General features: G+C 37.6%; 1 protein-coding gene and 1 long non-coding RNA gene across 2 annotated transcripts; both read right to left on the bottom strand.

Moving 5' to 3' along the window:
- Positions 1–3,912: 3,912 nt before the first annotated feature.
- Positions 3,913–4,782, bottom strand: LOC130012508 (uncharacterized). Its single transcript, XR_008787948.1, has 3 exons — positions 4,685–4,782; positions 4,427–4,519; positions 3,913–4,001 (listed from the first exon to the last, which is right to left on the bottom strand). It is a non-coding gene; the product is annotated as an uncharacterized LOC130012508 (long non-coding RNA).
- Positions 4,783–11,526: 6,744 nt separating this feature from the next.
- On the bottom strand, positions 11,527–51,841 carry LOC126809682 (capping protein inhibiting regulator of actin dynamics-like; the record flags this gene model as incomplete). Its single annotated transcript, XM_056098770.1, has 2 exons — positions 11,527–11,530; positions 51,456–51,841. Coding segments are annotated over 2 exons (390 nt in total), but the record flags the coding sequence as incomplete, so codon positions are not given.
- Between the last annotated feature and the right edge of the window lie 20,248 nt (positions 51,842–72,089).

The following is a 72,089-nucleotide window of genomic DNA, read 5'->3' as shown; positions in this document are numbered from 1 at the left end:
AAAAGACAAATTATTTCAAGTTAAAATGTTTTTTTTTTTCTTTTTTTGCTTACCAAATTTCGTTTCGTCTTTTTTGGCCGAGATCCGTAAATTTGTGCGCTACCCTATATTTAGATTTCGATGGCTTCTGTCAAGCTGTTTAGCAGAAGGGGCGTATTTTTAACGGCATGTTGTGTCGCACCTACTGACTATTGTACAGGCATTCATAGGGACGGACACGCAACCGTTTATGAGTAAAAAGTTATCCAGTACGATTTACTTGGAACTGAATTTTTGTTCGACAAGGAGTCAATAGACCGGTTCCTAAACGTACAGAGCGAGTGTAATGAGACCTACGTTCAGAGCTGAACTAAAGTCTTCCATGCTTTCATGAAACATGCTTAGCATCCTATCGGACAGCATTGACGTTAGACAGCCGAATCCTTATTCAACAACAGAATTGCTGGGGTGTAGACAAAGCAATATTTCTGCAATTTTACATAAGTTTGCGAAATGTGACTTTCTATACAAAAAGATATTTGAACACATTTTGTGTGCACTTGAACCCTGATAGAATCATCCTACTATCCTTGTCTTAAAGATATATCACTATTACAATGCTCTAAAGAAGACTTAAAGTGTCTATAGCCCCAATTTATGGCTTGTATCTGTTCTTGTAAATTCGCAGGATCTATCCAAAACATATTTTAAAAACAGTTTTGGTTTGTGAAAGACATAAAACTTTCATTGGCACATTTTACAATAGAATCGATAACAGTCTGTTACAAAAAGTACAACATTATGAATATTCTTCATTCCTGTTAATGTAACGGTTGTAGTACCATCATTTTTTCCGTGGATGTTTTTTTAAACTAGCTACCCTAAGGATATACTTAGTACTTGAAAAAAATACAAATTAATTATGTATTTACAAAAGCGCCAGACCATGTGGGTTTTAATAATGATATTATGCAAAGCTATATCAATGTTTTATGCATATCTTTAAATAAATAATTAAGCACCCCTTTTATTCCAGGATTAACAGTTACAAATAATGGGTATAGACCAGTGTTGCTTGCCCCCAAGGTAGATTCAGTAAAAAAATAAATTTGAAATGTGTTTATCTTTACATGAATCATATTTCAATTCTTCTCAACACTTACGCCTCTTTCCGCAGTGGGTATCACGTCAGTATATAACACATCAGTTTTTTCTACGCACAATGAAAGCGTTGACAAGGGTGTTATAACAGCTTTGTGGGAAATAATAAAGTTAAGTTTTGTAACTTTTATAATATTCCAGTAGCTTGACTTTGCACTTATAACATTTTGTAGATTTATTAACATCTTCCAGTGTGAAACCCAAAATTATTCAGTTGTTTAAAATCACATTTAAATCCCTGAGTTGTGGGTTTATAAATTTAGTACCATCGGGAATTTTACACTTGTCGCAACAAATTTTCCTGATGATTGTTTTCCGTTCACAATTAATTAATATCGTAAAGTCATAGACATTTTAATATCATTTCTGTTCATAACTGAGCCTTTCACAGCCAACTTTAGTCTGTTCAGAACACATCCGATATCAAGTAACCACTGTCTATTACCTGTTATTTGTGAACGAGACTAATTGTTTTGCATAATCAGGCTGTTTGGACTGAAAATTATCGTCAATACAGCGTGTGAGATTATCACAATTAGTATCACCAAATTCGTCCATATTCTGGAGTGCCGCATACAGAAATGTTGGAAATCCTTTATTGGCCACTTTAGCAATACTAACTGCTTCTCGATTCCAGTCTTTCTCGCTTGCGAACCATCAGTCAGCAAGGTGAATCTGTTTGACGAACTTGTGACATCAGTCACCTTTTCACGGACTAAATCGACAATAGTTTGTACAGATGCTCTTGCCCGGTTTGAATTGTCAAATCTGGATAACAGTTGTACACCACTATTTTTCATTACACTGACCAAATATTGGAAATGGCTAAAGGGAACTTCATGAACAGCAAGTATGTATGCTGTACCTCATATTCGGTACCACAAACATATTTTTTTACATCTGCACCTGCCCCTCCCCCCCGAATCCTCGCATCCTTTATGATGGTCTCTGGGTGATTTGCACCAGATTTTAAATATGAATCTGTCATCGCAACTATAAAATCTATCTAATTTGTCCACCTGTGTTCCAGTAAATATTGATCTAACGTAAATAATAATATTCAAAAGAGAGAATAACTTCAAACACACCCATCAAAATAATAACGGCGATAAGGTCATGCGAACTTCTTGCGGAAAACAGTGCTTGGTCCAAGCGGAAATGTCTGTTGTCAAGACGAAACTGTAGTCTTCACAGTCAAGGCCAAGATTTGATAAATTTCTTTGCCGTCAAAATGTGCAGATACTCGCTCGAGTATGATACCAAATTACTGATTGTGCATCCAGTTATGGCGAGTGATTACGAAGGAGATTAATAAAAAAGGGCACCGAGATTGGGATTTAGAAGAGCGACGGAGCGCGAAAATAATGCGCGCCTCAAACGTGAGGTGTGCTGTAGGATACCAATCTAAAAACTTATGAGCCTCAGATTTCTAACCAATTATTCTCTCTCCGATTGCTTGATCTTTCTTTGGTGTTGCGAACTTTTTAAAAAGTTGGTCATAATTTAACATAGGTCATTGTTCCTCCCACTGATCTTTATTAGACACTTTTAGCAAGCTGCTTAATGCAGAATACACCGGCATCAAAATACTTTGCAGACTGGAACAAATCTATTCCAACCTCTCCTTTGTTTGTGTCTTCAACAGGAACTTCAATCGTCCACATATTCTAAGTTTGTCTTTTACTTGGGCAACTCTCAGAACCATGGTTATTGTATTGGATTTGCCTAATATGATGGGGGGGGGGGGGGTCTTTCAATTCACATTATCAATACATAAGGAAACGACAACCTGGCACTTGGTTATTTCAATATTGGCATCTCTCCAGCTTGGTCTATTCTCAAATTGGTCTATTCTCTGCCCGTCGTTAATTGAAACAAATAAATTGGACATAATAGCTTAGTCTAGGTGATCATGGAAGACCGTCGGAATATAACAACTGAGCCTGTCATGGTTTGATGACCCAACAACTACATTATATCTGTATACTCTGTAGGATACCAATCTAAAATCATATTAGCCTCTGGTTTCTTACCAATTTCTCTCCTAATTCCTTGATCATTCTTGAGTGTGTCTAATTTTTTTTAAAAAGGTGTCCATATTTTAATATAGGTCATTGTCCCCCCCCCCCCCCACTGATCTTTCCTTTGAGCCCTCGGCAAGCTGCTTAATGCACAATAAGCCAACATCAAAATACTTTGCAGACCGGAACAAATCTATTCCAACATTAGTTCAGCTCTGAACGTAGGTCTCATTACACTCGCCCTGTACGTTCAGGAACCGTCCTATTGAATTCTTTTTGAAACTGATATCCGCCCCAGTCCATTTTACTGGGCAACCTTTTACTGTCCCTGTGAACGTCTGAACAATGTAAATTAACATCTTAGTGAGAAAATAAGACCTTTGGGATTATTGTAATTGGAATAGGCAAAGCAATAAATAACTGAAGATTCTCAACTTTTCAAAGATTTCAATTTATTTTGCTTACCTAAATTTCGTTTCATCTTATGTGGCCGAGTTCGTAAATTTGTGCGTTACCCTATCAATGTGATCGGTCAAGTCGTTTAGACGACGGGGACGTATTTTTTAACAGCGTTTTGTGTCGCTCAAACTGGTTCTAGCGAGGTAAGCAAGGTCTTATTTTGATTATCTTTCACTTTGATTGATAGACTCACATCATCAATATTTAAGGAAAAAAACCTGGCACTCGGTCATTTCAATGTTGGCATCTCCCCAGCTTGGTCTATTCTCAAATTGGGTTTTGCCAAATATGATGAGAAGTCTTTGACATTTGATTAATATGTAAGGTAACTCTTTTCAGCTTATGACCATGACTTATGTGGACATTTCTTCCCACCGCCACCTGTAAATATTAAATAGTTAACATAAGACTAAAATCCTTCCATCCACATCTTAATTTTAATCCATTGTGTAAAACATCATAACAAAATTCTCGATAAGAATGACAATGCTCTGAAATAACTAATATAAGAAACCCCACGGAAACGATGGGAGTAAAATTGGTGTGTAACATCCAATCCTCTATTTTGAAGTAGCGATGGGCTTATGTCAAAACAATTCCTTGTACTGATTAAGATGAGTTACATGTACATGTAAGCCATGTTAATTCTGTACACAGTAAGAGCAATACAAGATTGATGCCATAACACAATTTACATATTGCATCATTTTACATTGCGTTCCAAGCACAGTTTCCACTGAGCCACCACTGATCTCCAAGGGAACAATGGAAGCAGTTAAATATACGAACGAACTTCAGCACGTTACCTGGGTTTCTTTTTTCTTTCAAACTGGTATTTGTTGTTTTAGGAATCCCTCTATCTACTTTTAAACAACTTGGCACCTGAGAGGTATGGTTAACTGAAATAATAAATACAATTTCATTATTTCTCAATTTGACGTCAGAAAAGGCCATTGTGAAAATGAAACTTATTAAATACTTAAAGCGATAATTGCATTTTTTTAAGTCATATGTTTAAAATATGTTAAAATAAAGCCTTAAAACACATGGAATCTGTGTCCTACCTTGTTAAAGAAAAATCCTACTTATCCTATATTTCACTATGTCAGTTCAGAAATTGGCTAATGTATCATTTTCTTGTTAAATTCTAACATTGGATTTTATGGAGTTATTATCATGTGCGCAGGTTTGAAAAGTCTCGCTCAATCATGCCTCATTATCCTTCTCTGTTTACCCACGGACCTTGACAATCGAGACAACTCCCTCTTCCATTATGTAGACTTACTTTTCCAGTGAAAAGAAATGATACAATTTCCAAATACTGTCGGCGAGTAGAAATTATTTCAAATTTTTATGTAAATGTTTTTTAAGTGATAGAATGATTCCTTTGATTGTATAGTAGTGATTTGACAAATTATTAAATTTAGTACCATTGGGAATTTTACACTTGTCGCACATTCTTCAAATGTCGTAACAAATTTTCCTGATGATTGTTTTCCGTTCACAATTAATTAATATCGTAAAGTCATAGACATTTTAATATCATTTCTGTTCATAACTGAGCCTTTCACAGCCAACTTTAATCTGTTCAGAACACATCCGATATCAAGTAACCACTGTCTATTACCTGTTATTTGTGAACGAGACTAATTGTTTTGCATAATCAGGCTGTTTGGACTGAAAATTATCGTCAATACAGCTTGTGAGATTATCACAATTAGTATCACCAAATTCGTCCATATTCTGGAGTGCCGCATACAGAAATGTTGGAAATCCTTTATTGGCCACTTTAGCAATACTAACTGCTTCTCGATTCCAGTCTTTCTCGCTTGCGAACCATCAGTCAGCAAGGTGAATCTGTTTGACGAACTTGTGACATCAGTCACCTTTTCACGGACTAAATCGACAATAGTTTGTACAGATGCTCTTGCCCGGTTTGAATTGTCAAATCTGGATAACAGTTGTACACCACTATTTTTCATTACACTGACCAAATATTGGAAATGGCTAAAGGGAACTTCATGAACAGCAAGTATGTATGCTGTACCTCATATTCGGTACCACAAACATATTTTTATACATCTGCACCTGCCCCCCCCCCCCCGAATACTCGCATCCTTTATGATGGTCTCTGGGTGATTTGCACCAGATTTTAGATATGAATCTGTCATCGCAACTATAAAATCTATCTAATTTGTCCACCTGTGTTCCAGTAAATATTGATCTAACGTAAATAATAATATTCAAAAGAGAGAATAACTTCAAACACACCCATCAAAATAATAACGGCGATAAGGTCATGCGAACTTCTTGCGGAAAACAGTGCTTGGTCCAAGCGGAAATGTCTGTTGTCAAGACGAAACTGTAGTCTTCACAGTCAAGGCCAAGATTTGATAAATTTCTTTGCCGTCAAAATGTGCAGATAATCGCTCGAGTATGATACCAAATTACTGATTGTGCATCTAGTTATGGCGAGTGATTACGAAGGAGATTAATAAAAAAAGGGCACCGAGATTGGGATTTAGAAGAGCGACGGAGCGCGAAAATAATGCGCGCCTCAAACGTGAGGTGTGCTGTAGGATACCAATCTAAAAACTTATGAGCCTCAGATTTCTTACCAATTTTTCTCTCTCCGATTGCTTGATCTTTCTTTGGTGTGGCGAACTTTTTAAAAAGTTGGCCATAATTTAACATAGGTCATTGTTCCTCCCACTGATCTTTATTGGACACTTTAGCAAGCTGCTTAATGCAGAATACACCGGCATCAAAATACTTTGCAGACTGGAACAAATCTATTCCAACCTCTCCTTTGTTTGTGTCTTCAACAGGAACTTCAATCGTCCACATATTCTCAGTTTGTCTTTTACTTGGGCAACTCTCAGAACCATGGTTATTGTATTGGATTTGCCTAATATGATGGGGGGGGGGGTCTTTCAATTCACATTATCAATACATAAGGAAACGACAACCTGGCACTTGGTTATTTCAATATTGGCATCTCTCCAGCTTGGTCTATTCTCAAATTGGTCTATTCTCTGCCCGTCGTTAATTGAAACAAATAAATTGGACATAATAGCTTAGTCTAGGTGATCATGGAAGACCGTCGGAATATAACAACTGAGCCTGTCATGGTTTGATGACCCAACAACTACATTATATCTGTATACTCTGTAGGATACCAATCTAAAATCATATTAGCCTCTGGTTTCTTACCAATTTCTCTCCTAATTCCTTGATCATTCTTGAGTGTGTCTAATTTTTTTTAAAAAGGTGTCCATATTTTAATATAGGTCATTGTCCCCCCCCCCACTGATCTTTCCTTTGAGCCCTCGGCAAGCTGCTTAATGCACAATAAGCCGACATCAAAATACTTTGCAGACCGGAACAAATCTATTCCAACATTAGTTCAGCTCTGAACGTAGGTCTCATTACACTCGCCCTGTACGTTCAGGAACCGTCCTATTGAATTCTTTTCGAAACTGATATCCGCCCCAGTCCATTTTACTGGGCAACCTTTTACTGTTAAACGATCGCGTGTCAGTCCCTGTGAACGTCTGAACAATGTAAATTAACATCTTAGTGAGAAAATAAGACCTTTGGGATTATTGTAATTGGAATAGGCAAAGCAATAAATAACTGAAGATTCTCAACTTTTCAAAGATTTCAATTTATTTTGCTTACCTAAATTTCGTTTCATCTTATGTGGCCGAGTTCGTAAATTTGTGCGTTACCCTATCAATGTGATCGGTCAAGTCGTTTAGACGACGGGGACGTATTTTTTAACAGCGTTTTGTGTCGCTCAAACTGGTTCTAGCGAGGTAAGCAAGGTCTTATTTTGATTATCTTTCACTTTGATTGATAGACTCACATCATCAATATTTAAGGAAAAAAACCTGGCACTCGGTCATTTCAATGTTGGCATCTCCCCAGCTTGGTCTATTCTCAAATTGGGTTTTGCCAAATATGATGAGAAGTCTTTGACATTTGATTAATATGTAAGGTAACTCTTTTCAGCTTATGACCATGACTTATGTGGACATTTCTTCCCACCGCCACCTGTAAATATTAAATAGTTAACATAAGACTAAAATCCTTCCATCCACATCTTAATTTTAATCCATTGTGTAAAACATCATAACAAAAATTCTCGATAAGAATGACAATGCTCTGAAATAACTAATATAAGAAACCCCACGGAAACGATGGGAGTAAAATTGGTGTGTAACATCTAATCCTCTATTTTGAAGTAGCGATGGGCTTATGTCAAAACAATTCCTTGTACTGATTAAGATGAGTTACATGTACATGTAAGCCATGTTAATTCTGTACACAGTAAGAGCAATACAAGATTGATGCCATAACACAATTTACATATTGCATCATTTTACATTGCGTTCCAAGAACAGTTTCCACTGAGCCACCACTGATCTCCAAGGGAACAATGGAAGCAGTTAAATATACGAACGAACTTCAGCACGTTACCTCGGTTTCTTTTTTCTTTCAAACTGGTATTTGTTGTTTTAGGAATCCCTCTATCTACTTTTAAACAACTTGGCACCTGAGAGGTATGGTTAACTGAAATAATAAATACAATTTCATTATTTCTCAATTTGACGTCAGAAAAGGCCATTGAGAAAATGAAACTTATTAAATACTTAAAGCGATAATTGCATTTTTTTAAGTCATATGTTTAAAATATGTTAAAATAAAGCCTTAAAACACATGGAATCTGTGTCCTACCTTGTTAAAGAAAAATCCTACTTATCCTATATTTCACTATGTCAGTTCAGAAATTGGCTAATGTATCATTTTCTTGTTAAATTCTAACATTGGATTTTATGGAGTTATTATCATGTGCGCAGGTTTGAAAAGTCTCGCTCAATCATGCCTCATTATCCTTCTCTGTTTACCCACGGACCTTGACAATCGAGACAACTCCCTCTTCCATTATGTAGACTTACTTTTCCAGTGAAAAGAAATGATACAATTTCCAAATACTGTCGGCGAGTAGAAATTATTTCAAATTTTTATGTAAATGTTTTTTAAGTGATAGAATGATTCCTTTGATTGTATAGTAGTGATTTAACAAATTATTAAGTAATTGATATATAAATAATTATGTTATGACTTTCTTAGAAAATATGCAATTATCGCTTTAATGGCAGGTGTCCACTGAGTGTGGCAACGACAGTGACAACCAAGTGAGGCTGTTCACACCATTGATAAGAGTATGTTGTCGTAACCAATGGTATGCTCAGCTCTTACGTAGTTGTCGCTGTCACGCCCAGTAAGTAAATAAGTAAATTTTATTGCATAAAAACGCCCACGAGAAGCAGCATACAATTACAAAAATTACATAAATACAATACAACAAATATACATGTAACAAATAAACGAACATTAATAAAATTCAACAAATATACATGTAGCAAATAACGAACGTATTATATGTATATAAAGCTACAAATCAATTAAATAGCAAGGGGGGATAATAGGCATGTGCTTCCTTTAGGACTCTTTTGTTTCGGAGTTAAATTATGTTATTTATTGTAAATAAGGTAGAAGGTGTAGCAGATAATTTATCATTCTCTGTTTTTGAAAGCATGGAAAACAAATGAGCACACAGATTTTGCAACTGGTGAGGGTGGGTCAAACATGACACCGGAGGAGAATGGTAGACTGTTGGCGTATAAGGCAGGGTACAAAGTATTATTTCGAATGGTTTCATGTTTTGTACATTCCATTAGAAAATGAAACTCATCCTCCACAATATTGTTAGAGCAGTGTCAACAAATTCTGTCTCTTTCGGCAATGTTATGGTACCGACCTCTCTCTTTTTGAAGTTGGTGAGAGCTAAGGCGGAGGGATGTCATTGAACATTTATACTGTTTGTTAGATACGGACAGGAGATATGCTGGCGGTTTTGCTATTCTTGTCAAAAAAGTGCTGTATGTTCTAAGTTTTGGCTATGGCTGGTATAGTTATCTTTCACATTACAGGTATTTGAATAAAATGAGTTGAATTTAGATTCTAACAAGGATTTTATATTATGTTTGGAAAGATTATTGATAATAATGTCATACTCATTTATTATTTTAAGGACTGCGGCAGACTAGGAAAGTTTGGGTACTTTCAGCGCAATTTTAACATCTTCAACAAATGCTGCAGTCAAGATAGTGTGGGAATGAGATGAATTAGATTTTAGATCATTCAGTCGTTTATAATATAACAACATTTTTTGGTACACGGTGAAGTGAAGAGGAAAAAGTCCAAGTTCAGACAGGCAGCCAATATTTGAAGTTTAAGGGGGCTGCATTAGGATTGATTTCGATGCTTTCTTTGTTATTGAATTTAATTCAATTCTGTTCCAGTTTTTTGTGGTATTGTTCTTGCTATGAGCAATTTGAGATCCCCAGAGTTCCGAGGCATATGTAGCGATGGGTTTAACAATTGCTTCATATACTTTAAGTAAAACTTCAGTTGGTAAATCATCACTGCCACAAATTTTATTGCGTAAACTGAACCAGACCCTTCTTGCTTAAGTCAGCCATAGCTGCTTTATGTGAGCCATTATTTGTAAAATTAACCCCTAAATATTGGTATGAAGAGACATGATCTATTTTGCTATTTCCAATATTAAAATTAATGACAGTTTTACTTTTATTACATTTTTTGTTAGATAAGAACATAGCTTTAGATTTAACTTCCAATCCTTACAGAATTGGTTAAGTTTATTTAAACAGTTCTGTAAGCCATGGGGGTAGTTGACATAAGTACAAGGTCATCCGCAAATAATAGATGGGATACGTTACAACTTTCTAGAGTCGGAGCGTCATTATTTTCGTTATGTAGGTAGGATTGTAGATCATTTATATATATATATTGAAGAGAGTTGGACTCAGGACACACCCTTGTTTTACTCCTGCATTTGAAATAATAGGGAGAGATATACTATTGGTTTTTATTATATATTAAGTATTTTCATACATAGACTTAATGAGTTGCAATACATTACCATTGATATTATGTCGTAACAATTTTAATAGTAGCCCCTTTCGCCAAATAGTGTCAAAAGCCTTAGTAAAATCGATAAAACTGAGGTAAATATTTCTATTAAGATTTTGCCTATACCGTTTTTTTAGGACTTCGAATTTTGTCTAATGGTTTGGATTGTTCGTACTTGGTTTTATTTTATTTAATATGGTTTTAAGAATAAACATGTTGTCAGACGTTCTAAAATATTTTCGAAATCCACTCTGAGCATTATCTAATAATTTATTATCCTCAAGATGATCTGAAATCCTGGCGTTTATTATTGATAAAAAAAACACTTACTGAGACAACTGGCCAGCGCAATGCATCTATAATTATTTGGGTCATTTTTATCACCTTTTTTTGTGAATTGGGACAATAAATGACTCACCCCAGGCTTTGGGGAATACAACTGGGAAAAGAATAAGGTTAAAATACTTTATATAGTTGTCAATCATAATACTGAGCGATGCAATTAGCATTTCATTGATAATTAGGTCAGGACCACTGGATTTGTTTCATTTAAGGTTTCTAAATGCGGAAAGAAGTTCGGAGGCAGTGTTTCTCTATTTAAATCTGTATTTAATTTTGAATTTTTTACTTCATTTTCAAACTGTATATTTAGTTTATTATCATCTGATAATGTGGTATCCTCCTTAACATCAAATAAGGAAGTGAAATGTTCTTCCCAATTTTTGAGAAAGATGTCTTCATTATCTTTTTTATTATTGTCTTTAATAAGGGAATTCAAGAAAAGCTTGGTCAGAATCAGGTTTTCACATAAATTTAAGTGCTTTTCTTTTGTTATTGAATTTTGTTAAATTATCGCTCAATTTATTTGAGACAGCAGTCTTGGTTATGTTGACAGGAGGATTTACCTTTAAATATAAATAAGATAAGTGACATATCAAGCAATGATCGGATAGGTGATTTAAAATAGACACTTCAAAGGAGGAAATGGCTTCAAATAGGGAGAGGCTTGACAAAATGGTTTATGCACGTATAGTTTCCTAGCAAATCACCAATGCTACGTCCATTGAGAATACAAATATCGGTTGCATTACATAGGTCTATGAGTTCTCTACCCCATGTATTTATTTTAGTATCAGTATTGTTTCTAATATTTAGAAAATTATTCTCTGGTATATCATTAATTAGTGATGGATATGGTTGATTCACAGACTCCTTGAAATCAGAATAGAATATATCTTTCAAAGTCGTCCCCAATTAGTATTTTGCCCAATTTATTATATCTAAGAACATCTTTTTCTAGGTCGTTAAAGGGGGTTGTATTGTTTGTTTTGCCAAATGGGAAAATTAATGGGCGGAATATAAACTGCAGCTACATAAATATCAAAAGGGAATTGAAAAACTGACTTATTGAGTCGGAATCATACCACATCCCCGTCCTTCGATTCAATTATACTAAGACCATGTTTTAGTTCATTTCTAACATAAATTGCACACCCTCCTCTGGGTTAGACGCTGTTAGTTTCCCCCCTTCCTACTAAATACATGTCCAGTAAAATCATCCAGAACGTCAGTAAGTGTTCCAAGTTCTTCCTGTTCTTGGCTAGACCAAGTTTCCAGGAAACATATAATATGTAAATGTGAAATATTTCTTTTTAAGTCCAAAAGGTGCTTATTATTATTGATTTTTGATGTTAAGCCATTAATGTTCCAAAACCCGATTTTTAAATTAGTTGACATGTTTCAGTTTCTATTAAGGAAAACAAGCGCGTGGAACAATTACTTATAAATATGCACTACAAACAAACACATATAACAGATGATCACAACCAAATATAAATTAAAGGCAATAAAATATGAAACTAATCTATACTAAATTAAACTATCACAACCTAACATGAGCTTACCCCCCCCCCCCCCTCAAAAAAAAAGAAAAAAACCTGAACTCTCACAGTCACAAAACAATATAAGCTTAAGATAGTAAAACATGAAACTATCACAAATTAAAATAACGTAAAGCTTCTTAAGATAATAAGAACATGAAATAACTAATACCTACAAATATCGTTTGACATGGAAGGAATGACAACATATAAAATAACAATGTAGATAATTCAATATTTAAATCTGTACAAAATAAAACAAGTCAGTTATTGGATCTGTCTTTCAGTGCACACAATTGTGAATAGATTTAAGATTTGAACTTGAACAAGTCTTTATGTATCCGTTTCGGTTTTAAACGCATATCTGGTAGAATATTTGGCAAAACACTGCCCTACTAAGTACTAAACACATTATAACATTGCTTAGCACTGAGATACTTGTACATTATCACATCGTACATTTTTGTGGTTTTCATTTTATTTGGCACAATAACATTAACAGTTAGCACTATGGTAAGGTTTCCATATGGACGGTAAAGTAAAGTTATTATACACTATTCTACATGTATTTTAACGCTGGCTTTGACTTTGGTTAAAATGATTGGGATTCCAATGACTTAGATTTAAATGATTTAGGTTAAGGTGATTTTGATTCCAGTGGTTTTGGTTTAACAGATTCAGATTAAGCAAATTTGGATTAAGTTAGTTCGGATTAAACTGATTTGGCTTTAACTGATTTGGATTACACTGACTTTGGTTCCACTGGTTAATATTCCACTGATTGGGGTGCCACTGATTCTGTTTGTAGGTCAGTTGTGACATCGGTGATGGTAAACCTGGCTTGTAGGGGTTAATGGGATCAGACAAAAGTGCCCGTCGGAATTGATTGCTTGAGGACCAGGAAGCTTTAGTACCACTTGAGTATTGCTTGTGTTGGTTATTACTCATGGCAGATGGAGTAGAAGCAGACACATCACGCTTGAAGAGTTGAATATTTAGGGCTTTCTTTAATATAGATGCTAGTCTACATGCCCCCTTGTCATTTAAGTGTGTTTTTCCATTGTAGAGGTATTGTTTTGCACTTTTATTGTCGTTTTTGCAGAAGCTTGTTTTGGTTTTAATAAAAGTACAATTTGTTGATGCACATATGCCCGAGAGAACATCATTGATTTCTACTATCTGATCGTTGAACCAATCGGGACATCTTGGGAGCAGCTCAAGAAATTTTATTTCAGCTTTTGGAAATTTGCTTTTTGTTGACCGTATCAGCTGAGAATAGTCTTGTTGACAGGCATGGGCATCTGTGCTACCGACATTATTGGAGCCAATTAAGAAGGTGACAATTTCTATCTTCTCAGAGATTTGGCATCGGTCAACAAACTTCTTTGCGTCCAAGATTTTTCTGCCCCCTATGGTTCTAACTTCTGTATTTCCATCTCTATCTAATTTCATTGGCTTTAAATCTTGTAGAAGAGAAGAGCCTATGACAATATTTTTTTTCATTTTTAGCAGTTTTATTTTATCTGCACGCTCATATGCTTTGTTAGACTGCTGATACATGTATGTGTTTGTTGGGTTTGATTGCGGTGAGGTAGTTGAGGCCATACAGTTAGCGGTTGGTGCACTGGCACTGTTTTGTAAGACCTCAGCTACCGGTGGCAGTAACACAATATTGCTGCATTCAGTCTGTGACGAAATATCACACATCTTGATGACTTGCATGTGTGCGGGCACAGTCTGTGTGTTTTTCGAGATTCCCTCAATACCGGTAGTAACTTTATTTGTGATGTCTGTTGGTAATCTCTCTGTCTGGGAACCTGTATTTGTTAGGTCTAATGTTATTGGTTTCTTGTTTTCTTCCTCCATCCTTACCACATTTTCCTTTAGTTTTTTATATTCAGACATTACCATAGCCAGTTTGTTGTGAGCATTAGTCAGCTTTTCATTTAGGTCTGTGGCTTTAGTCTGCAGAGTGGTAATGGTTATCCTATACTGATCCACCTGGACACTTGCCGGAGCCACGGTGGCTAGGTGGTTAAGACGCTGGCTCGCTAGCCTGGAGGTCGGGTGTTCGATCCCTGCATTGGCCGAGAAAGTTCATCTGGATTTTCCGACGTGGTTTCCCCTTGTCAGTGGTGCAGAACGGAGGGCCTGACAAGGACAGCTGTCTAGTCCTTCGGATGAATCGAAAAACCGAGGTCCCGTGTATACATTAGAATGCACGTAAAAGATCCCTTGGCAGTTGGAATTCGGTATAAGAGTAGGCGATAGTGCCGCTGCCCGGGCAAAATTTCCCTCATAGCACACTGTATGGCGTATGCCCGTCTTCATTAGCCCAGTATAGGAGCAGAACAGTAGGACGTTAAACCCCATTTCATTTCATTTGGACACTTGCCTTTAACACTTGCCTATACCCCCATTGCAAAAGACATACATGTACATGTAGACAGACTATGTAGCCTGACAGAAGATAAAGAGTACTGAGATATTGGTCGTCTGTGAAATGAACATAATCATGTGAGGAAAATATGAGACGCACCAACAAGGTTACTATCAAGATCTATGGTATCATCATCATCTACGGCATCATCATTATCTATGGCATCATTATCCATGTTATCATCACCAATTTGGTAAAAGGGCATATCCATTTCTAAAATTGAAAAAAAAACCAACCATTAAAAATTTACATATCAAGAGGCCTGTTCTTTGCAAAAATTCTTCATATCTATTGCCCAACTTATATGTTGATTTATATTTCTATACTCTTGAATACCGTCGTTACTCAAACAAGTACTGCATAGTAATTTCAACGCTACGTAAACAAAATCTTGAAGATGAACATGGTGGGGGTGGGAAATGAAATGAAATGTGGGTTTATGTCCAATGACCAATCAACACATGTGCAGGGCCTTCGTGGGAGGAATTCGGAGTACCCGGAGTAAACCCATCGGGTTGAGAAGGTGCCCCAATCTCCAAACCACATACACTCGCACCAGTGATCAAACCCACAATCAACAAGCCCGTAATCAACTCTAAGACCATCCGATGGCTCTGATTTTAAGAAGATTAGAACACCGCGCCCATTCAATAATTAATCACAAAACGGTTAGTTGATGGATAATCGAGACTTCTTTTATTATCTTGGGAATACAGTGCTTTGGCAATCGAGACTACGGTATTTCTTGTCAAAATATATTAATTTATATTAATTTTACATTGTCTATTTTAAAACTATTATAGCGAGAATGCCCCCTGCCCCCCACCCACCCACCCCCTAGTAGCATTCCCTCGCTGCATTCTGTCATTACTCACTCGCTTCGCTCGGTCGTCTCTGCCACTCTTAAATCAAAAAATACTGGGGGAAACCCTGTATATATGTACAATATGTACAAGTAAGAAATTTGCTATCATGGCGAGTGCATTGAACCAATTTAAGATAAAATTAATGCTTGAGTTGACTTACATTGCATCATCAGAATTACAAATAAACATCCAAAATGTTGTCCCAAATCTCTGTTTATGTTGGACTGGCCATACCACTCGACATACAGGGATCTTGGCTCACACATACTGGCAATTCTCTGAAGAACTGAATGTAAAAATATTTATGTTTAAATCTATTGCAATATGAACAAAGATTATGACTTACTAAACTACATAAAATGAATAACTAAAAACATAAATTGGTTTTATCCATACAGAATATACATGTATGATAATGAAGCTTAACCATAATTGATATTGTAGGCCACTGGTTTATTTAACCGTCAGCACAATAGCATTTTGATGTTAATGATACAGAATCGCAGATCACCAAACTGCAGATAATACATGATTTGAAGGGAAAAGCAAGAGAGAGAGAGAGAGGGATGTGGGACTTAGCATCCACTTGACACAAACGTCATTTCGGGACTAACATATGGTTCAATTTTATTTCAATAATTTGCTCGTGTCTAGGGGTCTTTAGCAGTGGAAGGAAACCAGAGGACCCGGACAAAATAAACGCGGATGGTCAGGAGACCTGATTCCTTGTCACGTACAAGCTTAGGCTCGAAATCACGCCACTTGACGTAATGACAGATCTTACGATCTAAAGCGCACACTTTAAACTATTGGACCATCCACCCTCCAAACGGGATAAGCCATGCTAATGTCTTTAGAAAGTAATTCTTTTTTTTTGGCCGTTAGTTAATATCAAAACTTCAATAAACATTGCTTTTGTATTCTATAATATCCATCTGAATGACAGACAAAATGACCATGGATTAAGCTGCATTTCCTTTAGTACGGCTCCGGTCCGGCTCCGGTCCGGGAGCAGACATGGCACACGGCAGGTTGTGTATCCTTATATGCGGTTATTCAAGCTTAAATGTAAACTATATAGCGAAACTGACGATGGCACAGCAATGAAATATGTGCGATACAGTTGATTGATGTGATGATAGAATACAATCTGCTTATCAGTCACTATGCATCGATAGTTTGATCACTCATGTTTGATGGAATCATATCCCATAGCCTGGGAAATCGATTCCCAGACATTGTGCACCAGTTGTACATCTTTATATTTTGCACAGCTTGCATCATACAGTCATCGATGGCCACGTACAAGTTCAATCAGTTTCTCTATGTCCTTTCTTTCGATTTTCATCTTTTCTTTTTCTGATTCCATGAACACGTGTGCAAGAAAGGGCGAAAATTGGAATTGCTCTACCTATCTTTAGCTTTTTGCCGTGCGGGCTACCCAAACTGTGTTTCCTTATGTGCGTTTACACATAAATCCTACAATTCACCAGTGTCCGTTGAGAAATTGGCAAATATATCATTTTTTTTTAAAAAATCCATTTTACCATGTTATTTTCATGTCAGCAAGTTTGAAAAGTCGCGCTCAACCAGGCATTATTATCCATATCTGTTTAACCGCGGACCTTGACAATCGAGACAATTCCCCCTTCCGTTGTGTAGACATAGTTTTCCAGCGGAAAGACATGATACAATTTCCCATTCGGCAAACCTCGGAAGACTCCGGTATTCTACATCTAGCGCAGAAAAAACCGTAGTGTTCCGAGTGACAATTTCTAAATACCGTCTGCGAATAGAAATTATTTCCAATTTTATGTGAATGTTCTTTTTAAGTGCTAGAATGATTCCTATGATTGTGTACGTAGTTGTAAGCCAGCGCCTTACCCACCTAGCCACCGTGACTCCCATAACAGTTAATATGATCAGAACAACAAAAGTGAAAAATTGGAAAACGGTCAGCAATGACATGAATATTTCTAACTCGACTAACATGGTGCCTCACGGTGATACTTCAAGCTATTAAGATGGCGAAGATACGCTTACAGTATGCGCATGCGAGAAAGAATGATGTAACTGAGCTGTGTGAATATGAACTGACATGAGAGGTGATCAGGCTGGAAAACACACCCTTTCACTCAACGGCTTTGATATTAAATTTACTGTTAACCGATCACTACCGAGATATTCTAAAAAAATAAACTCGACAGGGGAGCGGAAAGTAGATTACACAGTTTTCTAACTTCGAGGACAGATTTTGGTCCTCGAAAACCCGATGGTCCAGAAATTGTTGGTGTGCAAGCATACAAGTGTTCTCTAATTCAATGATCTGCCCCCCCCCCCCCACACACACACACACTAACAAAGAAACAAAAAGTGTAGTCTACATAAATAATTATTTTAAAGAGTTCACATTACGTGTAATCCATAAATAAATTTATGTCATTCGTCGGCATTCCCCCGTTTTTATTCATTCTGCTCTTAATAAAAACATGGTAATGCACGGACTTTTTCTAATTTGTTCGTTATCTTTTATGTACTGACTGCCAATTCTTTTTTTGAATTGTCAGATATCCTCTCATCGTCTCATATAACAACTTTTCATCTTCAAAGGAATTATCAGTGAAATGAAATTAGATCGTTTGTCTGTTACCGCTCGTTACTTCAGTCAGTTATATAGAAGGAAAACTCATGTTTGACGTCACTTCCCGTTTCTTCACGTGCTTGTTACACAACTCCCGTAGCAATGATCTCTGTGTTAAAATTATATTTGGGATGTATTTAACGAGCTCTATTAATTATTTTATAATGACTGACACCAATATTGTCCTTTAAGTGAATAGAAGACATGACATTTAAAATATACACCTTCTCGTATTGTCAGCACATGGCATTTCTTCGTTTCGTTGTAAATCTACAGCAGAATAAAAATTACGCGGGAAATAATGAAACCCCGATCAACAAGTCGCATTATCTCTATTTTATAGCATTCGCCGTTTTATATGGTGGTTGCTTGGCATCATGTCGTGGTGTCAATGGACCGTGGCATCTCTTCATCAAATTTCAACTGAGAAGGATTCTTTTATGTGCACGCCAATGTGTACACAATAGCTTGGTTTGTCTCATGTACAATACTAGACACTGTTCTTGGTCAGGCCCCGTGTCCTGCACTACCGACATGGAGAAACCGGGCTGCAAAATTACGGGGAACTTTCTTGACCAACACCAGGATCAGTGTACATAATCATAGTATTGAGAGGAAAATGGCCGATAACCCGACATTTTTACCGGACACCACGACATTAAAAATGTAATGTCGCGTAAAAATTTCGTATTGTGGGGTTAAAATGTCGCGTTGTCGCCTTTTGAAGGACGACACCACGACATCGCGATATGATACCAATCAGCCACCATAGTTTTAGGAAAATCACAGACTCCGGAAAGAAGACTTAACATCTGCTATGTTCGTTAAACGCCAAACAGTGTCCGAGGCAAGCAGAGGGTCGTTTTTGTTGTCAAACAAAGCAAACGACGCTTGACGAATGTGACTTAAATTGCGAAATAAGAAAAGTGAATGGAACTTGAAAGTTTTATGGCCGTCATACTGATTTGATTGGTAAATATAACATGTCTCTCTCGACTATTATTCCGGGTATATTTAATTGACGCGTATACTATCTCCCTGATTATGTCTACTACATCGTTAACACTGTTCATCACGTGCATTTTGCATACCGATAGTCCATTGGCCAATCACGCTATTATACCGAGATTTCGTATAATAGTTTGGATGCAGGTGTGGCGCCAGGCAGGGTAAGCTTACTCTTCCGGACACCTGTTACCACTGTTTGTCGTGTATTTTGTACACGGTGAACAGTCCATTTGCTGATGACACTATTTTGCCGATACGGTTTTTTTTAGGACATCGAATTTTGTCTAATGGTTTGGATTGTTCGTACTTGGTTTTATTTTATTGAAAGGTAAATTGCAAAATATATATAAAAATAAATAATGGTTACTATACTAAGACAAGTGGAAAACCTACGATCCATTTCAAAACTGCTCTGAAATTCTGCTTTAATACCCTTAAAGGAGGCGCTATCTTTACACATATCAATAACCTTCCTCACAGCCCGATTTATTGGTTTAGGGGGAGGACCACCACCAGTTTTACTTGATTATCTTTGGTATTCGGTGTAAGTTTTTTGGGGGCGCTTTTTTGTGTTGTTCCTCTTATCTTTTATTTCTTTATGGGTTCTTGTGACAATAATGCCAAGTTCAGAACATGTTTGTGCAATATTTTCCCATACATCCCGGGGTTTTTCATTAGTAATTGCGTTGGAGTATTTTGCATTGATTAATATATAGTTTTTCTCGTCTTCTTCTTGAATTTAAAGAACTTCATCGAGAGTGACATTGGTTTTCTTTTCCTTTTTTTTTTGTAATTGGGTTGAAATTCTTGCAGGTTGTCGGTCATCTTGAACTCAAATTTAACCAAAGGTTATGTAGCGATTAGTTAAATATATAACCCATGGTTATAAGTAACCACAGGTTAAATATAACTACAAGTTGGACAACCGACCCTATCGCACCTATTGGCACTCGTATGAATACTATGTCAATATAACGAAAATAGGACAGAATATCATCAATTTCTGCTCACTGACAATTCCTTCGAAGACCAAATGTTGTTACATGAGACTGTGACAGGATATTTGACAATTTATAAAAAGAATTGACTGTCACTAGACAAGAGAAAATAGAAAAAGTCTATGCATTATCATGTTTTATTAAGTATAGACTCGTTTTCTCTTATCTAGTGACATTCAATTATTTTTTTGAATTGTTAGTTATCCTCTCAAAAATGAAATGGGGTTTAACGTCCTACTGTTTTGCTCCAAACTGGGCTAATGAAGACGGACATACGCCATACAGTGTGTTATGAGGGACATTTTGCCAGGACAGCGGTACTACGGCCTACTCTTATATCTAATTCCAACTGTCAAGGGATCATTTACGGACACGTCAATGTGTACACGGGACCTCGGTTTTTCGTCCCATCAGAACGACTAGACAGCTGTCCTTGTCAGGCCCTCCGTCCTGCACGACTAACAAGGGGGAACCACGCCGGAAAATCTGGATGAACTTTCTTGGCCAATGCAGGGATCGAACACCCGACCTCCAGGCTATTGTCCGATCACTATAGTAAAACTACATCCCCCCGCCCCCCTAAGATTTTGCGATGTACACATATAACAAATCTCAAAAGGACTAGGGGCACGACGCGAACGCAAACTTTTCCAGTGTTTCTTAGTTTGAGGTGTTGTTGGATTGTATTCCAGTGCTTCACTGATCTTCGTGGACACAGGATTTTCGTCGGCCCGTTTAAGTGTTAGTAACGACGTCGTAAAAACCGTCTATTCCTACGTAAAACACGACCTCCAACTGTGGCGACAAGGTAGTCACGATCACCAATACGAACGATAGTACCGTAGATAGTCCATCTCTTAGTTTTTACATTCTGTATGACGACTTTGCTTCCAACAAGAGAGGAAGAGTCTTAAAGTGGGCGTTATAACGACATTCAACTTTCCCTTGATTGGTAGCAGCTTTCTCCTCTACAGCAGTAATGAGCTTTTGCCACTCTGGTGCGAAGGATCGACGATGAGCTGGTAGATTATCTCGTAATGGATGTGCATACACTTTAACTGTCGGGGATATACCATCTGCTTTGGGAGTGTTCTTGAATTGAAGCAACATCCATTGATTTGGCCCAAATCTTCCACCATTCCAACATCGGCGTAAGAGTTTTTGTTATGAACTTCATTCCATTGGAACTCATTCTTGGGTCAAAGTAGTGGTCTGAGGATTTCTGTAGCGGAAGATATATTAGATGAAATGGAGACCAATTGATTGACCAAACCCATGAATGAACGAACATCTGTAATAGTCATAGGGACTGGATAATCAGAAATTGCTTGAACTGTCTTGGGATCTGGTTTATAGCCATCAACAGATAGGACAAATCCTGACAATTCGACTTGTTCTTAGGCAAAGTGAAATGTATCCTTCTTTAAAGTAATTCCTCGATCTTTACAGCGTTGAAGGAATTGTCTGACGTGTGACATGATTTTCAGAATCAGTATCATAAACAGCAATGCCATCGACAATTAGGCGATAATCTGAAAGGCCTATAAATGCTTCATCCATGAGTCGGTTGTAATGTTCGGAAATGGAACATATCCTAATTGAAGCCCGGAGGTACTAATACCTGCCGAATGGTGTTATAAAAGTCGTGAAATCTTGGCTTTCCTCACTCAAGGGGCATTGATAATAACCTTTCAAGGCATCAAATGTTGTGAACCATTTGGATTTAGTGGTGGTTTTATCAGCGACAGCTTCTGTAGACGTTGGCGACTGGTAGCACTCTTTTAACAGGCGAATGTCATCAGTCCCCTTTTTCGGTGCTACAACAGTGGGAGTACAGCATGCCATCGGGTAGGTAACAGGTGCTATAATCTGGTTCTCTATTAACCTGTCGATTTCCAGTTTGAGCTTGTCTCTGTATGCATATGGAATTCTTCGAGGTGCAGAAAGTTTTGGCGTTACATTCAAGACAAATGTTGAATTGTTCACCGGGCATTGGCTTAATCACACCGCCAAACATGGTTGAAAACTCTCGAATGAGATCGGCTGTCATTGTTGATAAGTCTGGTTGTAACACTGTTTATTTCGGCTACATGGAAGTGGTACTCAATCTGTTTTGGATAATCATGGGGTATTATCTTCAAGGCCTGCGTGGTTTTCCAAGAAAGTAGACAACCTTGTGCACCTTTCAGTACGTAAGAGAGTTCCTTAACAGTTAAATCACGAAAGGTAATATCGGTATAAAAGGATCCAATATTTGGAAGGTCATGATTATCAGCAGCCTTAAGTAAAGTCTGGTGGTCTGGTATCAGGTCATACTTAGGATGAATCTTGTATTTAGATAAAATTTCGGGACCAACAGCTGATATTTCTGCTCTAGTGTCAGGTGTAGCAAAAACGTCTATTTCAGCTTTTTGTAGGCGATTGGGTTTCATCTTCACTTTAATTTTAGGAGATTGTGAACCCTGATCTGTTGCTATCATTGCTGTAATGCTTGCCATCTTCGAATTTTGGTAAGACTTCTTATTTTTACCGTGACTGGATGTGGAGCGACAAACTGATGTGTAATGGCCTTTTTTTGGAACATTTACCAAAAACATAATCTTTCGCCGGGCATTTTTCTCCAATATGATCTTTCCTACATCGACCGCACACTTGATATCTGGTTTTCGGTGTAGATTTAGATTATCTGTACTGGGAAAATTTACAGGCAAGTTCTCCTTTAAGCTCATCCCTGTGTCTGTTAGCAGATTCTTGGGCCTGACAGATTTCAATGGTAGTGATTAATGTCAAATAATTAGTTGCCAATAAAGTCTGTACTGTTGGATGGTTAATGTGACCAACTCCACTTATTGACCTATCAATATAGTAAGACTACAGCCACTTGGACAGTTCCAAGGATTTGATTACTTTTTTGCTTATCTCATAGAGCATGGAAAACCATAAAAAATGAGCCCTGGTTTGTAAAAATCGGTTGAGTAGTTGCGGAGATATTCAACCTTGTAGGTGTTCATTTTCGGTCTTTTGTCTTAATGCATTTGGTAGGTATATTGCAGGGTACCTAAAATACCTGGATTGACCTTCATATGCCACTTGCGCTTTGACCTTGACCCAGAGGGAATATGAAAAAACACTGGGAAAGGATATTTAGAGTCGTTTAGCAGATGTTATTACACCTTGATTTTATTTGAAAATACTAACCTTGAAGTATGTTGTTCAGCACAATGCCTGTGACCTCAAATTTGGCGGCCATATTGGATTTTGCCCCTCCCCATAGGAAAAAAGGGTGCGAAATCTAATATTCACCAAACCTTACCATGTAATATGTCAAATTAAAGTTAATGATGTCAAGATTGCAAATATTAACCCATAAGAGTGAAAACTCACACCAGATCTCCTAGAATGTAATCAGTCAGCAGCTGCTAAACTAGAACATGGGAGTCTTCTCCGTCTTCCTCTTTCTCAGATTCAAGCCAGTAGGAGACCTTGTAGTAGGGACCAGACTTGGGGGTTTTCAAGTTTAATACCTTCCCACAGTAAAGAACATCTTTATCATCTAAGAACCAGCACTGTTCAATGTACTTTCCTACCAAGCAGCCCTTGTTTGAAAAGACTTCCTTGATGACATTATACTTATTGTCATCAGGCACTTCCAATGTTTTCAGCTTTTCATCAAGTTCCAATTCATCTTTGGGACAAGATACAACCAACTCCTTCAATGGCTTTTCAATCTTTCTCCTGTATGCCTCATCCCACTCTTGCCTTTTAACATCCTGTCGCTTCATGAAAATCTTGTTCTTACATTTCTTTTCTCAAAGTCCTAACATCCCTACCCCTCTTTATCGCGAAGGATATAAGTCGCTCCTGTTGACCTGAATCTTTCTGTTTCAACCATTGTAATGTTTTATTTCTAGAGCACTTGACTTTTGCATCAATGGAGGCAGGAGTGGCATTGGGAGCCACCCAGCACCCTTTCACTAAATATATTATCTATGGGGGTTGACTTTGTTTGATCTATCAGCTGTGGTGTTGGGGCAGACAAATCACCAGTCAAATACTTCGCTAGCTGACGCTCGAGCACTTTAATGGTACCACCAATGAGCTCCTTCATTACCTCCTCGAATTCCTTCATTTCTTGATCATCAACAGGGTTTTGAAGACTCTTCAAAACGTTGTCATTGCTGGACCTTCATTACCTCCTCGAATTCCTTCATTTCTTGATCATCAACAGGGTTTTGAAGACTCTTCAAAACGTTGTCATTGCTTGGATCTAGCTTCTTCCAAAACATTCCAGATTCTGCTGAGAGAATACTCAAAGGCAAATTAGAAAATGTTTTTAAGTTAGCAACAACCTCTGAAGCTCAGGCACGACCTCAAGGTTACTTTTACCCTCCTTGTTACCGTAGAAAACTGTCATCCACGGGCCGGTAAGGGTTTTCCCCAACAATCCTAGTGCCTTTGACTGGAGGAGAATAGATGGGTGGGAGAAGTCATGAATTATGGCTGTCCGCAATGAAGAGGTATTGTTGCAAACAGTCTTGAAATATTCCATGAGAATGGGCTGAAGGGAAAACAGCACACCAGACAAATGGAAAATAACGTGTAGTCTATTCCCAACGTAGCGAATCAGCTGGGGTACCATTCTTTCCGAGGAACATCTTGAACCCCTTAGGGTCTCCGGATGCTTGTCTAAACCGCATTTTGGAAATAGCATAAACAAGATTATCGGCACAACATGTTTTTCCAAAGCACTGTCCCTTCAGACCTTTTGCTGAATCAATCCTCTTCTGTGTAGTAGAACTTGCTGCACTAGCTACACCATCCAATGGGTGAACGTTACAGTTCATTTCCAACAACTGAATGTTCAAATCCTCCTGAAGCTGCTGAAAGACACAATGATTTACAGATACCCGATCAGATATCGTGTTTTTAATCTTGGGTGTTACAGCATTTTTAACTTCAGCAGAGGTCTTCTCATGGAATAAGGCAAAAGAGTCACTGACACCATGGAGTGCTTCTGTAACGTGTTTCACATAATCCTCAGTTTTGCCCCCAACCAAGGCATTGAGCTGCAGTTCAAGGCCCCATGGTGGATTACCGGGAAACATTAAATGCACCTCATTGATGTGTTCACCAGACAAAGACGTTGCATCCATGCCAATTGTTAAATTGTCATTTTCCATGACAGCCTCACAGACCTGAATGTCATTCAGAACTCCTAATTCAAAGGCAAACTGAGCAATGGTTGTCGGATTTGCCTTTGCATCTACTTTCAGCCCAGTCACCTCTTCAACTACATAACGTATTTCCTGAATGGGAACTTGATGAAGAAGGCAGACATAAGCTGCCTTCCTATATCTTGAACTATAGGTCTTTGAGTCTTTTTTCACGGATACAGTGTCTCCTGGGGTTACATCTTCCTTCTCAACTATTGCACACAAACTTTCATTTTCTAGTTCCAGCCGTTTGCATCTCTTTTGCATCTCACTCACTCCTCTCCTAAGCTGATCGACTTTTCGAGAATATTTACATTTATGTCTTTTCTTTTTCACTATACGAGTCATACTGCCAACAGTTTCAGTGATGGTATGTTTCAAATGGGAAATTTCAGAATCTTTCTGCGCAAGATTTTTATTTTAGTTAGAAGCTTTTGCTCTATGTCCTCTTTTCTATTCAAGGACTGCTTCAAACTACGATGTTTATTAGCTGAAATTAGTACATCATCAAGACAGTTTTTCAGCTCCCTTTTACAGGACACCAATGACTTAATTGAAGTTCTTCTATTCACACATTTACGACAGTCAGTCTTCAGTTTTTTAGGGGAAGGTTTATAAATAGTCAAACTTGGAGCATTTGGAACAGAAAATGGAAGCTCTGATTGTGTTTCAGTTTCATCAGCTTTTCTCTTCGCTTAAGATGTAGGAATGATGAAGGATTGAAACAGCATGGTAACAATCTTGTGACCATTCTGGGCCACATTTTTCACCTTCTCAATCGACTTTATGACAAATGTCACAGCAGCCTACACAGTATCAAACTTAACAGAATCGGGGTTTTCAATCAAACCACTGTTGTTTGCTAAATTTGGTAATCGTGTAGTGGTGTTGCTGTATTCCTTTTTTGATGTATTCAATGAATGCAGGTAAAGCAGCAGGCCTCTGCGAATGGACGTATTTCGTAACTTGTCACCACCTATGTCATTCTTGAAGCTGGCGATAAAGTTTCTAACATCTTCAGCTGTCTTTAAGGTTACGGCATGGACTGAAAGAAACCAAAAGATGGAGGTAGGAATGTTGGAGTTCAGGCTATTATAAAACACTAGAGAAAACCAATGGAGAAGAAGCCATTTAAAAAATTATTTAAAAAAATTGTATGAACTGTCATCTGACAAGAAACAATAATTTTGTTCATGCCCAAGCAATTGCAAAGCAATAACTTACCATTCATTTTGGGATTCAAAATTTTATTCAAGTGTCTTCACTGATGATCACATAAAATCAGTCCCTAAAATAAAAAAAGAAAATCAAGTTCAAAACAGTACCACCTACAAATACGCGTGCGTTTTGTTATAAATAAACCAATTCTGGCCAATAGAAACTAAGATAGAAGTCACGTGACTGAAATCACATGGCAGTAAACAAAACTAACCTGCCTTTCAGTTAGAAAATTACCCCTGACAAAATCTGATCAATCCTTACTTATACAGCAAAAATAATTGTCAAAAAGAACATTTTCAACATCTAGAGATGTTAATTCATCTGTCTTAGTACTTAGTTTTTGATGATGAGGTTTTATAACGACAGAGGAAGCAAAAATATTTGGGGTTCTTCACCCGATTTCAATGCACTGGCCGATGCACACGCCAGCCACGGGGGACCTCGAAAAGATATTGGGGCTGCTCAGATCGTACTGAAACTTCGGATTAATCAAGTTAGATGACAATATTCAATCTCCGGGGGGGGGGGGGGTCATTCTCTCGGATACCGACAGTGGTGTATTTGGAAAGAACTTTGATCTTCCAGAGCTACCCCGTGAGCCGCGTTTTCGTATCAGTATCCGAATCGCGATTTTGAAAATAATGACGTCATTACGTGTACCGCTCAGCACAATGAAAATGGAGCAGATTTCCAAGTGCGGGCCGTTTTTATTTCTGATAAGGCCAATGGCACAACCACGCCTGACCCGGTGAATGTTTGCTTGCATCCCCTGGGCCCAGTCGCCAGTCAGATCTAAAACGTAGCCTAGGCAATATCATAGCATTGATGACAACGCGGGTGATTATTGACTTTGGACGCTACCCTGTGAAAGGCATTGTCTCTTTATTAAGGAAACGAGATCGAACAGGCCTGCTAAAATTTTAATTTCTAGCTTATAGTATAAGTGACATATCACAAGCTATATCTAGCAGAAAAGTAACTTATATCTGGAAAATTAGCTATTTTGGAAATATTTGGCCCCATTTTGGATTTCCGCCATCTTAAATTTTTAAAACAGATTTATGAAGTTATTTTAAGTTTAGTGACACAATAAACCCTAAAAATGGCATATCACAAGCACAAAAATGACAATTATATAGAAAATCAGCCATTTTGGGAAAATGTGGCCGCCTTTTTGAATTTCCGCCATCTTGGATTGTTGAAGCTCATTTTTGAGGCAATTTTTCAGTTCAGTGACACCATAAAGGCACTAAAACCCAAAAAAATGCTTATCTGACAAATCGGCCATTTAGTGGGATATTTGACTGCCATTTTAGAAATCGGCCACTTTTTGGGACACAATAACGCTCTTTCTAATTGAACTAGAATGTTCAAACTTGGTGTAGGCGTTGATTGGTTGATGCTTTGGGGCACGATAACATTAGTTCTGATTAAGTGAGAGTGATGAAACTTGGTGTATAGTTTCATTACATCAATACCTTGACTAAGTACGATAATGAGAATTTTCTGCTCAGGGTAAGCAGAGCAATTTGATTGGTCGAGGCCTTGGAACACAATAACTCTCCTTCTAATTGAATTAGAATCGTCATACATGGTGTAGGTGTTTATGAAGTCAATGCCTTGATCTGCTTAGGGTAACCAATTTGATTGTTTGATGCTTTTGGACACAATAACTTTAGTTCTAATTAAGTGAGCGTGATGAACCTTGGAGTATAGTTTCATTACATCAATACCTTAAATAAGTTTGATAATGAACATTTATTCTCAGTTTAAGCAGAGCGATAAGCAATTTGATTGGTCGAGACTTTGGAACACAATAACTCTCATTCTAATTAAGTAAGAATGTTTACACTTGGCATAGGCATTCATTAGGTGAATGTCTTCATGGAGTTCTATGATGAACATTGTCTGCTTACGGTAAGAAGAAATAAGCAATCTGATTGGTTGATGCTTTGAGGCACGATAATTTTGGTTATAATGAAGTGAGAGCGATGGAACTCCGAATATAGATTCATTATATCATTACCTAGTCTAATTTCGATGGTGAGAATTTTCTCCTTAGACTAATGAGCGATAAGCAATTTGATTGGTCAAGACTTTGGAACATGTAGATGTTCATTAGGTGAATGTCTTGACCGAGTTCAATGATTAGCATTTCGAGCTGAAGCTAAGAAGAGCTAATCAATTTCATTGGTCAATGCTTTGGGACAAGATAATCTTGATTCTATCTGATATATAGTTATGAAACTTAGTGTAGTGTAGTCTCACTGTTGGCTTGTTTTAAATCGTATTAAGCGATCAAAATCCCGTGTTCACAAGGCATTCTAAGGCTTAAAATAAGAATTGTCAACTTTTAATCAATGTTCATGAAACACAAAACTCTGCACATATTTCATTAAAACAACAGTTTTATAAAGGGCTATATTTTAATTAAAATAAGGCAAATCAATTTTGAGTAAATTCCTAACTTCAGTTTGCGAATGCATTGTGAACTCGCGACGCGGTCGTTCTTGCTATAATAGTTCAAAAATAGGTCATGAATAATAATAATAATTGAATAAATAAAACTGTTAGTAACTACCAGTTGTTATCATTAATGGGTCTCAAATGAAAGGGCTATTAATAGTATATACTGAAGAAGAAAATGAAATGGGGTTCTGCTCCTACTGGGCTATTGAAGACCGGCATACGCCATGCAGTGTGCTACGAGGGGAATTTACCCTTTACATGCATGCTAATGTGTACACAAGACCTCGGTTTTTCGGACTGTAGTCCGCAGTAATCTCTAAAATACATAAGAGATATTAAGGGGAACAGAAATTAGTAAAATTACAAAGCATGCTTCAATTACCTACGTTTATATTTGATAAATATTAATTCAAAGGAGGTCTCTGTATATCCGTAGAAAGTGTGTCATTCAGATGCTATCATTACAATTAAGATATTTTGACAACCATGCTAATCTAATAAACAACTGTTTAAATAATATTTCATTCAGATTTAGCCTTTAGTATTTTAGAGATTACTGCGGACTGATTAATGCCGAATTCTTTTAAGTCTAAACATTCTGCCAACCATTTTATAATTACTGATGCCTTAAGCGTATTTCTTCTTGAAAAATTATAGTTTCTCGCAGTTTAGGTAGTTTAATGAAGGTAGGCAAGCTTTCATGAGATATAATAAAATTTCTCAATAAAAGAATAATACCTACTCAAATGCAACCTTGGTGAAATAGAAATCGTATTTGACTCCACAGATTATGGTTTGACATTGTTTATCATTGTTTTATTTTGTGAAGATTTCGGCTCACATTTTCTTAAGATTTTTGGTAAATACGAAATAGGGTCGTCTTCATCGGAACTAATCACAACTGGTTTATGCTTAATTCCCAGTTATAAAAACACATCTACCATATTAGCAGGGAATGAAATAATGGCACGTTAGCATCATCTGGGCTATATTACGCCAAACATACGGTTATTTATCACATACAAAATTAAATCCGTAAATAAAAACAATTTTACAGTAAGTAAAAATGAAAATATTTTTTATGCATATAAATATTTAATATACAAAAATGAATATATATATATATACAATTAAAATGTATGATAAAATCCCGTCTCCTGTAAATAGTCCATTTAATCACAATATAAACCACGTTGGGAAAATAGATTATGTAATGACTGGCAACGGTAATGTTTAGATCTAATATGCTTGAGATGATTGCAAATTAAAAGCTTCTCTAACTTTGTTGTCTGCTAGAGTTTTTTTTCAGTACTGAAGCCATGCTAGTGGGTAGAAGTTGACTCTCTAACCTGGAGGTCCCGTGCTTGATGCCTGCGTTGGCCGAACGGGTTCATCAGGTGTGGTTCCCTTTTGTCAGTGATGTAGAACGGAGGACCTGGTAAGGGGCAACGTATAGGCGTTTGGATAGTCCGAAAAACCGAGGTCTCGTGTACACATTCGCATGCAAGTAAAGGGTAAATTTCCCTCATAGCACACTGCATGGCGCATGCCGGTCTTCAATAGCCCAGTAGGAGCAGAACCCCATTTCATTTTCTTCTTCAGTACATACTAGTAATAGCCCTTTCATTTGAGACCCATTAATGATAACAACTGGTAGTTACTAACAGTTTTATTTATTCAATTATTATTATTATTCATGACCTATTTTTGAACTATTATAGCAAGAACTGCCAGGTCGCGAGTTCACAATGCATTCGCAAACTGAAGTTAAGAATTTACTCAAAATTTATTTGCCTTATTTTAATTAAAATATAGCCCTTTATAAAATTGTTGTTTTAATGAAACGTGCAGAGTTTTGTGTTTCATGAACATTGATTAAAAGTTGACAATTCTTATCTTAAGCCTTAGAATGCCTTGTGAACACGGGATTTTGATCGCTTAATACGATTTAAAACAAGCCAACAGTGAGGCTGATGCCCCCCGCCGAAATCCCAAAATAAATAGATGACACACATTAATTAATCGCACATTTTTTTTTTTCAAAAGTATCAAACAATCAAACTATACACTAAGTTTCATAACTCTATATCAGATAGAATCAAGATTATCTTGTCCCAAAGCATTGACCAATGAAATTGATTAGCTCTGCTTAGCTTCAGCTCGAACTGCTAATCATTGAACTCAGTCAAGACATTCACCTAATGAACATCTACATCAAGTCTAGACATTCTACCTCAATTAAAAGCAGTGTTGTTATGTTCCAAAGTCTTGAACAATCAAATTGCTTATCGCTCATTAGCCTAAGCAGAAAATTCTCACCGTCGAAATTAGTCAAGGTAATGATATAATGAATCTATATTCGGAGTGCCATCGCTCTCACTTCATTATAACCAAAGTTATCGTGCCTCAAGGCATCAACCAATCAGATTGCTTATTTCTGCTTACCGAAAGCAGACAATGTTAATCATAGAACTCCATGAAGGCATTCACCTAATAAATGCATATGCCAAGTGTAAACATTTTTACTCAATTAGAATGAGAGTTATTGTGTTCCAAAGTCTCGACCAATCAAATTGCTTATCGCCTTGCTTACCCTGAGCAGAAAATGTTCATTATCAAACTCATTCAAGGTATTGATGTAATAAAACTATACACAAAGTTTCATCACTCTCACTTAATTAGAACTAAAGTTATTGTGTCCAAAAGCATCAACCAATCAAATTGCTTACCCTAAGCATAAAATGCTCATCTTCGAACTCCATCAAGGCATTGACCCCCCCATAAACACCTACACCAAGTTTGACGATTCTAGTTCAATTAGGAGAGTTATTGTGTTCCAAGTTCTCGACCAATCAAATTGCTTATCGCTCTGCTTACCCTGAGCAGAAAATGCTCATTACCGTTCTTACTCAAGGTATTGGTGTAATGAAACTATACACCAAGTTTCATCACTCTCACGTAATCAGAACTAAAGTTATCGTGTCCCAAAGCATCAACCAATCAAATTGCTTATCTCTGCTTACCCGAAGCCGAAAATGCTCATCTTCGAACTCCATCAAGCCAGCGACCTAATAAACACCTACACCAAGTTTGAACATCTAGCTCAATTAGAAAGAGAGTTATTGTGTCCCAAAAAGTGTGACGGACAGACAGACAGACGGACGGACGAACCCATTTTAATCGTCCCCTGCTTTCTTCGAAAGGCGGGGGACAAAAAATATGTCATCATTTTCGGTTGGTGTCTGGCCGATTTCTAAAATTGCAGTCAAATTTCCCACTAAATGGCCGATTTGTCAGATAAGCATTTTTTTGGTTTGTTTTAGTGCCTTTATGGTGTCACTGAACTGAAAAATTGCCACAAAAATGAGCTTCAACAAGATGGCGGAAATTCAAAATGGCGGCCACATTTTCCCAAAATGGCTGATTTTCCATATAATTGTCATTTTTGTGATTGTGATATGCCATTTTAAGGGTTTACTGTGTTAGTGACAACTAAAAATAACTTTATAAATCTGTTTTGAAAATTTAAGATGGCGGTAATCCAATATGGCGGCGAAATTTTTCCAAAATAGCTAATTTTCCAGATAATAGTTTCTTTTCTGCTAGATATAGCTTGTGATATGTCACTTATACTATAAGCTAGAAAATAAAATTTTATACTATATATTATAAACTTAAAATAACCTCAAAAGTGAGTTTCCAAAATCCGAGAGTGTACTAATTCAAAATGGCGTTTAAATGTCCGATTTTCTTTTTAGATAATCCTCATTTTCATGTTAGATATAGCTTGTAATCTGTCTTTTATAATTTTCTGGGTTCGCCCAACTTAAAGGAGCTAAATCGCTAATATTTGGGATCTAGAAATTGACAAAAATGGGTCGCAACGCATATAATATTGTAATATGAATGTATTTAAACTGATTTACATTCAATCGTTTCTATTTTTACTGTAATTTCTAATTGGTACCCGATTCGTGTACCAATGGTAAAATGTTTATTCTGTCTTGAATATTGGATATCAGAAGCACATCTTTTCCCTGTAAGATCACAAGACCAATGTTGATTTGAATTGACAAATAATTCGTGATTTCAATATCGAAGATTTTTTATGATATTGAGTTAGAGACTTAGTTACTTTAAATATTGCGTCAAAAATTAACTTTAGCACTTTCAAAACAGAGGTCAGTAGGCATGTAACCATCGACAACCTTTCATCATACCATAATATGACAAATGAAAAAAAACCCGAAGAACTTATGCATACACAAACTAAGATTTCAAATGAACCCACCCCAGGCACTCAACTAGATACCTGTGCAAATAACTCTTTTATTTATTCATCGAATAATCTTTCGACACGGTTTAGTACTTTTTTCGGCTCAGATGGCTAATGTACGTTTCAATAGTGTCTCTATGTCGTTTACCCCGATATATTGAGGACAAATAGCCGCCTCGATGGACTGTCTCAGTTCTTAAGTGGAAAATGTAACAAATTTAATATTTCAATTGTCTGCTTACACTCTTCGCTTCTGTCGAATATTTTGATCAAGAGTCGATCTAATGTAACTCACTTTGAGCAGCAGCTTACTCCCGTCCAGTTTCTCTAAACGTGGAAGATGGGCTAGTATGGCCTCCATGTTTCTTGCGGGTGTTTCCGCTTTAGTTCTTATTTCTTTTCTAGAAAGGTCTTCTTTGTTGCTTTCACAATGGCCTAGAAGTTTGCCTCCAGCTGCTGTACTCTTTGGTCTTTCTCCAAACTCAGTGCCTATTCCCACTTTCTTTTCTTCTCCACGTCGTCCATGTCCGGAAACTGGTCGCTAACCAATAATGCATTTGTTGTTATTATATTCTTCTTTGAGTGTGTAGCGATACAAATCATCCCACCTGAGTAGCGCACCCTATTGTCTAAATTTCCGATATGTTCATAAGGCACGTGATAGCCGATATTTGCATATCAAACTTAGTGCTCTGCTTAAGATGCTATGTAGAAAGCGTGAAGGACAACTGTTATGTGACAGAGTGCCAATGTAAAATGTAATGAGTAAAATGTAGACACGTCAAAACAATCCTCCCGCCCCCCCCACAAAAAAAAACAAAACAAAACAACCCAGCATTTTCCAATAGAACATTTCACATTTGACAAATTGCATTTGACATTTAACTTGCCCTTAGAGGTATTTTGACTTTATCATTACCGGTATTAGGACTTTGTACATTTTACACATAATCAATGGGAAAGACGTTTTAGTAGAGCAATTATTATTGGCAGCGACACCCTTCCATAATTAACAGCCAAGACGGGTGGGTTGAGCAAATTCCAGCTTATTTAGGTTTAGCTATGGCTTGCACATAGTGGTGAATATCTCACCAAGAATGCTCCGATAAGCTGTCCTTTCCTAGTCTGCGTATTTGCAAAGTTGGGGGGTCGGATGGCCAAATGGTTAGCACGTTGGGGTTGTATCATAAGGTCTGTCATTGAGTCAACTGGCGTGGTTTCAATTTCTCGGTCGTACGTGAGGAGTAGGGTCGCCTGTCTATCCAACCTCGTGGGTTTTCTACGGGTCCTCCGATTTCCCCCACTGCTAAAGACCACCACGCGCAAGCGAATTATTGAAATAAAAATGAACCATGTCTTAGTCCCGAAATGACATAGTTTGTCGAATGGACGTTAAACCCCATTCTCTCGCTCTGGCAAACAGAAAATTAATACAACTTTTCACACTATCCATTATCAAAAACCCATGGAAAATTACCAGAAGTGAAGCAATTACTTGAATACGATAGTTCTGACAAACAGAAGAAAGAGCTATACACAAGCATAATTGCTCGGTTATTGGTTATCGAAAGAGAGAAATAATCTTAGGAAGGCGACCAGTGAGAAATGGGGAATTTAATTTTAAAAAAAATGTATGGACCACGCCCAAATTGTTACATTTGACTTAAACTGTCAGATATCGATAGATAAAGTGCTATACACACGCATAATTGCTAGGTTATTGATTATCGAAAGAGAGAAATAATCTTAGGAAGGCGACCAGTGAGGAATGGAGAATTTAATTTAAAAATGTATGGACCATGCCCAAATTGTTACATTTGACTTACACTGTCAGATATCGATAGATAAAGTATCAACAAATGTTTAAAAGTCCAGTCAGAACACATTCTTCATCATTTCAATTATCATCTATACTTTTTTCTTCATCTTTTCCACCATAATCTTCAATTTGCTCCCCGTCTTTTCCTTCAAAATCTATATTCCACCCCCTACACAAAAAGAAAAACCAAATGTTTAGTGTATTTGACATTTGCAGTGCAAAGGTGGCACTCTGTTAATTGAAGATGATAATATCAGCCTGCATGGATTCAATCCAGTGTCAAGAAGTTGATAATGATTATTACAAATAACACCAAAAATGTATTAATCCAATGTATGTATATTGGGACAATTTCATATATAAATGATTTCTACTTAAACACCATAACAATACTTAGATGCTAATTAGAACCAAAAAAAAGGTACTTTAACATTATTTAAATTATATCCTCCAAGGCTTACTTGCAACAACCTTATTTTTTGAGAACTCTGGGCTAAACTTTCAATTGATCAATAAGAATTTAATTATTAACAGAGACTTACCAGTACTTTTTCTTTGCTAATTTTTAGATTACCTTGAAATAATTTGCATTTACTTTCGTTTACACCAAATCTAAAGTAAAAGTTAGAATGCGTGTGAATGTCATTTCAAGGGGAATACAATTATAAGCGATAAATTCATTATTTATTCAAATTTAATGTAATGCCTGTGGATGCCATATTAAGGGGAAGGCATTGATTTTCAGCAAACTAGAATTATATAATATCAATTATAAGTGACTAATTAATTATTGAACAATGATTTATTAAATTTTCATAGTTAATAACTTAAATCTAATAAAAAAAATGACCGTTATTAAGTCAAGTCATTAATAGAACTTACAAAGTATTATCACTGTAGCAATATACATATAATTCTTTTGTTAAAGACTTCTACCGGCCACAATACCCCAGATGGGATGCCCTTTAAATGCAAACATTAAAATGCTGATGGCTCCGAAGGGAAATATATCAGCAAGTAGTAGGTATCCCCATGGGCACCAACTGTACACCTTTGCCTTCTGATTTGTTTCTATATTCGTACGAAGCCGATTATATACAGGCACTCGTAAAAACCAATAAACGATTAGTGAGACGTTTTAATTTCACTTACCGATATATCGATGATTTTTAATCAATGAATAATCCCAAATTTAGTGATTACGTAGAATTCGTTTATCCTGATGAGCTCGAAATTAAAAGTACTACTGACAGTGACAATTACGCTACCTACTTGGATCTGCGACTCGATTTTGACAATTGTTATAAACTGAGTGTTAAATTGTACGATACCGGTAAGTGTGGTGACGTTGACTTTCCGATTGTTAACTTTCCGTTCACCAGCTTACGGCGTGTATGTGTCTCAGCTAGTTAGTTACGCGAGAGCTTGTTCCTTTTATTCTGTTTTTATTTTAAAGTAGATCGAGACATTTGTCATCTAAGCTTCAACTACAGGAATACTTGCCTATGTAACTTACAAAAACCTTTAAAAGATTTTATGGCCGTCATATTGACTTGATTAGTAAACATAACATGTCTCTTTCGGCTATTATTCTAGATATATTTGATTGACGCGTATACCATCTTCCTGGTTATGTCTACTACATCTGTCAACACTGTTCTTCACGTGCATTTTGCGTACGGATAGCCCAATGGCCAATTACGCTATTTTACCGAGATTTTCTCTAATGGTTTGGATGCAGCGTCCTCTTCCAGACACCTGTTACCACTGTTTATCGTGTATACAGTCCATTTGCTAATTACACTATTTTGCCCATACAGTTTTTTTAGTACTTCGAATTGTGTCCAATGGTTTGGATTGTTCGTACTTGGTTTTATTTTATTATAGATAATCAAAATTGAAAGGGATTATAAAGATCTTTTAGATGCAGCAGGTTAGGGTGCAAAATATCCACCCTGACAGCAAGATTATGTAAAAAATCTGTACAGGGACATTTATTTTATTTTTTAAATGTCACCCGTTAAATTTAAAAGCTGCTGTATGAAACTTGCACTTATTATAGAAACTGAACTCAAGAGGAAGCTCCGGTTGTCACTATATAAAATTCGTGTGATATTTATGTTTATGCAGATCCTAACTGATCACTTCCTTGCGACACCACTGACCCTTTTGCTTAATTTGGGAGCTAGGAAGCTGGAATATTTTAGAAATTCATCCTATATATATATATATATATATACTATTCAAAAAAAGTAGGGGATATTTGATTTTGGGGGCATAATACTAAAATATGCAAATGACTACCAAAAAAGTCACTCTAGAACCTAACAGAAGAAACATTTCCAGTTACATGTGACGCCCAAACGCACCAATAGCTACCGCATGGAATGCAGGTGATGCTTGGGATCATCATGGGGGTCCAACCCAAGATTTGCACGACTCTGACTTTGAATGTTACAGTCATTGTGGCATTGAATTCCAGGGTGGAAACATCAGTTTAATTGTTTTAGTGACCAGAAAACAAATTTTGATATGCGTCGGCTTACCCAAAATGAAAGGTTACGTGCCCTTGGCATGCTACAGATCGGCACAACACAGGCGGTTGTGGCGCGGACGATGAATGTTTCTCAGTCTGTCATAAGCAGGCTATGGTCCAGATACCGTGATACATAATCTGTACAGGACAGACCACGCTCAGGTCGACCAAGGGCGACAACTCAAGCCCAGGATCGATTTATCCGTACCTTGGCCTTGAGAAATCGTGTCATCACAGCAAATCAGATCAGCGCTCGTCTTCAAACAGACACTGGTGTGAGAGTGAGTGGCCAGACGATTCGGAATCGACTGCATAGGGGTCACCTTCGCGCCCGACGTCCTTGCGTGATCCCTTGTTTGAGAGATCATCACATTCAGGCAAGACGTCGTTGGTGTAGGGATCGTCAACACTGGGATAATCGACGCTGGAGCAATGTGATGTTTTCAGATGAGTCAAGGTTCACTGTTGATTTTTCGGACAGACGTAGGAGGGTGTGGCGTCGTCGAAACGAGCGCTTCCAAGACGTTAACGTCATTAGACATGATCGATTTGGGGGTGGTTCTGTTATGGTGTGGGGAGGCATCACTGTTGCTGGAAGAACGGCTTTACATGTTGTTGCAGGGCGTGTTACAGGCCAGTACTACCGGGACAACATCTTGGCAGTCCATGTTGTGCCGTTCGCACGACGTCATGGCCGCCGTTTCATCTTCCAGGATGACAACGAAAGATGTCACAGGGCCAGGATCGTTACAGGTTACCTCCAACAACAGAACATCACCACATTACCTTGGCCAGCACTGAGTCCCGACCTCCCCCCCATCGAGCATGTCGGGGACATCCTTGGACAGAGGTTACGTCAACGTCAACAACGTCCTGCCAATGTCCAAGAACTTGCTGCTGCGTTGCAACAGGAATGGGACAATCTGGCCCAAAATGACCTTAGACGTCTCATTAGGAGTATGCCACGTCGGATCAATGCTTGTTTGGCAAACAGAGGAGGATTTACCCGTTACTGACTTGGTTGTGATGCTGTGGTAACTTTGCTGTTTGACCCCGGGTATCATTTTACCCTTATAATGGTCAGTCTGTGCCTTACTTAGTCTAACGATCATTTGGAATAAATCGATGAATGTGAACTTCATTTCATTTTGTCATTTGTTTCTTCGTCAGTTTCATTAGGTGACTTTAATAACACTTAAAAATCAAATATCCCCTACTTTTTTTGAATAGTATATATATATATATATTACAAGGTGGCTGTATAAATTTCAGCTTACTAGATTAAGACAGAATGAAGATTCAACGCGACCGGATACACACTAATATGCGCGCCCGGTGTTAAATCTGCTCAGGGTATTTAATAGATGACCGCGATGATAATCCTCTAATTATCAACTACCAAACGATATTTTTTTTTTATTAAATAAAGGGAAGATCTTCTCACTAAACCACTCCATGGCCTAATGTCGTAAATAGAAAGATTCGGCTGCCCGAGGTCTTGTCTGCGACATCACTTATGGGGAAGCAGACGTTAAAGAACCAAGGTGCTACTACTAGATAATCCCCCTCCGATGTCACTATGTGGAAGCAGACGTTAATGAACCAAACGATAATCCTACTTGGTGTTCACCGTGGACAACTGCGTTGTTTTATTCGTTTTAATAAAACGGTTAAGTGATGCATGGCGACACAGAAAGAAAAGTATGATTGCACAGTTTACACTTTACATACATTTACTCCTCATGACTAGATAGTCATTTGCCATTTGGGAATGTAACTTTTTTATCCCTACTCCTATTTTTTTTTAAAGTGTTTCAAACGATTTTCTGATTCTGTTTTGTTATTGCTAGCATGCCACTGCCCGAAACAACTATCGATTTAATCAAAATCTGTTAAGGGTATGTTGGGTAGCTTACAATAATATATTTCAGTGGGAACTGATCAATTTTACTGCATCTCAGATCGACAGCCCTTAAAATAAATTGGGCATCCGCATACACGTATCGGAGGATTTATGCCCACTTAACCAGAATTAAGAAGAACGTACATTGCGCTTTGATAATATAATAAAAAAAATTATCCGGTGTTTGTCATAAATGTATTTATTTCAACTACACATAAATAACGGTAATTACAGCAATTATTTTGTATAATCAGTCACGTGATCAGTTGAGGTATATAATAGCAAAAATATTGAGATACTGAGGACTCAAATTTAAATCTTATTCTCAGCACACGCGCTAATTTACTTGGAATAAAGTAATTTGAAATTTTCACTATATTCATTGTTCATTATCTATATTTGAACTACGTGTAGTAAACACGATAACGACAGCTCTTTATCTGTTAGAATTATTTGTGAATTTTCCTCATTTTAAATTGAAGGAATGAAATATGGTTTAACTTCCTACTATTCTTCACCTACCAGGCTAAGGAAGACGGGTACAACGTGCTATGCTATGAGCGGTTGCCATTTATGGCGTAAAATCCGATTAAAGGACAATATTGGTGTCGGTCATTATCACATATGTGATAGATCTAATTAAACACCTTCCAAATATAATTTTAACACAGAGATCATTGCTACTATAGCTAAGTAATACAGGTTTCCTGAATCGGAAGTGACGAACGTCAAAGGAAAACACGAGTCATACGTCTATATAACTGACTGATGTGACGAGTGATAACATATACACGGCCGAATTTCTGCTCACTAATCATTCCTTCTAAGACCAAAAGTTGTTGTGTCAGTTACATATAGGTATGACTCGTGTTTCCTTTGGCGTTCGTCACTTCAGATTCAGGAAACCTGTATTACTCAGCTATCGTAGTAATATCTCTGTGGTAAAATTATATTTGGAATGTGATTAACCAGCTCTATCACATATGTGATAATGACTGGCACCAATATTGTCCTTTAAAATTAGATTCTTTACTTGTCATCACCTAGGGTCAATCAAAGGCCGAAAAGTGTGGGTTTTTACTGACGGATAACGACTTAAAGAACTCTTTTATGACGAGGTAAGAAACTAATTAAAGAATTTTCATAGCTGACTTGAGTCAAAATTTTCATAGCTGACTTGGGTCAACAGAAGTCATTTTCAGCTCCGAATGGCACATTACAGAAAAGGTTTACAGTTAGCACGTTATCATATAGCTCCAGTTGAGCAAGTAGCCGACTTACTGACTGACAACGGTAATATTTCGATCTGATATATATTGTGAGATGATTGCAAACCGTCTTTGTCATCACATAGAAATTTGACTGCCTACAGGACTTTTCAGTCACATAACAACATACATGTATCGACTGAGTCACATTTTTCACCATGGCGTCATGACTCGACAAGTAAACTGTTTTTGCCATCACACAAAATATGGACACATAATAAAATGGTTCGTATCACATACGTGTTAACCACGCAGTCACATAATTTTGTCAGAATTGTTATGAATAATTCACAATTAGATAAACCGGAAAGTTTTTCTGTCACATAAACTGTGGACTGGCTACAGACCTTTCCTGACAGATTCATCTATCTATATATACTAATATTTGTGACTGTCGTTGGCTGCTACACCAGGGTTGTCCCAAGGCTGAAATTTGGCGTATAGGGGAAGCTCCGCCGAGGAATAACATAGGCCTTGTGATGATGGCCTGCCACTTCCGGGGACGGAGTTATGCTACTTTCGGTTCATTGCTATACCTTCCAGCGCCGGGTCAAACTGGTAGTATCTCAATGAACTTTTGTAGGACAAGAAATACGCCTTTTTCTAATCAAAGTAAAGGCATTTACATATAATTATTTATGTTATCGTTTTATTGCATGTTCTACGACATATTCGGTTTAGCGTTTAATGAAAAATAATTATATAAACTCGTAAAATATCTTTTAGTTTGACTAGAATAAGGTGCACAAAAAATCTACACAAACGTCCTTAAACATCATAACATGTACCATACTTCTACCAGTCATGTCATAAATAGATGAATACAGCCATATCTTTAAAACAAAATTATAGTGCCCGTTCACTTTTTCAATTAACGTATTGAATTATGTTACAGTTACACTAATCAAGAGCTGTTCTCTGAACAAAACATAGCACATACAAGATATTCAACAGCTGAAAAGAACATCAATGCATCAAGTCCATTGGCAATCGGTTCTGTGACATCAAAGTTGGACTCAAATAATATAAACACTACAGGAAGTTCATCTTCGAATTCATCTACGAAATAAAATTCAAATCTTAATTTGGACAGTTTCTACTCGAGCTTTATTTTTTTTGACGTATATTGAAAACAGGCACCTGGAAAGAATACGAGTTTGCACGTTACACAAATATAGGTTATCCCCCACGTGTGACACCAGCTCAGTTGAATAATAATTATGATACAAAATCATGTTGAAGAATTGTCTGCCAAACGGCACAGATAGTTTACCTGCACATCAGTTTCATGCACCTTTGGTAAACGAAACAAATGAAAGGACAGTAAATTTCACAGGTTTATTGAAATTTTATACAAGCTTATCTATGTTTGGTAGAATGTTAAACCTAAATAAGTCATATTTTCTGCAAATCTCAGAGGAGTTTTGGCTTGAACTGAATAACATTTTGAGATACATAGTCAGTACCACAAAGTACACCTGTATACAATCACTGAGAGTATTTCAAATGAATATTTACTAGAAAAACAATATAAACGCTAAAACTGTCATATAATTAGTAGCCTTGAACAGTCAATGGGTATTGAATAGGCTTGTTCCATGTGAGGAACAAAAATCTGAGAAACACATTTTTTTTTTAACTTTTAAACCAAAACGCACTAGGACATTTTTGGGCTTACAAGTTAATGTAAAGACCTACAACTTCATTAATGACGTTTAATAGTGGACTCTGTTGTCTTGAGTGGCGGATATCTATCAATTTATTATCTGGATCACATAACCAAAACTGTCACATAATGTGCTGATGGGCCAACAATTCGACGCCATAACCCCCATTGTTGTGAGAACGGACAGACGCATTTTAATAGCCCCCTGCTTTTTTCGAAAAGAAGAGCTATTATTTATGTTATCGTTTATTGCATGCTCTACGACATATTCGGTTTAGCGAAAAATACAACTTACCACACTGGTTGCGACTATTTGAGGAAAACAATATCGATTAAAACTTCCATTTAAAAGCAGATCGTTCATAAATGTTTTTAATAAAAGTAATCCGATTTTGTATGGTCTGAAACTCTGTATTACACCTTTATTCTGACATATTGGGGTTTTAATATATAGTTCAGCAAAATTTCAGGTAACATAAATCCTAGTGTCCATCGCTGCCCCCCCCCCTTCAATCCCACACCCCGACTGCACATGACATCTCTGATGTGCCACCTTCTGCAACTGAATAGCCCATCTCTCATGTTCAACCATACACTACTGCATAACCCATCCCTCATGTCCCACCTATTTCAACAGCACAACCCATCACTAATATTCCATCATCCACTACTGCATTACTCATCGTATGTCATGCGACAGTGTCGTTAAAGGCGACTAAAAGGATCCCTGTAATGGGGCAACGTGTTGACCGTGCGTTGTGATCCGTGTCGGTGGAGAGTGGAACCCTGGTAATTGAGTGGGAATTTGGCTTGCGATCCTTTTCTCTACTTTGGCCCATGGTTTACCTAGACGGGAGGTCAGAGTGGCTCACTCTGATCAATCGGTTTTGGTCGATACAGCTCTGTAGAATGTACCCTTTTTCAATGTAATGCTTTGTTGTTTTATATACTCAGCAAGTTTACCTTTTTGTCCTACATAGCGACGGCTTCGGCCAATCAGATTGGATATGTTTTTTATACCCTTGTTGAGCTCCGAAGCCACGCCCATGTTATCCGTGCTAGTCCTCCCTTTAGTTGGCAGGGAGGTAACCCGGGGAACGACGAGGGGTGATTAAAAAAAATAGGTTCATGGATTCCCCCCCCCCCCATCTCAACTAATGAACGACAAAAACAGTAACGTCATAATCCAGAGGACGTTTCTATTATATTTATAAATAAAATGGCAAAGTCATGGCCGAGGTTTCTCTTGATTGAGAGCCCCTCTACTGACTTATCTAAAGGTTCTCCGTTTTTGATAGCTAAGGGCATTGCGGGTGAGCCCAATGCTATTAAAAAAAAAGAAAATGGAACACTCTTGATAGAATGTGTCATGGAGCAGCATGCTACCATGCTTCTTAAATCGACATTGGCAGACATTCCTATCAAGATGTATCCACATTAAATTTTAGTGGAGGTGTTATTCAATGTCGGGATCTTGAAGGCAGCAGTGAGGATAAAATGGTAGAATACATATTTGCTCAAGGCATCCAACAAGTTAAAAGAATTAGTTAGTGTACGCTGAGGAATGATTCCTACAAGCACCTATATTCTTGCTTTTAATCGTATCGACATACAAGGCAGGTTATTTAAATATACCTGTTGATTCTTATATGTCAGCAAAACCGTCTGCAGGGGCAAATACACCTGCGCTCGTTGTGGTCATGATGGTCACGAGAGCGCTACCTACCAGGCTGAGTTTTACTACGTTAATTGCAAGGGTAAGCATTTTGCTTATTCTCGCAAATGTCTGTCCAATATGGCAGAAAGAGAAAAGAATTCAGCAGGTAATGGCTGAACGAAAAATACCATATTTCGATGCTCGGAAGCAAGTAGAACTTTCTCCAGTCTTCTCCATTGCACCACAAGAGACATATTTGTCGAGTGTAGTTAAAGTAGAGTATCTACATTCATATTGTTCAGACAAACATAACCTGTCTTATAAGCAGAAAAAAAAAACCTAAGGCTTTGCCTGCAACATCAGATATGGACGGTATTACCGTAGTGATGTCCATGTGGACCCACTGAGTAAGCCGCCAAAAAATAGATTTTATTATTCAATGGAATTGTCGTGGTTTAAAACCAAATTTTAATTTGTAGAACCATGGAGAGATTGGTCAATCGAAGGCTTGTTTGGTACCTTGAGTCCAACAAGCTTATTACTAACCTCCAATGTTGATTTCGGACCCAAAGGAGCACTCTTGCTCATCTCGTTCGATTTGAAACGTTCGTCAGGGACGCTTTCATCCAGAAGCAATATTTAGTTGAAATCTGTATGTTGATGACTTTCAGATGTGCCATGGTTCTACAGACATGCGGATAATCGAACGTAAATTGCAGCTTTGTTTGAATTGCCGACATAGTAAAAACGAGGGTTGTTATCTGTGACACCTGTGTTTTTTGTGTTAAACTGTTCGTAACCGTATTTAAAGATACATTATGGGAGATTCGGTAACGAGTTGGCAGTTCTCACTATAATAGTTAAAAACTAGATAAGGTAGAAGGCAATTATTTTGCTGAAAATTTCATTCAAATTGATCCACTATGAACCGAGAACTAAGCGACTGAAATTCCCATAAGCCTCGGTCATCATTACGAAAGTCAGTATGATAAACAGCATAGTCTCGATTATCCATTTAATCGTTTAATGAGAAGGAAAGTTATGCAGTAAATCGGCTTACAATCCACTAAAGATCGCAGGCTAGCGCAGCCATCTAGAGTTGATTATGGCCTGGATAGGTTAATTAATGTCTAATTAATAATTTAGATAACATTTCAGGCCTAAAGAAAGACCTGAAATAGGCAGATTTAGCTCTTACTTAATGCATGTTTAAACAAAGGGTTAAAGACAAAATGAAACAATCGTGGTAAATTAGCACCAGAAAAATATGCATCATTTGTAAAATATAGTGTTTCCATGTGGAAAATATTAGTGTTATTGAAACTGAAGTTCACTTTTTGAAAATTTGTATAATATTATTCGCAATGAAATTGACCTATATTTTATTGAGCCGTTTGAAGAAAATTGACAAAGAAATCTCTCAGAATGTATGTAAATTTGTATATCTTATATTTTGTAGTAGAGATGGGTTTATAAATTATAAGCAAGTAGTCGGTAGGATTAATTTGTAACAAATTATACGAAACTGTTGTTTCAGAACTTGATGTTTAAATATGCAAGAATGGAAGTATTGTTATTATATTTGTTAACCTTGCTGTGTGTTGTTGGCTAGATGTGCAGTGTCCCCTTGCTGCTAAAATTGGACTGGGCCGTTTCTGGCGTTTATTGGTTATAGGCTAAACTGCATGTGCGTTTGTTGTATAACAGCTCGATGCGTGGTCTGATTGTCGTGGAATTAAAATTATTAAATTGTGTGATTTAAATCAATATAGATTCCACGCCTTCAGTCATTAGTGAATAGAATGGTTTTACCTTATTTATATCTTTGCTGCTGGTGCTTGTATCATTGTCATTCATTCCTTAGTCCTTGCTTAGCTTGAGTGTGCAAGCCCTTCCATTATCGGTCTTTTCCAGCCATTGAATGCCTGTGGTGGGCGTGTATTGGTATTTAGAGTATATCGATTTAGATGGTGATTAGAGTTCTGTTTATGTCTAAAACGTCCATATTTAGCGCAGAAATGTCGAATCCGCTCGCAAAAACCGATAAAAATAAATCGAAACTGAAACACAACAGCGAAGTTTTTTCCGCCGGTACAGCATAAAAAAATGAAAGCACAGCGGAAATGACTGGACACGCGGTACAATAAACAGTGTATAATAAAACCTGGATATCTCTCTTCAAGCGCAATTAAAAGCTGGCCGTTGTTTTTTTTTGTTGGAAAATTTGCAGAAAGGTACCCAGGGCGAAGGTAGAGGTTTTGAAGGGCTATAGCTCGAGGAAGGTACCCAAGGCGAAGGTAGAGGTTTTTAAGGGCTTTTCACACAATTAAACAGTGTTGTTCTCCAAAATATACCTGAAACTGCCCCTTTAAATCTAATCCTAACCGATATTCAACACATCTTCAAGCAGCCATTCATTATTTGTTCCACCTACAAAATGAAAAACATTTGCAGACATGTCCTTATGTGTTGCCGGTGCACGGCTATGGAATTTTTTACCCGACAATATAAACAGAACCTCTTATATGCTATTTTAAAGAAATAACTAAAACGCATCTCTTTCAAAGGACTGGTATTGTATTTTTTGCATGATTATTTACATAATAAATTATATGTCTTATTATTTGTACAGTGCCAATTATAGAAGGGTAATGCCATTCGTTTTTTGTTCCATCTACAAAATGAAAAACATTTGCAGACATGTCCTTCCACGGCTATGGAATTATTTACTCAACTGTGTAAAAAACCCTTGAAATTACAAGATATTTTAAAGAAATAACTAAAAACCTATCTCATTCAAAGTACTAGTATTGTATGTTTATTTACATAATAAATTATATGTCTAATTGTTTGTAAAGTTCAAGTTATGGAAGGGTGTCGCTGCTAATATTAATTGTTATGCTAAAAATTATTTTAATCTGATTCAATGTAGAAGTAAAACGTACAAATCCTGATACCAATGAGGATAATGCAAAAATACCGGAAATGACCAAGTCATATTTAATAAGGCGGAGAACATCACTCAATAAATTTAACACTTTCGTTTTGTCACACCCCATTTGTCTTTTACGCTTTCTGCATAAAGGAAACGATCGAATAGAACACAAACTAGGTCGATAACATGTGATGCAATTTCAATAATGAAATGCACAGGTGATATGTACAGGCTAGTTGACAGATTCGGTAGAGGGGACATCTCCTACACCGACAGGAGTGAACTTGTGTTCATACAGGGACACATAAACAGCTGTTTGCTTCCTGGCTGGAATTCTTCACCATCCCTTTCCTCCCATTTTGGATCGATATCGAGTATTCCTTCAGCAGGATTATGCCAGGCAGCATACGACACGTCTATAAGTGGATTTCAGACAAAATGAGAATATTGATTTGCAGCCATGTTCATCAAGATGGCCAGATCTCGACCCCATTGACGTCTGATCAGATGCCCCAGAAGAGTTCGGAACTATCACATGTACAGCAGAAAGAATGGTCTATGGTGCCACTTGTCCAGATTCAGAGACTCATTCTGTCTATGCCAAGTAAATGTCCCGCTGTGATTGCTGCTTATGATGGCCACGGAAAGATCTCGGTTCCTGTCGATATTGGAGCATAATGTACAGCAACTTCTTGTATTATGGCCCCAGATTGTACGAAAAATCACACTTTTAGCCCGTGGGCCCTCTAGAGGTCACAATTTTTATTAGTTGTAAAAACCGTTCAAATATACTACAGTTAATCATTACGGCCGAGTTCAAATTCAAAGTTAAATGGCTGCGCCCCTTTACGCAAATAGTGTAAAAGCACATAATATACCCAAGACGACTTCGGATGTAAACTGTGGTCGCGACTACAGTCTGAACCAGCCCCCGAACGCAAATGGCCCGGACCATTGACTATTCAATATGGCGGCGCCCATGTCAGTTGTGTTGGCTGTTATATTTTCTGCTATTTACTCATTTTTAAAACTATATATTGAGGATGGAGATGAAGAAATGCCTTTAAAACATTTTCTTACAAACCTGACTCCACTCCATCCGGGTTAACTGGTAACATGGATCATTTCACAAAGTTTTTTGTCGTGGGCCTATATTCTCTTACTTCCGGGTGTTAACCATGGACCCTGAAATACGGTCCATGGTGTAAATAACGCATTGGCAATTTTATATTTTTCAGACAGTTTTTTGTCATGGGCCTATATAAAAATAACACACTAATATGGATATACTACTTCTGAATTTTATTAACATGCTACGTTTCAATACTCATACGGGTATCGTTATCAAGCAAATAATGATTAATTAACAAAAACGTAGTACAATATATAGATAACCACTTTGGAAGCCATTTAGCAGATACAACAATAACAACAAATTGATTAACAAGATGAAAGATGTAATATATAGACAACAGGTAGAAACCATTTAGCAGATAACACAACAACAACAATTAATTAACAAGATCAAAGATCACAATTTGAAACCATTTATAAGATAAGCCAATGACCACAATTAAATAACCAGTACAAATATATAGATAACAAGTGAAAACCATTTTAGCAGGTAAAAGAAAAAGAAAAAAGAACAGCAATTTGGGAGGGGGGGGGGTACATTAACCACACAGTAATTAGGGAGTAAATCTTCCCATAGATTTGGGAGAAAATGTCCTGAGTCTCTGTTTAATTTAGGCTTATGTTTCTGGATTTCTAGGGCTTCTCTGAGAATTCTGTTTTTCCACACTGTCAAGTTCCTGGCTAGAATTTCCGCCTTTTCCCATTTGATTTCATGCTGCGGATTGTTGAAAATAATATGTTTTGCAATTGCAGATTTATTATATTCCTGCTTCCTAACTGCGGTGTGATGCTCTTTATTTGCACTGATATCGGACGTGACGTTTCTCCAATGTATTCGTCATTACACTCACATTTTATTTTATATATATAACACCCTTTGGGTCGTCTCTGGGTTGTTTTATTCTGCCATTTGCGTTTAACATGGTTTTTAGTGTGGTTCCGCTGCTGAACACTACATCTGCATCTATTTGCTCTAAAATTCTTTTGATTTGGTGACTGACTGGTCCTATGTATGGAATAGTGATGAATATCGGGTGATTATTTCTTACAGCTTGGAGTGGTTTGCACGTATGCGTGAGGGTTTTCTTCATGATCGTTTTAACATTGTTTTCAGGGTAGTTATTGTATTCTATGAGGACATTGTTGATGTGTTGTAGTTCATCATTAAGTAGTTCTTCGTCACACAATAATTTAGCGCGTCTAGTTAAAGTACTTATAATTCCTGTTTTGACTTTATTTGGATGGTTCGAACTGTTATGTATATATTGGTCTGTGTGGGTCGGCTTACGGTAAACCACGTTTATTAGATTATCAGCAGAGTTTTCACCAATACGTCTAGAAAAGGTAGCTGGTTGTCATTTTCTAGTTCTACTGTATATTTCATGCGAGGTCGGGCGCCGTTAAGATGATCAAGAAGGTGCTGATGATTCTTACTTGGTTCCATGATGACAAATATGTCATCGACTTTTCTCATCCATTGTATTGGTTGGAAAGGTGCAGACAAGAGGGCAGTTTCTTCAAAATGCGTCATGTACACTTCCGTTATGAGTGGACTTATTGGAGAACCCATGGTAACCTGTTCGTAAATATCGGCTTGCCATGTAAAGTAAGTAGAGTTGATACAATCCTCTATGAGTTGAATTAAACTATCTATTTTGAGGTTTGTGGACAATTCATGGTAAATAGCTTCAACTCATCGTCTTAAAAGAATTACGGCTTCATCTTTGTGAACAAATAAACTACATCATAACTAACTAACTGACCATTTTCATCCTTTTCCTTAAGTCTTTCGCAGAAATCTGCCGAGTCTTAAAACATATTAAAACCCGTAATAATTATTATAGCAACCAAGATGAATTAATAGTCTTGGCAATGATGTACAATAAGCATAATCATTAAGTAAATAGAAATATTATATAAAAATCTGGACAAGTCGGTGCTAAGATCGACGTGACACAAGATGGACGTCTACGTTGTGAACTATGAATGTGCTCGTAACTAAGGACTATTCTAATGCAAAATTGAACGTTTCGGAAAAGAACTATGCAATGTTGTAATTAATAATAAGTGCACAAATACGGGGAGATTATTCGAGAGGCTAACAAGTAAGTAAACCTTGTTAGTTTTATACAAAATATACAATATACCAGTACCGAAATCCTCGCCCCCTGCTAATAATTTAACAAACAATCTAAAACTTAGATAACAATATAACAATCAAAGAATGCAAAAATATATAATAATATGTACAGGACTGAATTCTATATATTACACTCCCCCCACGTTAATTTCTTAATTCTCCTGAATTATGTAAAAATACCAAAACTAATGAATTGATGAAAACAATTAACAGTTGTGGTCGACAGCGACTCGTAGAGGTATCCCCATTTCCTCTATCTTTACCAGTACATCGTCGATTGGTCTCCCACTCACCGCCTCCTCCAGCATCTTGATTAAATCTTCATCCCCTGCTGATCGACCCTTTTCCTCCGCAATTCTCCGCAGAGCTGTGTATACGTAAAATCTATACTGGCCTTTTACATATGTGGCGTTATTTGTCTTGATGGTATCGGCTGTTCCGGGAGAGACTAGATAGCTGTATCGTACCAGCAGATCAGCCTTAGGCTTCGGTGTGGTTATTCTAGCACAGTTCGAAATGGTAGAGCTTTTCATGGGCACTCATGCTTCTCCAGCCCTGTGGTGGCCACATATATTTTTTTGATGTTGTTACCAGTTCATCAATCTCTTCCCCGGTCCACTCTCTTCGCCCAGCTGGAAATAAGGGCATACCCCCTCGGCGCAGCAGATGTCGTGTCCTCTTACGAAGTGATGGCGCCATACTTTCTTCCTTCGTTGTTTCCGTCACCGGTCCTTCCTCCTCCGATCTCTCCTTTTGCGACCCTTCCTTCTCTAATCTCTCCTCGAATTTCTGCCTCCTTTCCTCCTCTAATCTCTCCTTTACTATCTGCTCCACCCTCTCCTTCTCTAACTTCTCCTCAGCTTTCCGTTTCCTCTCCTTCTCCAATCTCTCTTCCTCCGTCCTACCCTTCTGTAACCTCTCCTCGACTCTCTGTTTCCTCTCCTCCTGTAACCTCTCCTCCTCTTTCTGTCTCCTCTCCTTCTCCTCCTGTATCTTCTCCTCCTTATTCTGTCTCCTCTGCTTCTCTAACATCTCCTCCTCATTCCGTCTCCTCTCCGTCTCTAACTTTTCCTTTACTATCTTTTCCTCCCTCTCTTTCTCTAACCTCCCCTTCTCTAACTTCGCCTTTACTATCTTCTCTAACCCCTCTCTCTCGGTCCTCTCCTTTACTATCTTCTCCTCCCCCTCCTTCTCTAACCTCTCTTTCTCGGTCCTCTCCTTTACTATCTTCTCCTCCCTCTTCTTCTCTAACCTCTCTCTCGGTCCTCTCCTTTACTATCTTCTCCTCCCTCTCTCAGTCCTCTCCTTCTCTAACCTCTCTCTCTCGGTCCTCTCGTGTTCTACCTTCTCCTCCCTCTCCTTCTCTAACCTCTCTCTCTCTCGGTCCTCTCCTTTACTATCTGCTTCTCCTTCTCTGATCTCTCCTCGTCCCTCCGTTTCTTCTCCTTCTCTAATCCGTCCTCCTCCTTATCACCCCCTGTCTTCATCCGTTTCTTCTCCATTATTTCCTGCTCTCCTTCGTCTTCCTCTTCCTAATCTCCACCATTTCTTCTTCAAAATCCAATATAATATCCTCTTCTAGATCCAGCGTTATTTCCGACGTAGACGGCGTAGGTAGAGGCGTCATTGGTCTAATAAGGTCAAACAGCTCCCCAAGGTGGGATAACTGGATTCCGAGGGCTTGAGCAGCGGTGTCCTTCCAGGAATCTCTGTCTTCATGTCTAACAGTGTGGAAAACACGAGATTGTGTTTCCCCCACTGCCGAAAGGCTTACCTGCAAAGAAGCCATGCGCCTGGCGAGCGACTCCACGGCTTTGGGATCACAGAAGATCGACTTTCAGGTACCTTATACCAGCATTTAGTGTATCCTCCGAACTACCCATCGTCAACTTGATGTCCTCCGCTTCCCAGCATTTGGTAACATTTTGTCGGTGGGGGTGCTGTTATCGGACTTCTCCATCCCTCAACCCACTCCGGTCTCGTCCGTGCGGTATTTTTAACGTTGTCCAAAAAAGATAGCACCTCCATCCGGGCCTTGATGGCTTGTTGTGTATTTTCATAGGAGGGGACATCAGCCTTCGGTAGTCATTTGGGGAGAGGGCCATCCAAAAACCATTATTCTCGGAGAAAAATTCTATCGGCATTAGCTCAAGCTTGCTCCGGTGGTGGGTTTTAACGTGTTTTTTTTTTTTAGGTCGACCACCTTTCTAAAGTTCGTCTCTTCTCTGCACCATACGCAAATCAAACTCAGACGCTGGTGTGGCTTGGCGGCCAGATGATTTTTAAGCAGCCTGTTGTTTTTAAAAGTTTCGGGACATAGATGGCACTTGACTTCAACAGCTGATGGAGGTCTCATCCTGAAAGAAACTAAGCTATGACAATCTCCACCCATAAATCGTATCGCTGCGGATGCGATTGTTTAATAACCCCATTTCAAGCATTGTTCCTTTGACCGTCCTTTAATCACCATTATTTGTCCTTGTTATTGTTTAATAACTTTTTTTTATCATCCCCCCTTCCCCCTGTGAAACTCGCATCCGTCCAGTTACCGGCGACAACTCGATTATCCTTGTTTGGTTAATAATATAGGCATCCTCCAAGGATCCAACCACCATTTGATCGGCCAGGGCCCCGGGGGCCACGTACAACCCAGTTCTACAGATACGAGTCAAACCGTAGAGTATGTCTCCTTTTAGGGATAAACGAAATCGTTCGAGAGCCTTGATGCGTCCATTTAGGTTCCTAAGAAATTTCACGAAATCGTCTATTCCAATATCTAGAGCTAAGACGACAGATTCCTCCGTTCTCGCCTACCCGTTCCATATAACCCCTATTCATAGAGCTATGCACGTGTCCGTATATCTCCCTGCCGATTATTTCCCTATTATTATTCTCCTAAGACCCCAAAGAATAATCGTTCTATTTCCCGCAGACTATCCCAGAATTCCTGTCCCCTAGACTTCCCGATTCTTTAAAGGCTCAATACCACTCTTGTTGTAACTGAATAATATGTCCCAATCTTTATTCTGGTCAACAAATTGTACTATTCTACAATATTCCAATTAATTGATGATACAAATTTCATCTTAACACACCTAATTTTAAAAATTGGAAAAATTCAACTAAATGATTTGAAAAGCCTGACGTAAAGCTTTTCAAATGTGACTTGGATTTAAAAATATTTTCGAACAAGTAAAATAGGATTTAATGGAAATAAAATGAAATGGGGTTTAACGTCCTACTGTTCTGCTCCTATACTGGGCTAATGAAGACGGGCATACGCCATACAGTGTGCTATGAGGGAAATTTTGCCCGGGCAGAGGCACTATCGCCTACTCTTATATCGAATTCCAACTGCCAAGGGATCTTTTACGTGCATTCTAATGTATACACGGGACCTCGGTTTTTCGTCTCATCCGAAGGACTAGACAGCTGTCCTTGTCAGGCCCTCTGTTCTGCACCACTGACAGGAGGAAACCACGTCGGCAAATCCAGATGAACTTTCTCGGCCAATGCAGAGATCGAACATACGACCTCCAGGCTAGCGAGCCAGCGTCTTAACCACCTAGCCACCGTGGCTCCCAGGATTTAATGGATAATTTACACAACAGATAAGACACTAACACATCTAGTACTTAGAATAAGGCTATTTTTCTATTTTCTGGAGCTGTCAAGCCAGCAAGAGTGTTATCGTCCCTTTAAACCAAGTGGGTGGGTTTCGCCCCTTGTATAGCAGTAACCTGTCGATTTGGTAAACCTTAGCCATTTGTTTCTTTGATCGTTTCACGAGATACGTGAGGTCGTCGATTATACGCATAATCACATAAGGACTCTTTCATTTGGAGGTCAGTTTATTACAAACTCCTACTTTCCTGGATGAGTCGTATAACCAAACGGGTTGTCCCTCTTTAAATGACCTCTTAGTAGCCCTGAGATCGTAGTGACGCTTTTGATAATCTGAATTTCGTTTAAGTTTTATTCGAGCAAAGGCATGGGCATTTGATAATGTATACTGTAAATTTTCCACGTATTCTTCGACGGTTTGCGCGTCGTCGTGAGGCCTAGGTATAAGGGCTTGAATGGGCATTACAAGGTTCCGTCCTAAAGTCATTATGTTCGGAGTCTGACCTGTGCTCGAGTGCATGGACGACCTATACGCCATCATAACTTGAGGTAAATATTCGTCCCACCTCTTTTGTTCATTCAAGCAGAAAGCAGTTAACATTGTGGCTAGTATCCTATTAAACCTTTCCACCGTACCGTTAGCTTGCGGATGTTGGCTACTAGTTCTAGTCTTGTCAATCCGAAATAGATAGCACATTTCCCTAAAGAGTTTAGACTCGAAACAACTCCCCTGATCGGTATGGATTTGTAATGGCGTTCCAAAACGACATATAAATTCGTTGACGACTACGGTAACAATGGGTTTACTCTCTTGGTATACACTCCTGTGACAGGCAGCGGCCCCAGTATATCCATCGCGATCCTCTCCATCGGTTCTCCGGCTAAATATTGTCCCAGGGGCGCCTTTGAAGGGCGGTTCGGCGGTTTCCGTGCCCCGCAACTTTTGCAATACAATCGTACGGACTCCCCTATTGTCGGCCAGTAAAATGAATCCCTTATTCTTGCTAAAGTTTTCTCAGAGCCTAAATGTCCCGCGGTAGGTAGGCTATGATAGTATTTTATTAATTCCTCTATGTGCGATTTAGGGACAAGTAACTGAAGCGAGCTTGATGTCTCCTCGTATGACGACCTATATAACATCCCTTTAATGATTAAAAATCTATCCCATTGATTCCATAAAATTTTCAAAGTTTTAGTCCCAGCCGAAATTCGATCCAAGTGGGGCCTAGAATTGCCATTTTCGATCTCCTGTAATATTATTCCTAAGTCTGGGCCTCTCTTATTTGATCTCACAGTAGATGTCTTCCTCGCAACTTAAGTCATCTTCGTCGCTACCGCCCGAGTCGTTGCCGTTTTTCTGTTGCCGTTCGCACGCTCCGCACGGCTTCCGCGATAGTGCGTCCGCGTTGGTGTGTATCCTACCGGCTCTATGTACGACCGTGATGTTGTAAGTACCCATCTCTTGGAGTCACCGTGCGGTCTGCCCTTGTAGGTCTTTTTAAATTCCTCATCCAACTGACTGCTGCGTTGTCAGTTCGCAGGGTTACCTCCTGTCCATGCACGTAGGAATGAAACGTTTTTAGAGCAAGTATAACGGCCAAGAGTTCCGTCCGTGTCACGCAGTACAGTTATTCTTGCTTGTTCATCGATTTGCTCATTTACGCAATCACTCGTTCCGCTCCGTTTTCCATTTGCGAGAGCACAGCACCGACAGCTCGGCCACTTGCATCCGAATCAATGATGTATGGTTCCCCGGGTTTTGGGTATCCCAAGACCGGTGTACTTGTGAGTGCAAGTTTCAAGTCGTCAAATGCCAATTGGCATTCATCCGTCCAATTAATAATGACTCCTTTCTCGCATATCTTATGTAGTGGTCTAGCTTTATGTGCAAATCCCTTGACGAATCGTCGGTAATACGAACAGAGACCTAAAAAGCTGCGTACCTGCTTGGCAGACTTAGGTAATGGCCATGTACTGACCGGGTGTGTCTTTTCGGGGTCCGTCGATATTCCCTTTTCTGAAACAAGATGTCCTAAAAACTTAACTTCTGGCAGTGGTCATTCATGACTCCTGTGGTGGTACCGATATAAATAAAATAAAACCAAGTACGAACAATCCAAACCATAAGACAGAATTCGAAGTCCTAAAAAACGTTATAGGCAAAATAGTGTATTCAAGCAAAATAGTGTAATCAGCAAATGGACTGCTCCTCGTGCACAAAATACACGACAAACAGTGGTAACAGGTGTCCGGAAGAGTAAGCTTACCCTGCCTGGCGCCACACCCGCCATAGCTGCATCCAAACTATTAGGCGAAATCTCGGTAAAATAGCGTGATTGGCCAATGAACTATCGGTATGCAAAATGCACGCAATGAACTGTGTTAACGATGTAGTAGACATTATCAGGGAGATAGTAATAGTATACGTGTCAATTAAATATATCTAGAATAATAGCCGAGAGAGACACGTTATATTTACCAATCAAATCAATATGACGGCCATTTCAACCGGGCTTTTAATTTACTATGGGGAATTTTAGTGTACAAAGTAGAAAAGTCAAACGTTTGAATAGACGAGACTGAAGCAAGGGATCTAGATTGCAAACCATCAAGTAATTCTTTGGAATTTTTCAATATCCACATTTGATTTATACCACTACGAAAGTATATTTTGTCACAGTATTTTTGAATACCCTCTTTAACAGCCGTTAGTATAGATGTCAATACTTTTGAAAGTGGTTTTGTGGAACAACGGGATGAACCTGCTATAAAACGTTGCTTGTAGGTATTTTTATGTAGTTTAGGTATCCAATATAACAAGGGAAAATCTGTATAGATACACGGAGTACCAAATGAAGTGAGTACAGATTTGTGATTGGATATAATTTCATCCTTACTAAGAGTAGGTCGTGTATATGTAGCACTGTCGATTGGTTTCCCAAAATTAAATTCTTTGAACAGACAGTCAAAATAATGTCGTTTACATATAACTGTTATTGGACGCCTTGTCAGCCGGAACAATGACATACTTGTCATGCAAGGCATTGAGATTTTCAACAATGCTAACATCATTGAAAATAGACTTAGGCCTAGTGTCAACTGACAAACGTTGCATGTATACTCTTCGTTTAAGTAAACGACTGATAGACTTAGTTCAATCAGAGAGAGTATCCGAGATAACATCTTCCATCTTGGCCCATGATCTAGCGTAGTCCTCTACGGCATCCATAATAAGTTTGAAATTTTGATCCCATGAAAATGGTTGCGGTTCCAGGTATTTGGGTCCTTTGGACAAAATTTCACGTAGCTTATTATTCTGGACTATGTTCAAATCACCAGTGACCACATGTCCAGCTGGTGGGTAAAGAAAGGACGACGTAGAGCAAGAACATGGTAGAGGGTTATTATATAAGTCTTTTGCATTGATGTCATATAATGCGTTTCTGTAATTAAATATTTTGGATGCAATGGGTTTAGTATAAGTATAAGAAATCCTAGGAACAGTAACAGTTTTGAAGTAAGGAGGGATGTGTGCTGTGACTTGCTTATGGTGTAATATTTGGCTTAACCCGATAGCATCAATGCCTTTATTAGCAAATTTCAGTTTTAAAAATGAACTGTTGGTGGTGTGCGACACATCAGGCTCAGTCGCAATGTCCAAACGACAGTGGGCAATGTCAAGGACAATGGATACAACCCTGTATTCACTGAACAACTCCAAAGCTGTTTTTGGTGGTACAGATTTGAGCTAATCTAGCCTAGCTTTGGTCTGGAAGTTAGATGACTCTTGTCAGGGATACTCCGTCACTGCAAATGTCTGGCAATTACATAGCTCTGTCAGGGGTACCCCACCACTAGAAATGTCTGCCAGAGTGTTTTAGTAATACCAGAAGATGTACGGTACACTGCAGTAAGATTTTCGTGTGGTAAACTTTTGAGCTAATGTACCCTAGTTGGGGGTCATGACATTTAAATCTCCCCTGAGTAAAATATAGGGAATATTCATAACCTTTTTAAAAAGTCCTTGTGTGTGTTACTGCTGATTTCAAGAAAAAATTTATCCTGGGATGCATCGGAAACAAACATCTCTACTCGCATAAGTAAATTTGGCCGTCGCTGAAACTCGCTATTGGAACGAAAATTCCGATATAAATTCTATTAACGTGTATCAATTTTTACTGCCTACTTATAAATATTCGATAATATTTGTCAATTTTCATATTTGAAGAAAATCCATGAATTATTTATTTTATCAAAATACGTGGGTCAGTCATTCTGATACAGAAATTTCTCAGAAATTTACATGCATTGCAGATTTAAACCCGGAATCAGAATCCGACAGAGAAGGTTTATTATCACAATTACAAATTGAAATTGAAAAAAAACCAAAACCATCCTTTAACAATTACTGATTATTCAAACCAGTCAGTCTGCTTTTAATTCAACTACATTGGAAAGTGACGATGGTGGGTTAGAGAAATCTGCACAAAAATTAATGTGTACGTGGCTTCCAACATTTTAGGGAAACGGAAATGGGATGAAGTGCAGTCATGTATACTGCGACGAATGCTTTTCTAAATAACCACAGCAACAAATACACCAGAACGAACTGGATGTTGCCCAAACTGTTGCCATTCCAAAGAAATCCCAAGAAAGAAAAGTGGAAGGAGACAACAAACAGACGAAATTTTTAAACACAAGACAGACTTAGCTACTGGTTCAGGGAGTCTGATCCCTGCAAGCGACCCACTTCACACGATCAAGTAGAAGTGAGTAACTTTTTGTGGAGACATGTTCTCATTGAAAGTTTTAAAACCTCAAACTAATGATGGCACGAAACTTAAAAAGAAACACACCAATCACAATGCGATAGACTACTTCCAGTAAGTAATGTTAAACCAGATTTTAAAAGCATTATTCTCGATAATTTAGAAAACGGCATAATACCCCTTATAATAAAAAAAATGGTCGTATACTAGCGTGTGGAGAAAGACTATAGCAAGTGTTGTGGTAACCTACACCAGTGGAACTATGTGAGACAAAAACGAGAGAGGTTTTTGATCACCATCACAGAGGATGAAAATATCACATGCATGACGAATTGTTTAGAACCACAAATCTGTTGAAGCAGTAAAGAAAACCTCAAACATTTGTCACATAATATAAGTATTTAGACAAAAAACTTCCAATATGAATATATTAACTCTTAACTGACCCAAGGCGACTTTTGTCGACGCTACCCGTTAAGTACCCACGGCGACTTTTGTCGACATTTCGGTTAGCCGAATGCAGCGGTTCCACAGTGTTTCAATCTCTCTTCAGAGAGTTAAGGTCTAAATATGGTGATTATGCTCCAATTTATACAGATGGTTCCAAGGATGGCGATCGGGTAGCTTCGGCTACTGTCACGCCATCTGACACCATTTCTGTTCGTCTTCCTCCTGCTGCTTCCATATTTACTGCAGAACTCCAGGCCATCTTTCAGGCTTTGGAGTATATAAAATCCTCTTCATCCTTAAACACATTATATTTACTGATTCTTTGTCCTCTTGACAGGCAATAAACAATAAGCAGCTTGTACACCCTTTAGTAGCAGACATTTATCGTCTGCTACTTTCAAACGAGTTTAACGGCAAGAACACCGTCCTTTGCTGGCTCCTCATTCATGTTGATATTAAAGGGAATGATCAAGCAGACTTAGCTGCCAAGTCTGCTTTAGATCTCCCCATATCAATTTTTTTTTACCTTTTACCGATTTTAAATCGTCCATTAAATTATTTATATATGACCGCTGGCAACGTTCTTGCAGACACAAACTTTTCACATTAAACCGCTCTTAGGAGACTGGCCAAACTCTTATAGAACCAACAGGCTGAGGTTGTTTTGTGTCGCTCTTGCATTGGTCATACATTTTTTAACTCATATTTTTATTTTGAAGCGAGAGCCTCAATCAGAATGTGTTCGCTGTCACGTTCCTTTGACAGTAAAACACATCTTGATTGAGTGCAAAAATCTCAAGTATATTAGATCTAAATACTACCGTTGCCAGTCATTACGTCAGCTATTTGCTCAACCGGAGCTATATGATAAAAATACTAACATTTTTAAAAGAGACAAACTTTTATTGTCAATTTTAATTGTATATATTTAATCATGTATATTGTTTTAAATGTTTATTTATGTAAAAGATTTGTTATATTTATTTTTAATTAATATATTTTCTGTGATATTTGTTTTTATTTACATATATAAATTCAATTATGTTATATTGTTTTAATTTGTCTCGATAGATTCACCATATGTTTGGCGCAATGAGAGTTACTTCCCTTATATATGGAAGGGTATCGCTGTCAATATTAAATGTTCTGCGACAATGTCGTTTCCATTGATTATATGTAAAAAGTACAATGTACAAAGTCCTAATACCGATGAAGTCAAAATACCTCTAAGGCAAGAGTTAAATGTAAAACGTCAAATGTTAAGTAAGAAATGTTTTGTGGGAAAATGCTTTTTTTTTCACATGTCGACATTTTACATTGCACTCATTACTAGGGTGACCCACCATAAATAAATATCTCGACAATTACGCCACAATATTTATATATATGCCAAGCGTCAAATCAGTTTCACACAATTATAGTCACTAAATAAACGATCATGTTGTACTTAATAAGCTATGACCATTAATCATCTATAAATAATAGACTGAAAACTGGTTCCAGGTGTCGTCCATAACATCCAGACACTTTTGAGTAAAAGAAATAAGCACATTAGACAACTCAACAATTGTTTTAAGAAACTTGTAAAAGTAAAATGAAACTACTGCTAAAGAAAGTGATTCAGAGATAGTATTTGTACTAAACCAAAAGATGCCGCTCTTAACGGTACAGTTAATGATAAAGCAATTTAAAAAATAAAACAAACGTAATTTCTAAAGCTGCTGTAATAACCAAGAAGCTAAATTTTACTGCTATTCAAAATCGTCAACAATAGATTTTTTACGGCTGTAATAGTTGATATATTTGTAGACAATTGCACGTGCCATGGCTATTTATCGACTCAAAGAGAGTGCGGGGTAGTCAGAAATCAGTTCGAGACGCGCAACTGAAGTGTGCACATTTAGCCGTGTCGAGACCAACTTTCTGTAGAGTGCACGGGTCACCCTATCATTACATTTACGTTTGCGCTCTGTCACATCCCATTTGTCCTTCGCGCTTTCTACATAGCAACTTTCGCACAGCATCAACTTGCATATGCAAATGTAGGATATCACGTGACTTATTAACATATACGGAAACCCGACTCACTATAAACCAGAACACTATAAGTAAATAAGCTGGCACACCATAAGAAACTATCGAGACGACAGTGTGTAATCATGAATGTGCCAGGAAATAATTGATAGATTCAAACAGCCAAAGAAACATACTTCCAGTAAGTTATAACACAATAACTGGAATTTCGTATTAATACCCGTATTTTGATATTTTAAGCACTCCCACTCTTTCTGGTCTCTCTATAAACAGAGTTGAGTACAGCCTAATTAACTTTGACCCATTAAAAAAACAACAACATATAAGCATTGTTCCCAACAAATAAATAATGTATTTAAAGAGAGGAATGACTATACATTTTTTAGTATGGACATAGATAATTTTTGATAAGCCCCGTATCTTTATTTTAGTTTAGTGTCCCCCACAACCCTTTCTTCACTTTAACTTTAATCTTATTTAGTTAAGCAAGTATGAATGTGCCAGAAAATTATTTGCAAAATTTGAAAAGAGCAATCAGTGATACGTAACATGGTATCTGGAATTTCGTATTTAGAACAGTATTTTTACCTGAATACCCATTTAATAGTGTGATATTTATTGGATTTGAATTATGAAAATACGATTGTATCAGAAAACTATTTACATATTTACAAACAGAAGTGAACGTGCTTTTCACTAATATGTAACATGATACCTGGAATTTCGTATTTGGATATTGCACAGCCCCCACCCCCACCCCCCTGTAATCATGGAAACGTACCATCCAAATTATCAAGGTAAGTAAATTTTAATTGTGTGTTAGGCTGATTTCCTGTTATAGTGTCGTGAATATCCTTGTTCTCGCTTATAGGGTGCCAGGTTTCCGTATATGTTAATAAGTCACGTGATATCCTACATTTGCATATGGAAGCTGATGCTGTGCGAAACATGCTATGTTTAATGCGTGAAGGACAAATGGGATGTGCCAAAGAGCAAATGTAAAATGTAATGAGAGAAATGTAAAATGTAGACTCGTCAAAAAAAGCATTTTCCCACGAAACATTTGTCACTTAACATTTGGCATTTTACATTCAACTCTTGCCTTAGGGGTATTTTAATTTTATCAATACCGGTATTAGGACTTTGTACATTGTACTTTTTACATATAATCAATGAAAAAGACATTGTAGCAGAACATTTAATATTGGCAGCGATACCCTTCCGTACGTATAAGCAGACGGCGTTCAATCGTTTGTTTACATTCTGTTCGTCATTTTGACAGCTAAAAAGTATACTGTTTGTTCTTGAAAAATTATACTTAAATGGTGTTATGTTCAAACGAAAATTTTCGGCAAATGACGTTTTAGAGTCAATATTGAATGATAGTGATTCAGATTTTATCGGTGATTCGTCTGAATCTGACAGTGATGTTGATTTTGATCGTTCCGTGTTAGAACGCGATACTGATGACAGAAGTGAACAAGAAATAATTTTTGATGATTCATATTCTGATAATTATGTAAACAATAGAATTATCGGTGCAGGTGGTGACAATTTTGTTAGTGAAGCCACGGTTTCTGATGACGTCAACAGTTTTAATGACCAAGAAAATTATTCTTGGAAAAAGCTTGACCATGCAGTTCCAGGATATTCCAGCCATGGACCCAGGTTAAGTTTTGACTTTACTGGCTATCAACCAATTGATTTCTTCTACATATTTTTTCCAGAACACCTGTTTAATGTCATTGTCGTTGAGACAAACATGTATGCTGATCAATATTTTGACAGTACTGTGGACTTGCCTCCTTTTTCCATTTTCAAAGATGGAAAAGCGTAGACATGGATGATATTAAACATTTTTTTTGCATTGAGAATAGCTATGGGATTTGTTAGAAAACCAAACTGGCGGGATTACAGGTCAACTGATTTTGTTACTTGTGTGCCCTTTTTTTCTAGTATTATGCCTAGAAATAGATATACGCTGATAAATTCTTTTCTGCATAATAATAATAATAATAATAATGAATTTGTAGAGCGCCTCTCATCTAGAACTGTTCTACTCAATGGCGCTGAGCTGCACTGTCACGTTTGGTATTCACAGTTAAATAAGTGAGTCTACAAGGATGATTTAAAGGACTCTAAAGTTCTGGATTCCTTTAATGTTCCTGGTAGTTTATTCAATTGGATGGGTGCTGCCGCTGAAAATGCCCTATCACCACATGATACTTTCAACGTTTTTGGAACAACAAGGTCGTTTTTGATGTTGATCGAGTATTCTTTCTCCACTTTTGATTTGTATAGGATCACTCAGGTAGTTAGGAGCTAAACAATGGATGCACTTGTAAGTGAGGAGGATTATCTTATATGAATACGTCTGTTTATGGGGAGCCAGTGGAGGGATTTGAGCACAGGTGTAATGTGGTCGCGTAGTCTTGTTCTGGTGATCAGACGTGCAGCAGTGTTTTGTATCTGTTGTAGTGATTGAAGAGAAGACGCTGGAAGTCCTAAAGTAAGGAATTACAATAGTCCAATCTAGATGTAATTAAAGAGTTCACTAACAGTTTAGTTGAATCTGTATTTAAGTACACGGCCAATGTTGAACAGCTGGAAGTTACATGCCTTTGATACCACTGCAACTTGTTTTGACATATCCATGGTAGTGTTAAATATAACACCCAAATTTCTGGCAGATTGAACAGGGCTGATGTGATCAATTCCAACATGAATAGGGTGACTATCTAATGATGAAACATATGATTTTGAGCAAATGGTCATGTACTCTGTTTTGTCAGAGTTCAGTTTGAGAAAGTTTGCAGTCATCCATATTTTGATGCTCTCAATGCAGCATTCCAATTGCTGTTGTTTGTCTGGAATATCACATGGTGGTCCTATTAGATAGAGTTGAGTGTCATCTGCAAAATGATGGTAGTCTACACAGTGTTTGCGGATGATTTCCCCAAGGGGAGAGGTATAGATAGTAAACAGAATTGGTCCCAAGACCGATCCTTGTGGAACACCAAATTTTACTTGGGCTGGATTTGATTTAGCATTGTCTACACATACAATCTGAGTACGATTAGATAAGTATGACTGAATAAGCTTTACAGCAGAATCAGATAATTTTAGCCTATATTTGAGTCTGTGAAGTAAAATATGATGATCAATAGTGTCGAATGCTGCAGATAGATCAAGCAAAACAAACAATATGACACACTTGTTGTCCATACCACGCAATAAGTGATTACTCACTCTGAATATTGCAGTTTCACAACTATGATTGTCACGATATGCGGACTGAAATGGTTCTGAGAGATTCTCATGAGTTAGATGTTCTTTGAGTTGTTCAGCAATAACTTTCTCGATGCCTTTCGAAACAAACGATAAATTAGATACTGGTCGGTAGATTTAAGACAGTCTGGATCAAGGTTTAACTTCTTTAGTAATGGTCTGACATGGGCCGTTTTGAATGCAGTCGGAAACTGGCAGCTAGAGATGCAATCATTTATTAAAGTGAATACTACCTGAAGCAGGTGTGGTTAACATATCTTTAAGAGCCATGTTGGTATAGCGTCTAGATCGCATGATTTTGTGGGAGCATTTCGAATAATTTTCTCGAGATTTATCAGAGAAACTGGATTAAATGTTAATCGGTTTGAATCATCTACACTGTCAAGTAAGGAGATATGTTGTTCGGTCACATCGGGAAACTGATCACGGATTTTGTTTATCTTACTTATGAAAAAGTCAGAGAAAACCTCTGGTAGGGTATCTTTGTCAAAACATGATGGGTACTTATCCCCAGAAGGGTCTTTTGTAAGGTTGTTGAAAGTTTGAAACAGTGTTTTAGAGTTACTGGGTGTGGTTATGAGATCTTGAAGATATTTAATCATGGTTGATCTTAGCTCAGATGAGTACTGGTTACGTTTACATTTGTATATTTGACGGTGCACTTCTAGACCTGACCTTCGCCAGCTGGTTTCGGCACTCCGACATTGGTGTTTTAATGTTAAAAGGGAATCATTGAACCATTTACTGTAGGGTCTGGTGGTAACAGTGCGCTTCTATCTAAGGTACCAATAAGGGCTTGATTAAAAACAGACCACTTATCATCAACAGAGTCTAATTCAGATATCTTTTGTAAAACAGTTTCAATATTGATGTCCTCTATGAATTGACCCACGTTGATATTCCGGCACTTTCTATATATTAATTCAGTTTTAGTAGGGGTTGGTTTTGACAGGTTTAGATCCACAAACACACTGAAACAAACATGCACATTTGTTATCAGTTTTGAGGTTGATTTGCAGATAACTAGATCTAATGTGTGGCCGCTACCATGTGTAGGTTTGGCAACAAGTTGTTTTAATCCAAAACTATCCAATATTAATTGTGTAAATCTTTGGTAATTATTGTCCAGAATATTGTCAACATGGATATTAAAATCAACAAAGAATAGGGGTTGACAGCAAGTTACATTAAGATCACAGATCAATTCAAGGAATTCATCCTCAAAATTTTGGAAATTCAGTTTGTTTTTAGGAGAAGGGGGAGGTCTGTATAACGCAAATATTCGAACAGAAACGTTATTTTGCTGCAAGTTGAAGCCAATATCTTCGAAACTCTTGAAAGATTTGATTTCACCGCTATTAAACTGTTTCAGAGATAATGACTGTCTGAAGATAATTGCTAATCCACCACCTCTAGAGGTTTGGCGATTTTCAAACAGAATGTCATAGTCTGGGTGGAGGATTTCATTGATAACTGGTTTTTTTTAGCCATGTTTCAGTTATTAACAATATGTCTATAGATTCATCTAAAATATACTGATGCAGTTCAATTGATTTGTTTCTGACAGATCTTGAGTTTAACAAACAAAATTTCAACAGATTTTAACCCAGATTTTTTGGGTGTTTCTTGAACAGTGTTCAGGGTATTGAGGTAGGCTGTGGACTTTTTTCCACCTCTCCTACTTCTTTTGGTTGGTTTAACAGAGTTAATGTTCAGAAAATTAATAATGTTAAATACTCCAGGTTTAAGTTTAAGATCTGTGTTGTTTAAGCTGAGTAACTCCTCACCAGTATAAGCCAACATAAGTTTCACTCACTAAACTGGATGAACAATGATCACTGTATCACTATTGTCAATATTTCAAATGCATATTTCTCCAAAGTTGATGAAAATTTCTAGTAATAAATCAATCCATGGTTTTCCCAGGTATCGTATGTAAATCCATGCCAAATTTAACAATAACACACTTTCGTATAACCAGTGAAGATACACAAAATGTGACAGAGCTCTCACTAGCAGCTTCTTAGCGCAAGGGAAATAATCAGCGTATATCTATTTCTAGACATAATACAGTAACTTATATATGCCTATCTCTTAGAAGATACTCGATCCAGTGAAACATTCGTCCTGTTACTCCTAGGCCATCCACCCAAACTAAATCAAATGCCTTGGTCAAGTCGACGAATACTGCGCATAGATAGTTATTATTTCTAAAAAAGTGAAGTCATGATGGCATGTAACCTTACAATATAATCAATAGCGGAGCTCTGCTGTCTATTACTACTTTGATTTGGATTAATTAAACCATTATTTTCATAAAACTATCTTAGCCATTATTTACTATAGTCTCACGTGTTTTGCACAAAATAGAAGTCAACTTACTGACCTGGAAGAACAGGTTTCATTTTTATTTTTAAACGGTTTAATTAAGGGGGTATCGCTGCTGTTTTCCAGCTGTTAGGAACTATTCCTTCTGACCAAGATTTGTTAAATAGTTCTAAAAGTAAATTGCTTGGTGACCCTGAGAGTTTTCTTAATATACTATGTTTAATTTCATCTTCTCTAGTTGCCGAGACAACTTTGCTACTTAATGCCCCCGACAGACGAGGTGGTGCCCTTTCTGTGCTGCGACCGTACAGCCACTAGAAAATGCACAAGGTCGCCGGCAAACGTAAACACAACGCGAGAAAATGTCCTAAAAAATTTACAAACTTGAAAAAAGTCGCGTTCTTGACCCCGTCAGACCGGGGTGGCGCCTTTACTGCGCTGTTACGGCGACGGAAAATGGCCCCTAGGCGCGTAAAGATCGCCATAAGCGTGGTAAAAGCCTGGTGGAAACGCCAGATATCGCGCTTTGGTCTCGATATTCGCAAATGATCGCCGAGTCACGGCGTTGGTTTTGAGCATGTTCAAGACATACGCCAAGGTTCTGCGATCTGCCTTGTAAAGATGTGAAAACGCAATATTTTTCTTCAAGTTTGTAATATTTTGGGACATTTTCGTACTTTATGTTCACGTTTGCCGGTGACCTTGTGCATTTTTTGTTGCCGTACGGTCGCTGCGGCGCAGTAAGGACGCCACCCCGGTCTGACGGGGGCATTACAACTTTCCAGATTAGATCGCAGAGCCTTGGCGTTTGTTTTGAACATGCTTAAAACAAACGTGGTGACTAGGCGATCATTCACTACCATGGAGACCACAGCACGATATCTGGGGCTTCCGCCACGCTTATGGCGATCTTGACGCGCTCTGCAGCCATTTTTCGTAGCCATAGCGTCGCAGCAAGGACGCCACCCCAGTCTGACGGGGTATAAACCTTTATGTATTTACTCAAAGGTAAAGGGTAAATTAATTGATTTATGCTCATCTGCTAAGGTACGCGATGGTTCATTCCGCTTTGGTTTTTATCGCCACTGCCATTAGCAAACGTTTTCGCCAACAGCTCTGCCTTTTCGCTATTTGTCATGGCTGATTGTGATTTATAATTAAGCATAAGAGAAACATTTGCCGCTTATTGGGTGTGTTTTTTTTCCGGAAGGTTTCGGGTCCTACTGCCTTGGTCCTTATTTTGTTTCCTGTATGGGGGTTTGGATTGCTGAATGGTTGTATCATAATCTGTCATTGAGTCAACTGGCGTGGTTTCAATTCCCTCTGGATCCTCCGGTTTCCTCCCACTGCTAAAGACCCCTACGCGAAAGCGAATTTTTGAAATAACATTGAACCATATGTTAGTCCCTAAATGACCAAGGTTGTGTCGAGTGCACGTTAAACCCCATTTCTCCCTCTCTCTGTTTCCAGTATGCATATTATGTCAGTTTTGGATTTGCTAACAATATGTTTTAATTGTCATACCTGGTCTAAGACCATTAGTATTTATTTGCACAGTGTTTAACTTATTGAATATACAGACATAAGTTTTTCGATTATTTATTAGGTTTAATTCTTATAAATGAGCCAGTTAGAGAATTATTATTTTTCTTATTTTGTCATTAGCCTTAGGATTCTTCTTATTTTTATGCACGTGTCATTTGTTCGATCCAGCCTCGGCATGAACAGGGGAATCCAGCCTCGGCATGAACAGGGGTAACTTGTCCGTTTCGGAAATTGCTTTTTTAAGCGTAATTCGCTCACCCTTTGTTCGATCGGGTCGGTGGCTGAATGATTGTTAGACATTTTCTTCATTTTAGCCGCATGTGACATGTAATCATCTGCGTGATCAGGTAACATGTCTGTGTATTTCCATTATTTCCATGAGATTTTCAATAATTACCTTTTTTTTTGCACTTTGTTTTATGACATCCATTACGTATGGAAGGGTATCGCTGCCAATATTAAATACTCTGCAATAATGTATTTTCTATTGATTATATATAAAATGTACAAAGTCCTAATACCGGTAATGATGAAGTCAAAATACCTCTAAGCCAAGAGTTAAATGTTAAAACGTCAAATGTTAAGTGTTAAATGACAAATGTTTTGTGGGAAAATGCTTTTTTTGACGTGTCTACATTTTCCATTTCTCTCATTATATTTTACATTTCTCTCCTTACATTTTCCATTTGGGCTCTGCCACATACCAATAGTCCTTCACGCTTTCTACATAGCATCTTTCGCACAGCATCAAGTTTCATATGCAAATGTAGGATATCACGTGACTTATTAACAATATAAGGAAACCTGGCACATTACAAGCCAGAACAAGGATATTCACGATACTATAACATAATAAGAAGATTACTTACCTTGACACTTTGGATGGTACTTTACCATGATTACGGGGGTGGGGACTATGCAGTATAGTATCTTATAGTGTGCCAGCTTGATTTGCTGTTAACGTGCGGTGAATATCCTTATACTGTGTTGGTTTATAGTGTGTCGGGTTTTCGTATATGTTAATAAGTCACGTGATATCCTACATTTGCATATGAAAGTTGATACTGTGTGAAAGATGCTATGTAGAAAGTGTGAAGGACAAATGGGATGTGGCAGAGCGCAAATGTAAAATGTAATGAGAGAAATGTAACATGTAGACATGTCAAAAAAAAAAAAGCATTTTCCCCACAAAACATTTGTCATTTAACACTTATCATTTGACGTTTTACATTTAACTCCTGCCTTAGAGGTATTTTGTATGGAAGGGTATCGCTGCCAATATTAAATGCTCTGCGACAATGTCGTTTCCTTTGATTATATGTAAAAAGTACAATGTACAAAGTCCTAATACCGATATTGATAAAGTCAAAATACCTCTAAGGCAAGAGTTAAATGTAAAACGTCAAATGTTAAGTGTTAAATGACAAATGTTTTGTGGGAAAATGCTTTTTTTGACGTGTCTACATTTTACATTTCTCTCATTACATTTTACATTTGCGCTCTGTCACATCCCATTTGTCCTTCACGCTTTCTACATAGCAACTTTCGCACAGCATCAATTTGCATATGGAAATGTAGGATATCACGTGACTTATTAACATACATGGAAACCCGACACAAGCACACTATAAGGATATTCACCGGACGACAAAAGAAATCAAGCTGACACACCATAAGAATCTATCTAGACGACCGTGCGTAATTTTGAATGTGCCAGGAAATAATTGATAGATTTAAGCAGCCAAGAAACATACTTTCAAGTAATTTATAACACAATAACTGGAATTTCGTATTAATACCCGTATTTTTAATTTTTAAACACCCCCACTTTTTCCGGTCTCTCTATAAACAGAGTTGAGTAGCCTACTTTGATCCATTAAAAAAACAACAATATATAAGCATTGTGCCCAACAAATAAATAATATATTTAAAGAGAGGAATAACTATACACTATACATCTTTTAGTATGGACATAGAGAATTTTTGATTAAGCCCTGTATCTTATTTTAGTTTAGTTTAGCCCCCCCCCCCCTTCCTTCACTTCAACTTTAATCTTATTTTGTAAAGTTAAGCAAATATGAATGTGCCAGAAAATTATTTGCATTTTTGAAAAGAGCAATCAGTGATACTTAAACATGCATTATGCAAGAGCAAAATCTGCTTATTACAAGTCTTTCTTTAGGCCTGAAATGTTATCTAAATTATCAATTAGACATTAATTAACTTATCCAGACCATAATAAACTCTCGATGCCAAGGCTAGCCTTCGATGTAGGCTGGATTAGATTCCTATATGCCGCTAACGGCCAAAGATAATTAAATCAGAAAAAAGTGGATAATCGAGACTATGCTGTTTATATTAATGATTTTAGTAATGATAACCGAGACTATGCAAAAATTTCACCGGCTTCTTTCTCGGCTCATAGTGGATCAATTTGACTGACATTTTCAGCAAATTACCTTTACACTATCTAGTTTTTAACTATTATAGCGAGAACTGCCATCTCTTTATCTTATCTCCCATAATGTATCTTTAACATGGTATCTGCAATTTCGTATTTAGACCAGTATTTGTACTTGAATACCCCTTTAATAGTGTGATATTTATTGGATTTAAATTATGAAAATACGATTGTACCAGAAAACTATTTACATATTTACAAACAGAAATGAATAAATAATAATAATAATAATATGAATGTGATTTTCACTAATATGTAACATGATACCTGAAATTTCGCATTTGGACATTGCACAGTTCCCCCCCCCCCCGGAAATCATCATAAAGTGCCATCCAAAGTGTCAAGGTGAGTAAATTTGTATTGTGTGCTAGGCTGATTTCCTGTTATAGCGTCGTGAATATACTTGTTCTGGCTTATAGTGTGCCAGGTTTCTGTATATGTTAATAAGTCACGTGATATCCTACATTTGCATATGCAAGTTGATGCTGTGCGAAACATGCTATGTAGAATGCGTGAAGGACAAATGTGATGTGGCAGAGAGCAAATGTAAAAAGTAATGAGAGAAATGTAAAATGTAGACACGTCAAAAAAAGCATTTTCCCACAAAACATTTGTCATTTAACACTTAACATTTGACGTTTTACATTTAACTCTTGCCTTAGAGTTATTTTGACATTATCATTACCGGTATTATGACTTTGTACATTGTACTTTTTACATATAATCAATAGAAAAGACATTGTAGCAGAGCACTTAATATTGGCAGCGATACCCTTCCATAATTTTGACTTGATCTTTATCGGTATTAGGGCTTTGTACATTATACTTTTTAGATATAATCAATGGAAAATAGCATTTAATATTGGCAGCGATACCCATCCATAATTACGGAGTC

Source organism: Patella vulgata, chromosome 1, assembly GCF_932274485.2.
Source record: "Patella vulgata chromosome 1, xgPatVulg1.2, whole genome shotgun sequence".
Classification (NCBI taxonomy): Eukaryota; Metazoa; Mollusca; class Gastropoda; family Patellidae; genus Patella; species Patella vulgata.
Note: the sequence above shows the minus strand (reverse complement) of the source record. Positions and strands in the feature narration are given on the sequence as shown.